General features: G+C 34.9%; 3 protein-coding genes and 1 pseudogene across 5 annotated transcripts; all 4 read right to left on the reverse strand.

Moving 5' to 3' along the window:
• Nucleotides 1-2,787: 2,787 nt before the first annotated feature.
• On the reverse strand, nt 2,788-13,514 carry LOC146917792 (TMV resistance protein N-like). Its single transcript, XM_085719580.1, has 9 exons — nt 12,945-13,514; nt 11,496-12,603; nt 11,033-11,314; nt 9,848-10,892; nt 9,620-9,736; nt 9,229-9,412; nt 4,302-4,656; nt 3,539-3,741; nt 2,788-3,455 (listed from the first exon to the last, which is right to left on the reverse strand). Exons 1-4 carry the CDS (start codon nt 13,433-13,435, stop codon nt 9,912-9,914), a joined length of 2,862 nt encoding a protein of 953 aa, XP_085575706.1. The 5' UTR covers nt 13,436-13,514; the 3' UTR covers nt 2,788-3,455; nt 3,539-3,741; nt 4,302-4,656; nt 9,229-9,412; nt 9,620-9,736; nt 9,848-9,911.
• Nucleotides 13,515-17,136: 3,622 nt separating this feature from the next.
• LOC146917794 (CDT1-like protein a, chloroplastic) lies at nt 17,137-21,288 on the reverse strand (annotated as a pseudogene). The gene is made up of 8 exons (XR_015015874.1): nt 21,277-21,288; nt 20,995-21,133; nt 20,771-20,891; nt 19,920-20,145; nt 18,468-19,019; nt 17,678-17,849; nt 17,509-17,599; nt 17,137-17,339 (listed from the first exon to the last, which is right to left on the reverse strand). The product of XR_015015874.1 is annotated as a CDT1-like protein a, chloroplastic (transcript).
• LOC146917793 (TMV resistance protein N-like) lies at nt 17,137-27,969 on the reverse strand. Of its 2 annotated transcripts, XR_015015871.1 has the most exons (11): nt 27,437-27,969; nt 25,366-26,542; nt 24,490-24,717; nt 21,839-23,089; nt 21,277-21,751; nt 20,995-21,133; nt 20,771-20,891; nt 19,920-20,145; nt 17,678-17,849; nt 17,509-17,599; nt 17,137-17,339 (listed from the first exon to the last, which is right to left on the reverse strand). XR_015015871.1 is itself a non-coding variant. In XM_085719572.1 (6 exons), exons 1-5 carry the CDS (start codon nt 27,907-27,909, stop codon nt 21,278-21,280), a joined length of 3,603 nt encoding a protein of 1,200 aa, XP_085575698.1. In that variant the 5' UTR covers nt 27,910-27,969; the 3' UTR covers nt 20,025-20,145; nt 21,277. The 2 variants fall into 2 exon arrangements, 1 of the variants encoding a protein (XP_085575698.1); XM_085719572.1 differs by lacking the exons at nt 17,137-17,339; nt 17,509-17,599; nt 17,678-17,849; nt 20,771-20,891; nt 20,995-21,133 and having other exon boundaries at nt 20,025-20,145.
• An 18,528-nt stretch (nt 27,970-46,497) lies between these two features.
• LOC146917795 (uncharacterized) lies at nt 46,498-49,034 on the reverse strand. The gene is made up of 3 exons (XM_085719577.1): nt 48,220-49,034; nt 47,133-47,508; nt 46,498-46,818 (listed from the first exon to the last, which is right to left on the reverse strand). Exons 1-2 carry the CDS (start codon nt 48,568-48,570, stop codon nt 47,296-47,298), a joined length of 564 nt encoding a protein of 187 aa, XP_085575703.1. The 5' UTR covers nt 48,571-49,034; the 3' UTR covers nt 46,498-46,818; nt 47,133-47,295.
• Between the last annotated feature and the right edge of the window lie 9,310 nt (nt 49,035-58,344).

A 58,344-nucleotide genomic window follows, 5' to 3' on the forward strand; every position in this document is an offset into this window, starting at 1 on the left:
GTCGAATACTAGTACATTTTCAAACATAGAACGAGCGTTATGATATGAATTGAACAACATATGTAGTTCTGAACTTACTCCTCTCCAACATCTCTTAGTGTGTTGGTTAGCTGATTTGCAATTCCTAAGGCCAAGGCAGCATTGCATACACTCTTGTGGCTTTCGAATGCGTTGAGATGCCCATGACCGGAAGACACATTAAACCAACAGTTCATCAAAGCTTTTGTATCTTGACTTCCCAAGATCCATTCTCATTCCTTCTATCATATCTTTAAATGGCTGCATCAACAGAAACAAAAGATTCAAATAAGTCTTCTAACACTGAAGGTGAACATATTTATCTGTCTGTCTATCGTCTTTTTCTAATGGGCATGTGCATGTGTTGGAATTTCAACGTTTTTTACCAAACTTGCAAGCTTATTATAAGTAACAAAACATGTTTGCATGTTCTACAAAACCATGATATATGGGGGACAAAAAGAACCTGGGCTGGAAATTCAAAAAATGTTTCACCAAATCTTTCATCACTTACTGCCTTTCATATTACACATAATCCAAAACTAAACTTCTAGACCTCAAAGGATTAATGTTACATTCTTTATATTTACCACACAAATCATAAGATATTGGGCAAGGGCCAACAAATAAGGATTCGCTATTGTTGCATGTCAGATAAAAAGAATATTTTTTTTTGTCATAGGGACTAATTTGCTTAATTATTATCAATTTCATGGGGTACTTGTTCATAACTGTAAAAAAAATCCGGTTTATATTTAACAAAAAAAAACTGGAAAAAAATTTACCCTTGTGATGAGTCATGACACATCAGACACGTGGCAGTGCCACATAGACAGTCACACGTCGTATCATGTTAACTAACGGTTGAAATTGACGGAGGGGAAAATTGACCAATGTTTGACAATTTTAGGAGGATTTTTTAAGTTTCTTAAAAGTCATGGACTTTTTGACGAAAGTAACAATTTCGAGAGGTTTTTGCCTATTCACTCAATAAACAATAGACTTTGACGGTCACAAATTTATTTTAAGTTGTTTTGTTTTGTGGCAAGTTGTAAATAAATTTACAAGTCTGAATATTTTAGAAGGTTGTCCATTTTTTTGCTAAAGGATCTGATAGGTGGCTATCCTTCATTAGTACACCGCCCACTTACATATTGGATACGTCTCCTTCCACCATGAATTATATGGTGAAATTAAGGAGTCGTAGCACTGAGGTCTTAATAATTTAGAAGGCTATCTATTCGATTGATACACATGATGGCAACATGAAAAAACAAAAATATCTCAAAATAAAAATAAAATGGAAGGCAAAAAAAAGGATTGGATATATAAGAAAGAAAATAAAAAGGGAAGAAATTCAACAAATGCTAAGTTTTAGTGACAATTTTTTGAAAATACGGGTAGTCTTTAAAGATCCTGTAACTTGCATACTTTATTTCATCTATATTTAGAATAAATTGTATAACTTTTGCTTGACAAAAAAAAAATTGTATAACTTTTGTCATAATTCTCTTTTTCTTTTATACTTTTATTATATTCCTATTTTCTCTTTTCATATTTACTCTCTTTATAATTTTTATCCAATAAAAAGAGAGACAAAAGAACAAAGGTGTCCTAAAAATTGTCATCAAACATCATTACTCTTTGAGGATACCTACCTATTTTTTCATACATTGTGATATTGTAAACTTAATCAATCATTTTACTCCACTGAATAATCATAGATGTCATGTAGATGCATACGGTGGGTCGTTACTTTTTTTTCGGTTTTTTATAAAACATTGTTTGAAGAATCGGAAAAACGTAACGACCCACCTTATCTTTCAAACATTGTTTAAAGAGTAAAAAAAAATAATAACTTTTGCCTATATATTTATGACTATGATAAAAGTTTGATTTGTATTTTCAAGAGACAATTTTATTTCTAAATTCCTTAAACAATGGTCTGCTGTCGATGCGGAAATGAGGCGCGACGCGGTCAACCCAAAAATTGGCACGGTGCGGGAACGGGACGCGTAGCGGGCGCTATTTTGGTGGTGCAACCACTAATACATTTAATACTAAATGTCATACTATTAAAAGAAATATACTAAAATACCTTGTACATTACTACAAATTTCATGAAGTATTCATAATATAAAAGGAAAGGGATAGTAAAATTGAAAATCGCAAATACCAATTATATAAAACTAGTATATATTATTGGTTTAATATTGATAGGTCTACTTTTACCCCTTTCCACTTTTGACATGCGCCGACGCAGGCTGGTGAGTTCAACTTTTTAAAATTTAAAAAATTATTTCCAAGATAAGGCTACTATTTTTTGTTTCTTTAACAAGTGTCTTTATTGTTAGGTATAGATCCTCTCCATTTATAAAAATAAATGGAAGATGCAATTTAAAAAGACCCTTGAAAAATATATAGTTATAGGTAACTTGTGCATTATTGTGCACACTCAGGTAAGGAATTTTTTTTTTTTTTTTTTTTGGTTACACACTCAGGTAAGGAATTCAAGATAATTCTACTCATATCTTTCATTTTATATCTATAGTAGTGTACACCAATACTTAATAACTTTAACTTAATTTGTAAGAAAAATATTACGTTAATTTAATAAAATTACTATTACCTTTTTTATCAAAAAAAAATAAATAAAATTACTATTCCCTTTTTCCATTTATATCATTCATTAATCTGTGTGAAATAAGTGTTCCACTAACCGAGAGAATGTAACCAAAAAAGAAACTGTGAGACAGAGAATACAATATGTGGAACTAAAAAGCTTAAGAACAATTTATAAAATTTATAAAACCAGTTCTTACAATCCCTTATGTGCCCAGCCAAGATATTCACTATAGCTGTTTGTTGTAACTAAAACAACAAGTGCAAAAATCCAACCAACAATTACCATGCAATGCAGAGCATAACCAACAATCATTTGTATTACCAGAAATACACTCCCTATCATTCCACAAAAGCCTTTCACACATCTCCTTTGTTCACATTGTTGTGAAGCTTCGATCGAACTAAGTCCAAATCTAACGTATTCTTGACACTGCAAATATAACAGGTTTTATAAACTACAAGCATAAGAACACAAAGAGAATTAATAAACAACTAGTTTGAAGTCAATGGGCAGAGGATTTTGGCAAACAGCAACACTAACAAATATCATCAGAAGTTCTATTATTCCATTATATCCATGATGATATATGTAATTGTGTTTTTTTATAGTCCAAAGAAGATTGAAATTTTCATGTTAAGCCAGACTCAAATTTTCACATCTCTAAAAGAGACTGATACTCTAATAGCACGAAGGTTTAATCATAAAAGCAAAGAGACCCACCAGTACATAGTGTCTCCAGAAGAAACCACCTTCTTGCAAAGCCAGTTTGGCACAGTCTTTTCCAAAATCTCAATCTGTTCTTCAGCTTCTCCTATTGAGAGGACAAGATTAGTTAGCCAGAATGTTTATTACCAAGAAAACATGTACATTATAATAAATAGAATTAGAACATACTAATCTCAACAAAATCTAAACAGTTCATCATTATCTTTTGCAAGAGCTCCTCTTTTGTGATTGAAGTTCTTTTCACAGAGTCAAATATAGAGTCAATCACGTTAACCAGTTCCACCAATGATGAAGGATTGTTATCCGATGCAACCAAACAATGTTGATCTACGTTGATTTTCTGATAAGGAATGACTAAGGTTCTCATCTACCTGCATCGAGAAACCAATTAACAAGAAATCAATTACTTTCGAGAAAGAAAAAAATTGCTTTTACAATAAAATAAAAAAAATTAAGGAAGATAATGTTGATCAGATGCGAAGTGCGGAAGTAAGGGATATTAGATATCAAGAATATTCATAAGTATGAACAGTTATAAACATAGACCAAAAGCATATACTTGTGAACTGTGAATAAACAAGAGATTTGAATGGAGCAAGAACATGGGAGAATAGTATTAGTAAAGTAAGAAAATACAAAATGAGTGAAGTGCAGTTAGCAAATCCCATTCTTGTCGTCAATCTAGAAAGAGAGGAGTATTCTAAAAATATAACCCATCTCTACTATTTGACACATCCAATCTAAGAAATCGATTAAACTACGATATAATAAGTGTATTATAAATAAAAACTTAACCATTTTTCTATAACCATCCTCGATGTTTCGCTCTAAATCTTCGACATGTTTCTCACCCACTATGTTCATTATCTTATAACAATCTCTAAAGCTCCTCTTTTTTCATGCATGAATGTGGAAGAGAGATCTTATGTACCGGTGTATTAATAACATTTCGTTGAATACACATGGACAGTGATTCCGTCTGCTTGCCTCTTTCTGCCATGTGCATTCACATTCTTGGTTATCCAGGCAGTCAGATTCATGGGATGACAGAGAGCTTTCAGATGATGAAAAGCTCTGAACTAGCTCAGTCTCGTTAGCAACATTCTTCTGAAAAGTGTCTTTTAAAAGATGGACTCAGATGTAAGTTGTTCAGTGACAGTTCAATTTCATTGGAAGTTGATGTCATAAGGTTCTGCTGACAAATTTACAGTTCCATCTTTAGAAATCAAGTCATAAGGTCTTTGGTTAAAGGGCTCTGGTAGTGTGGTCTCTGGAATATCAATCCTCTGATATCCACAACAAAAAGCAAAAATAAAAAATTAAAATATAAAATTAAAGTGATGAAATAAATTCTTTTACATGTTTCTAAAAAATCTAATATACTTCCTCTTATTCATCAACATTACAACATTTTCAACTAAATCCATTTAATATTATTTTATTATCGTCAATACATTTTCAACCAAGTATAACATGCTTACATAAACAACAATATATTTTCAACTAAATATCATATAATACCTTATTATTATTATTATTATCATTAACTAGCGGAAAGACGGGCACGCTGCGCTAACGCATGTGATTATTTTATTATGTTTGTTTGTATAATTTTTATTAAAATTTTCAAATTTTAAAATATTAATGGAAATTATTGATATATTGATTTAAAAACAAAATATTTTCAAGGCATATAACAAAATTATTTTTGAACTCAACATATTTTAGTTTGCCTGCATATAAAATTAAGATAAAATAATGATCATTTATTGTTTATTCTAATAGTAATTAGTAACATCATAACATAAATGTATAAATGACATGTTATCTAAAAGAAACATTGTTATGATTACGATAAAAGAATATCTTTAAAAACTACATTTTTCGTAAAGTCTCAATCTTCTTCTTCTATTTTCCCTTCTTTAATGAGAACTTTTGTTGAATTTTGAGAAACTCCTCTTGATAAAGCTACATATAATTGACCATGCCTGAAAACATGTCGTGGAATATAAATTCCGACGTTGGGAATGATTTTCCCTTGTGACTTATTTATGGTAATAGCAAAACTTAGTCTAACGGTGAAACTGTTTTCTACTAAGCACAAAGGGAAGTCCTGAACTCACATTTATTTTTAATTTAATTTTGGGCTAGAATGCCCTTTTTCCAGCATTGCTTCCTGTTAGGATTTCCACATCTAACATATTCTTAAATAAACAACGACGTAACAATCGTGTCCTATTACACAGGTCATATCTAGTGTCTATGTTTCGCAACAACATCAAAGGTGCACCTGTAACACCCATACTAAACGTATCTAGAAAGTTTAGCATGTGCGTTATCTTTAGTACTGGATACATTAAAATTTACAACATAAAAACTTCGAATGAATATATTAGACAACAATACGCGTTCGTACAAAAACAATACTACACCTCTTGTCTAAAATATAATAAATGCATCCTTGAATCCATAATCATTCTGCAGCGGGTACGAACGAGCACTTGCTAAAATATCCATCCGGCTACTTGCTTGCAAACCAACCTGTTTATCTGAAACAAATAAGGATTGGGATGAGACTTAATGTCTCAGTGAGTTCCCCTAAATCCTAGGCTATAGGTAACCTCAGGGGAAACCTACGGTCACCACGTGTCTACTTTACAACCTGACGGTTGATTATACGTGTGTGGAGACTTGCATACTTAGACGGTTGTGCATACTAGGGCCGTCATAATTCATCTTACTTGTTATAGGCTTACTATCCTACGTGTCATGGCGGTCAAGGGATCCTAGGACCGCTAACTCAAGATACGTTAAACGCATCAAGACTTAACATAACATATTCATGACACAATCCTAAACCGGACGATTAGGGGAACCTAAGATCGTCTTCGCATAACATTCTTTACTTGATCAATTACATATCTTATACTTGTATAATAGTATCTCGTGCTATTGCTCATAAACATAATCTTACATAAATTCATTTCTTGCAACATAAACATAAATAAAGTCAGGGTCATACAAGTGTAACATCCCAGACTGCTTACAGGATTGCCGACTAACCCCACAAACCAACACGAGTCTTTTCAACAATAGTCTATATTGCTCTTAGAAGTCTCATTGGTACAGAAACGAGACTGAAATTTTCCTCAAACTTGCAGGTAGATTTTCTCCTACTATACTTGATAGAATTTAATAATTCTTGTGTCTAAACTGTACAAATTGGATGGTTAACCCTCAAAACAAAAATTATATTTGGAATCCTGACGCCCTAAGCTTTCCAACGAGTGGTCGTTTGCTCAAAACCGATATCGTTTGGTATTTTAATTAAATTGTTAAAGTTAAGGCATTGATGCTGGATATTGCAGGGTACGGGTTTTGCATAAGTGAGTCATATTGAATGGACAAGGACTGAAGCGGAGGTCTGAAAATAAGGCTTCTAAGAGCAAGAGAAGAGGGTTGAGGACAAAGCATGCTGAAAAGACTCGTGTTGGTTTGTGGGGTTAGTCGGCAATCCTGTAAGCAGTCTGGGATGTTACACTTGGTATCAGAGCAGACCTCTCCCAGTACGGTGTGGTTCGGGGACGAACCAGGCGGAAGCTGGTGGGCATGTAACACCCACGTCGTGGCTTTCGATATCCCGCTAGGTGGATACGAAAGGTTCCCGACCTAAGGGGAACGGTTTAAGCCGCAAGGGACCCCCACGACAATAGTAGGAACCGAAACACATCGGAATGAGAGGGATCCGGAGGCCGTGTAGGTATGGGACTACATGGTTGAAGGAAGGCTTATAAGAATTGTTAGGTACTACCCATATCAACAAGATGCATCTTCTTTTCGGGAGCTCAATCCATAGGAACTCCATAGTTAAGCGTGCTTGGCTTGGAGTAGTACTAGGATGGGTGACCTACCGGGAAGTTTCCCGGTAAGCATGTGAGTGAGGACAAAGCATGCTGAAAAAACTCGTGTTGGTTTGTGGAGTTAGTCGGCAATCCTGTAAGCAGTCTGGGATGTTACAGCACCTTTTTTTACCTTTAAAATATGTGGTGGGATACTTCCTTGAGCAATTGAGTTTAGGAATTCCGTTTGATATAAGTTATGAGTATCCCTTCAACCTCGTCAAATGACAACAAATTATGTTCTTCTCCTCGAAACTGATTGATAATTAATATTTAATATAGAGCTAACAGATCTTTTTCTAAAATATTTCGAGTCCTAGTCTTTTTTTAGAGGATTTAAAGTCCAATCTTTAACATTATTTTTTCCTTACGTTTATTACTAATCTTTTTTTAGAGAATTTAAAGTTCAATCTTTAACATTATATTTTGCTCACGTTTGTTACTAATCTTTTTTTCAGAAGATTTAAAGTCCAATCTTTAACATTATTTTTTTCTCACGTTTGTTACTATTTTTTTTTAGAGTATTTAAAGTCCAATTTTTAAAATTATTATTTTTTGCTCACGTTTGTTACTAATTTTTTTTAGAGGATTTAAAGTCCAATCTTTAACATTATTTTTTTCTCACGTTTGTTACTAATCTTTTTTTAGAGGATTTAAAGTTCAATCTTTAACAATATTTTTCGCTCACGTTTGTTACTAATCTTTTTTTTAGAGGATTTAAAGTCCAATCTTTAACAATATTTTTTGGTCACGTTTGTTACTAATCTTTTTTTAAAGGATTTAAAGTCCAATCTTTAACATTATTTTTTGCTCACGTTTGTTACAATTGATCAAAGGCTAAGGAAGGATAACTTATATTAATAAAATAATATGAAAATACAGTTTTTTGTGGAAGTAATAAAATAATATGGAAACACTGTTTTTTGTGGAAGAGATATGAAAATACTTGGCAATCTTTGTCGGTTGTATTGAGGGGAACAACACAGATGTACAACATAAAATCGGCTGATAAAAAATTACATGAGTTTTTGTTTTGTGCTAGCTTTTTGTGATATTGATTTGTGGTTAACGGAGGTAAAAGAGGGTTAACGGGGACAATTAGTGACATGGATTAGTAATCCACGTGTTATTTTATAATTGGCTAATAGTAAGAACAGTTCATAAGGAATTGTGTGGAAGTTTTCTCCTTAAATTAAGTTTATTATTATCTATTTGTTACATGTGTTATTTGTATTTAAAATTAAAATTAAAAATTAAGGGTATTTTTGGAAAGAAAATTTCAACCCAAAAGTGTGCTGAAAGGGATAGTTTTCTTTATATATAGTATAGATATAGATACATTTTCAACTAATTATAACATGCTTACATCTACCTACCATATGCAGCGAATGAAAACCTGAATGCCACCATATGATCACAACGGTCTTTGTCCAATGTATAAGTCAAACACAAACCAATGAAGTTCTAAAATTTACTCAGATTGGATTTAGAAATAACAATCCAAATCAAAAGCTAACAGTCGAATAAGATCATGTATAGCACTGCTAAGATAGCGTACATTACTCCTTTAAATACAGAAAATACAAATAAAAGAGCTACACCCCTAAATAAAAAAAATGTTACCTCAGGGTGCAAATTAAAGAAATTAATCAGAAAAATAGTAGTTTGTTAAAACTCTACTACGTATTATTACTCTGACACACTTACACACATACATGTTTGTAGCACCAACAAACACTTTTGGTTGAAGGTGTGTCCATTGTCCGACACCGACATATTTTTTCAAATTATTACCGTTGTCAACATGTCAGTGTATCGTATCAGTACTTTGAATATAAATAAAGATTAAAGATCACCGGAGCCAACATATATAAAGATTATTTTAATCAGAGGGAAAGTATCAAAATACAACTTTAAAATGGTTACTATCCATATATAAATAAATAATTTTGCAATTACCTCTTAGCAAGAACTTCAACTTTGTTGCAAATATTTTGAAAAGATTATTTTGCAAATAATGGTTCAGTCTTCTTATCACACTTGAGTGGGACATGCAATTGATTTATCAACTTCTTGGAAAATCTTCTTACACTTGAAATCCGAAGCATCTTTCACTGATTCATCACATGCTTTTCGATCCATTCTATAGAGACAATTAACAATGATACAGCAAAAACAACAAAAACTGTTAGCATTGACTCCAGGAATGCGATTAACACACAAAAATCAAGAAGCAGTATACATTGTAATGAAAATTAGTTTATCATAAATTAGTGTATGTTTTGATGAAATGAAAGTAAAACATCTCACTTATAATATCAACAAAATTCTAATTGAAAGTAAAAGAGACCTGCAGGATATAGTATATCTCCATAGAATCCAACCTTTTTCAGATCCAATATTAATCCGGCACAAACTTCTCCAAAAACTCAACATGTTTTGCATTTCTTCTGCAGAGAGCTGACAACTAGAAAAAATGTACGATGCAATAACTAGAATCAAACCATATACAAGTCTTAGAAAAGAAAAAAAAAAGAAAAGAAAAAAAAGGTTCATAATTATCTTTTCAAAGAGCTACCTAGTAATGGGAGTGGTCTTGAGTTGACAGAATGAAATGGAGTAAACTGTATTAATATCTTCCATCAGTCAGAGGTGGTAAATTCGAGACTCTCACATCCTGAATGATCAAATTCATCTAAGGAAGCCACATTGATAGCTGAAATATTCCTGAGCTTTACACAACCTTCAAGTCTCAATATTTTAAGTTTAGCCATTGACCGACTGGTGATACGTGGAAAACTCTCGAGACATTCGCAATATGAAAGATCGAGTTCTTCCAATGAAGGCAACATGACAGGTGGAAAACTCCACAGCGCATAGCAACCTTTAATAGTCAAGACTTTTAGTTTATCCAATGACTCAACCAACATGGGAGAAAGACTCTCAATACTAGATAAACATGAAAGATCGAGTTCTTCCAATGAAGGTAATTTGAGAGATGGAATAGTTTTAAGAAGTACACAGTCTTTGACACTCAAAATTTTAAGTTTATCCAATGACTCATCTAACATGGGAGAAAGACTCTTAATGCTATGTAATTCTGAAAGATAGAGTTCTTTCAATGAAGCTAATTTGAGAGATGGAATAGTTTGGAGCTTTGCACAATAATGGACCTGAAAAAATTTAAGCTTATCCAATGACTCATCCAACATGGGAGAAAGACTCTCAATACTAGATAAACGATAAAGAGTGAGTTCTTCCAATGAAGGTAATTTGAGAGGTGGAATAATTTTGATATATGGACAATCGAGGACACTCAAAATTTTAAGTTTATCCAATGACTCATCCAACATGGGAGAAAGACTCTCAATTCCATATAAACCTTTAAGATTGAGTTCCTGCAATGAAGGTAATTTGAGAGATGGAATAGTTTGGAGCTTTGAACAATTTCGGACATTCAAAATTTGAAGTTTACCCAGCATCCCAATGGAGTCATCAAATGTAATTAAATCATTACACCAATAACATGAAAATACTTCTAAATTTTGGAGACCTGACATATCAGGCATCGATCTCAAAGAATCACAATAGTGAAACTGTAGACTTCTCATATTCTTGAAGTACTGCAAAACAAAACAAAACAAATAAATGAGTGAGCGAGTGATCTTAATTAATGTGACATTATTAATTGGAGAATTATAAGAACACAGCCATGTCATTTTGTTATGAAATACGACCGGGGTATATAATTCATCACGCTTGCCTTCTTGAAAAAGACTTCCTGTGAACATTTAAATCTAAAGTCAAATTTGCATATTGTGAGTTGCTTCGGATAAAAATCAACTGGGAAACACTCTGATGGATATCTCCACAACTGCAGTACTCTTAAACTATTTGGAAGATGCTTCGGACTTTCTGAAAAAGAAACACTTTGAATATCAAGTGTTCTAAGATTTTTCATATTCTTAAAAGCCTCTCCATCCCAATTTACTGCAATGTCGTCCTCTGAAAACGAACACATCATGATTCCAATTTTACTTGTTCCCTGTTAACAAAAATAGCACAAATGAATCAAAATATATGTATATATACTTTAGAATTTAATTACACATATTTAAATAACATTAGAAATTATAAAGGAAAAATTAGTAATATGAGCATTAATGAAGAGGTCTAAATCAAGGTTAAAGATGGAATGTTCAATCATTCATATCAATTTTACTCACCGTATTTCCTTCTAAAACTTCAACTATATCTTTAACAGACCATAATCTACTGCGTTCTCCAGGCTGATATGGTGATTCTAGTCTGACAATTTCTTTTCCCATGTCTGCTACTAGATCATGTAATGTCAAATTATAAGATTCACCTATCTGTATGAGAGATTTTTGAATTAAAACATTGATGTGCTCTTTCATTTCATAGCCATAATGAGCATGCAATAGTTCTTCGACATTTTTCAAATCAAATCCTTTGAAGAAACAAGCTATGTCAAGAAAAACTTCTTTCTCGTCTTGGACCAAAGCATCAAAGCTCACTTTAAGATTCAAAAAAATCTCTTCCTTGGGAATCCTTTCGTAACGATCTAGTATAGAGTTCCATTCTTCTTCTTTTTTTGAAAACAAGTAAGAACCCATTATATCAATAGCTAATGGATGGCCACTAACATATGTTAAAGCACGATTGAAAACATCTTCATGGCTTGGACTAACAATGTTATTTTTCAGAGTTTTCATTCTAAGAAAGTCGTAAGCATCTTTCTGGTTCAACTCTTTCACCTCATATGTTCTTTCAACCCCATGACTTCTTAGCACTTGTGTGTCACGGGTCGTGATGATAACTCTACTTCCACAACCAAACCATTCGGGTTCTCCAACAATATTGAGTAACTGATCCAACTTGTCAACATCGTCAAGAAGCAAAAGAACCTTCTTTTGTCGGAGCCTAACTTGAAGTTCTTTAACTCCATCATTAACACTTGTTACCACAATTTTATATTCTCCAAATATTTTCGTAAAAAGGATATTTTGGAGATGTACCAACCCCCGTTTCTCTGCGTTTTCTTTTACATCTTCAAGATAACACGAACCATCAAATTGATCGACAATTGAATTATAAACTACTTTAGCAAGAGTTGTTTTCCCTATTCCACCGATTCCGTGGATTCCAACCATATAAACTTTATCACTGGACCTAACATCCAAAAGCGATAATACATGTTGCTTTTTGGCATCCAACCCAACAAGGTGATTAGGAATAGATAAGGAAAAAGGTCTGATCACTCCTGAGACGTCTCTAACAATCTTATTAATTAACTCGTATTCATATCCATGCCTGCCCAATATTAGAAATGAAGTCATCTTAGTGGACCTTTTTGAGAGGATTTTTTTTAACACTTTTTTATCACTGAAATACCATATTTGGATGAATATAAAATATGTTTATTAACCATCTACTAAAAATAACTAACTTGATTAAAAAAAATTAAACATAACTAAATATGTTTTTGACACACAAAGATAGTTTTTTTTCCTTCAGATTTTCAATTTCATTTTCTTGGTCTTGGATATTTTTTATTTGAAATCACTCATCTTCATCTTTTTTTTTCCTTCTATATTTTAATCTAAAAATTATGTAAACAGCAACAAAAAGAAAATAAATAAGAACATGCATACCCTGTCTTCCATTTGTAAACGGTACCAGACAAATCAGCCACTTGCTTCAAAGCATCCTTCCATTCCTTCAACTCATCTTCGCTATGCCATTCCTTCAAAGCATCCATGGCTTTTCCATAAGTGTCTTCTAACCATCTCACATTTGAAGGGTCAACTTCATAAAAGATTGGCCAAACAAATCGACCCCTTCCCTTTATGCAGTTAAGGATATGACAAAGTTCGTTTAAACAAAAGGATGAAGTTGCATAATCTGGAGAGAGAACAACGATGGCCGCCTTTGATTTTTCAATAGCTTCGAAAAGTGATTTCTCGATATTTTTACCTTTGTAAATATCCAAGTCGTCCCTGAAGGTGCGGATCCCCCTGTTATGTAGAGCATTCCAAATATTTCCTGTAAAATCACGACGTGTGTCGGGACCTCTAAAGTTGAGGAACACATCGTATTCGTATCCATCGTTTGTGATGGACGATGAGGATGGTGATGCAGCCATGAGAAGAAAGGAAAGGTTTTTTTTTAACAAAAGAAGAGAGGAAATGTTACTCTGTATTGAGTAAGGATATGGACGATGTGATGAAAGTGTTGGATTGGTAGGCGTTATAAAGGATTCGAAAAAAAAACACAAGGGACCATACTCCACTCATGAATTAAGAAATTAACAAAACTAATTAAATAGAGTCAGTGCGTTAGCGGTGGTTTTTTTTTTTTTTTTTAAATCGGGTACCCTCCGCGCGTAATTGCGGAGACTAATCTCTCGAGCTATTCCTAAGAGTTTTAATGTAGTTGTATTCTCAAGACTGGATTGGAACCAGGACTTTGGTTAAGTTAGAAGAAACCCGTGTCATCTCATATAAACATTCTTGGATGTGCGTTAATAGAGGTTTGTCAAACAGACACCAACATGCGTATCTTTTTCTTTTTGTGGTGAAATATATAAAATTTAGCATGCGTATCTTCAATTGTATTCTAGCTTGTGTGATTGCTTAGAACACTTTATTTTTAAGATATCAAAGTAAACTTTTTACATGACAATTGTACGTGTGAACATAAATTTTAGCATGCGTATCTTCAATTGTATTCTAGCTTGTGTGATTGCTTAGAACACTTTATTTTTAAGATATCAAAGTAAACTTTTTACATGACAATTGTACGTGTGAACATAACTTAGTTGGTAGAAAAATGTACATGAACAAAGCTTGTTTTTTTTTTTTTTTAAGGGATGAACAAAGCTTGTTGTTTCTCTTAAATTCTAAGCCTAAAATTCTAAGTTCACATATTGCGTAAGCTTTTATAATAGACAAGCAAAAAATATAAGGGCCTTTTTATCCTAGAATTAAAACACAATATATTGTATTTTCATTCTAAAACCAGGTCGCCATTTGACCTATATATATATATATATATATATATATATATATATAGACACACACACACTATCGTTCTCGTGTCATTTGCTCATAGAAGATTTGAGTTTTTTTAGCTATAATTATTTGCTTTGAGTTGTCGTTTGCTTTTAAGATATTTTATTTTATTTTATCTGACATGGAGAATGAAGTTATCAATGTGAAATTTTGACATCTCAAGTAGATCGGTCCATAAAGAATTTACAAATAATTCATTCACTTAATACCATATATAAAAAGAGAAAATGAAAATGGAGGAGAAAAACCTTACTCGAAATAAAGAAAAACAAAGCAAAAAGAGAGAAGACAAAAAAATCTAAAAAAATAATGGTTCGAAAAGGCTATATATTATCTATCTCTAAAAATCTCATACCTAATGAAAATGGAGAGACCACATTTTTCAAGCTTATTGACACACTCATTGACTTCCCTATAAATTTTATATGGGTTTGACTTATATTTTGCTTAAATATTTTTTTTTTTTGAAGAGGCTAAAATGAAATATATTACCACATCAAAAAGGCCTTCCTAACACAAGATGTGCTGAGGAAGAAATGCCCAAGTAACAGACAAGTTCAATCCATAATTACAAGGCAAAAAGCCGCCCACCAAAAGACAAAAAACAGGGAAAACAGAAATTAACCGATGCCTAAGACAGTAAACGGACTAAGCCACCAACCATGAAAATTGAGGGAGAGACTGACTAAACTCCCCTTCAACCACCTGAACGTTAGAGACTTAACTTTGTCCACCACCTGCTGAATAATACAATAATTGTCATTGAAAATCCGTTGTTTCTTTCTTTCCAAATTTCTCACACTGTTCCTTAAATAATGTTTTTAAAACACTTGAATCTTAATCTTACGGGTTGGTGCGTAGAGTTGTTTAGACTCAAAATTCGAAAGGAATATATAAAGCACAAAACAAATCAACGTAGTCCACCATTAGTCCATTATTAATTTGATATGATGGCCCTTTTATATTGATATTTTTTACACATATTTGAATTATGATTTTTTCCTGACCAAGTCTTTTTATTATGATTTAAACGCGTAGTGGAGGGACCTAAAGTTTTTCTTTTAAAGGAAGGGAGGGACGTAAAGTTGGATTACTAGTAGATCAATTATTGCCTTTATCATATACCATAAATAAATAATACAAAAACTAATGATTTTGCTGTTACATATCAAAATAATGGAACAATGGTGAGGTAAAACAATAGGAGAAGAGATTAAACATAGCCGAAAGACATATTTAGAAGCTAATTAAAATAAAGGAACATTATGGAGGTTTGACAAACTAAATGAGAAGACAAGTGAAACCAACTATTAATTTAAACAATCAAAATAATAGTTGCTTTCATTTGAGAATAATAAACTTAGTGAATGTTAGATCTTTAATCTTCCACTTTCCTCCATTAGGGAATTATTAGTCCTTAATTATTTTGATCATTCACTTGCTTATTTGTATTTTATAAATTTGACTCATATTTTAGCAGATTTCCTTGTTATGCCGTCCATGAGCAAAAAATATAATAGGAGAGAAATCATCGTTTCCGTTGTTTGAACGATTAAATAGGATAAGCTAAAAAAACATTCACTATCAAAAACATCCATCAGAATAAATGAAACATCTTAGCTTTCAATCATATGCAATAAAAAATAATAGAAATGCGATCAACACACTCCTAATTTTCTAACATTATCACACTATCTTTATCATATGGTGAAATTAATATGGGTTCCTAACTTTAGAGATGAGTAGCTAGTACATAAAAAGATGTAGCTCACATGAAGTTCAACTGCTTAGAGCTAAGAGATAGAAGTTTGAAGTCTTAGGTTGAAACTCGAACAAAATAATAGATATTAATCTAAAAAGATAACTACTAACATTTGCCATTAAAAAAAAATGATTGCGTGATTTGAACAATATATAAAATTTCAAAAACTTTTAAATTGGTTAACACAGTTCAAATACATGGTTAATTAATCACATTTAATGGATGATTAATTGATATACTAGATGTTGAAACTTGTTAACCGTCAACAAATTTTACTAACTATAAATTTAAATGTGGTAAACAATAATTACATATGTCAAATCTACATGCAAGTGAACACCTGAAAGTGATATATTATATGTTGGAGACTAATGTTGGACTAACTCTTAAGTTTTTCTTGGTTTCTTGAAAACTCAATGAAATGGGACATTGGAAGATTTTGCTCAAAGTGACAAACCAAGTATGAAATTAGTATCAATGGTTCAAAAAGGGCAATAGCCTGAAATAATTGAAAGAAAAAGCTGTAGATCGAAGGATAAAAGAATCATATGAAGATGACCTACAATAAAAATGGATGAGCCTATAGATCCAATGGATGGGAAATGTTGTGTGTACGGCACACAACCTAAAATGGATGAACCTATAGATCCAATCCAATGATCATGATTTCTTACTACCAAGTGGTGTCCTAAGTAGTGGACAAATACCTCGGCTGTGTCTGATTTGCAGCGGGAAAGATGTGTATGTTATTCATATTGTAGGTAAAAATGGAAGCATATTGCTTAATAGCAAATTGAATTACCAACTCATGTTGAACTTTATATTGGTGTTTTTTTTTAAACGATTAATATTAGTATCGTTAATAATTGTTGGCATAATTCGTGGACCTAAATGCATACTAAAGGTATTATTGACAAAACAATAGTCTATATTGCGTTGAATTTTAAAATCGACAAGCAAATAGATACAAATTTTTATTCCAAGAATGACAAGTAAAAATGAATAGTGGAATTACAAAATTACACTACATAGCATATGTAGAACACACACTTTTCACACTTGGCTGTATATGAATGCAAAGATCCAACAAAACAATTGTGATTCAATGCGTAGCATTACCAGCAATCATTTGCAACACAACAATTAACATTGATTATCATTCTCCTTTGGTTACCCTTGACAGAACTGAGTCCAAATTTAATGCATTCTTAACGCTGCAGATGGTACCCGTTTTAATAAGAAACTCAAAGAAAATAATAAATAACAAGCTACTTTACGAAGATTTTGGCGAACTCATGCCATCAAAAGTTTGATAATCTATCCATAAAAGAGACTCATACTTTGAAACCACAAAGGTCTAATCATAAATAGAAAAAGACCCACCAGTACATAGTGTCTCCAGAAGAAACCACCTTCTTGCAAATCGAGTCTGGCACTATCTTTTCCAAGATCTCAATCTGTTCTTCAGCTTTTCCTATTAGGAGGACAAGATTAGTTAGATTCTTTATTACTAAGAAATCGTGTACATATAATGAATAGAATTAGGACATACTAATCTCAACAAAATCTAAACAGTTCATCATTATCTTTTGCAGGAGCTCCTCTTTTGTGATTGAGGTTCTTTTGACCAGTTCCACCAATGATGAAGGATTGTGATCCAATGCATTCAAAAAATGTTGATCTACATTGATTTTCTGAAAAGAATGACTAAGGTTCTCATCTACCTGCATCGAGAAACCAATTAACAAGAAATCTATTACTTTCACAAGAAAAAATTACTTTAACAACAAAAAAAAATTAAGGAAAATAATGTTGATCAGATGCGAAATGTGGAAGCAAGGGATATTAGATATCAAGAATATGCTTAAGTATGAACAATTATAAACAGAGTACAGGCATACTTGTGAACAATGACTAAACAAGAGATTTGAATGGTGCAAGAACATGGGAGAATAGTTAGAAAAGACAAAATGAATGAAGTGCAGTTAGTATATCCCTTTATTATCGTCAATCTAGAAAGAAAGGATTATTCTAAGGAATCGACTAAACTACGATATTATAAGTGTGTTATAAATAAAAACGTTACCATTTTTGTATACCCATCCTCGATGTTTTACTCTAAATCTTCGACTTGTTTCTCACCCAATATGTTCATTATCTCTAAAGCTCCTCTCTAGAATTTAACATGAACTACTAAATGTCAGGAAAATAAATTGCTTTCTTTGCAAGCTCTCCGGCAAGGATAGTTTGAAAGGTACAAAATAGAATAATAAGTGATTATCAAAGTATTATTTTAGGGATAAGTCGAAAATTAAAACCAAAACTAGATAGCAGGCGCATACCTCCTGAGGTGGGGAAACAAAATCAAAAGATTTGAAGTCCTCAGAACATCCTCATCTAGGTTTAGACATGTATACTCTATTATCCAAATCATCACTGCCTTCTGTGAGTGTAAAGTCAAGCACTCTTTTTGCAGGCTTAAAACACGACCCAGACTTTTGGGCAGTCATTTTCTGAAGCTTAACATCAGAACCGAGCAACAATCTCTCAGGTGCTGACTGTGCAGGAGTGTGTGTCAACAATCAGACAATGGTGGACATTCATTCTGCCATGTGCTTTCACATTCTTGGTTATCCAGCCAGTCAGATTCATGGGATGACAGAGTTTTCAGATGATGAAAAGCTCGGAACTTGCTCAGTCTCGTTGGCAACATTCTTCTGAGAAAAGTGTCTTTTAAAAGATGGACTCAGATGTAAGTTGTTCAGTGACAGTTCGATTTCATTGGAAGTTGATGAAAGTTCAGTTGACAAATTTACAGGTCCATCTTTGAAAATCAAGTTATAAGGTCTTTGGCTAAAGAGCTCTGATAGTGTGGCCTCTGGAATATCAGTCCCCTGATATCCACAACAAAAAACAAAAACAAAAAATTAAAATTAAAATCAAAATTAAGGTGATGAAATCAATTCTTCTGCATACTTCTAGGAACAAAAATAAATATAGTCGATCTTTTAAAAGATGGAGACAAATATAAGTTGTTCAGCGGCAGTTCAATTTCATTGGAAGTTGATGAAAGTTCTGTCGACAAATTTACAGTTCCATCTTTGAAAATCAAGTCATAAGGTCTTTGCAAAAAGGGCTCTGGTAGTGTGGCCTCTGGAATATCAGTCCTCTTATATCCACATTAAAATGCAAAAGCAAAATTAAAGTGATGAAATCGATTCTTTTACATACTTCTAAGAACAAAAATAAATATAGCGGAACCAGACCCAAAGAAAAGTAGTTGTCAAAAGATAAGCATAACCAGTAGCAAAAAAAACTCATAAATCATAATCATCATTACATTTACAACCAAGTATAACATGCTTATGTAATCATCAATGATCCAATATATTTTCAACAAATATCATACAACACATTATTATCATTAATACATTTTCAACTAGTTATAACAAGCTTCCATCTACCTACCATATGGAATCACAAATCACAACACAGAGTACTATGCTGAGAATGAAAACCTAAATGTCACGAAAGTAGTACAGATTAAAGAAAGGGAAATGTTAACTAGTGCCCCCGGGGAACTGGTTAAGGACATTAAATGGTAACCTTTTATGAAAGTTTGTGTAATAAAGTGCATTGGAAATTGAAAACTTTGACATTTTAAAAAGATAATTGCTAAATTTAGAATGCTTAAAGAGTGCCCTGGAGGCACTCGTTAAGATGGTGTAAATTGCTCCTTCAAATACATATAACACAATCAATAAAAGTAACACCCCTAAATCAAAAAATGTTACCTCAGGATGCAGATTAAAGAAATTAATCAGCCTGTAATTAAAATATCGTATAAGAGCCAAATCATCAGACTGTTTGGAGTTATCTTCTACAACGTCAAATACCAAGGTTATCTTCAAATCTGGTTTCATTCACAAGCTCTTCTTATCAACAACAACCACCTTTTCAATTTCTATACTTGCAAGGAGTATTTATTTTATCTGCGCTAGATGAGCATAAGAGAAGTTTCTGAAAACAAAACAGACTACAGTCACTTCCTTAATCCATCAACCAAAGGAAACGGATCCTCTACAATTAACACTTTGACCACGTATGGTGAACTATAGTGAAGTCAATCACGGATCTCAGAAAAAAGCAGTTTGTTCAAATTTCGCTACACTACAGTGCCATAGCATTAGCCTCTTTTTGACAACACTTTGAACTAAATCACATATCACGGAACAATATCAATTTGTTAAAATTCTACTTCGGTATGGTGCTTCTATATGCACTACTTGAAACCACTGACACATTTACACACAAACTCATACACACATACACCTTTGTAGCACCAATAATTTTGATCAAAGGTGTGTCTAGTTTCCAACACGACACATTTGATTACATTCAATCATGTCACTTATTCATATAATTACTAGTGTCCACATGTGAGTGTACGTATAACAGTACTTCATAGAATGGAAAATATACACACATAAAGATTATTTTAATGACAGGGAAAATATCAACATACAACCTTAAAATGGTTAGTATCCATAAAAGGGCAACCCGGTGCACTGAAGCTCCCGCATATGCAGGGTCCGGAATAAATGAATAAATTAAATTTGAGGGAATTTGAAAACAAAACAATCACCTCTTTGCAAGAACTTCAACCTTGTTGCAAATATTTTTGAAAAGTTGGAGACTTTTTACGCAGATGCAACAATCTAAGTGCACAACTCATGTCACTTCACAAATCAGCAAAGGTCGTGTACCTGTATCAAAATAAATACAAAACATTCAAAAAAAAAAAAACTTCAAATTCGATTGTTTTTCTATAAACATTGAAAAAATGTTAATTTAATTTAGGGTTCATACTTTTTTGGAAGCTGGGTGAGTGGATTCTTGAAATTGATGGGTAATAATGGTTCAGTCTTCTTCTTTCGAGTTAGACATACAATTGATTTATCAACTATGTGGAGAATCTTCTCACAGTTGAAATCTGAAGTTTCTTTCACTGATTAATCCAAAAATTCAATATTTGGTGAGTCAGACATACAAAAATTAAATATTTCTGCCAAAACTTGTAACAAATTAACATCCTACAACACTAGAGAGAAAATTTTATGACTATTTGGGTAAAATGAATGATATACTTACTTCAACATCCCGAGTGTAACACAATGTTAGCATCATTCGCTGGGTTGGTGAATCGAATATCCTCCATGCTATTTTTTTCTTTCAATACATGGATTCCACTATACATGAATGCACAGACACCAAAATAAATCTCCGCATGGTTCCACTTATTTTCTAAAAGTGCTTTCCCCATATTATCATTGAAGTTCTCCGTTTGCATATGAAAAAGATGCAAATGATACATATCCGGCCGTTGTCTACAACGTATCTCTGAATTAGATTTATAGATAAAACTATTGCCGTTGATGCTCACTCTTATACCATGATATCCAAACCAAAATGTCAATGGAGAAACAAAACAAAGAGCTATGGCTGGAAATTTGTTACGAAACCAGAAAGAAATTGTCAATCCTTCCTCGCGTTTGTGGTCGAACCACTCTGGAATCTTTGGAACCCGTGGCAAACCAAAGCAAGTGTTTCTAGCCTCATGTAATTCCTATTAGTAAAAAATAATTAATGTAAGTTTAACTATATCAAAAAGAATATAAGATACATTACAATCAAAAACAAAATGAATCATAACCTGATTTAGTAATTTGCTTTTGCATGACGAAGTCAACGATATGCAGTTTACAGCAGATAACACTCTTAAGCGTGGAGGAATCCCTTTAATTTCCTTAAGTTCCGTACAATCATCCAAGACAAGTTTCCATAAAAAATGGCATTCTTCGATAGATTTAGGAAGAACTGTGAATTCAATGTTAGTTAGGTGTAATTCTTTCACATTAGCAAACAACATGAGATTTATTGACAGGTATTCATCTGAAAGTTTGCAGCCTCTGACACAAATATACTTTACATATGAAGATTGCATTGGACTCACTTTTTCTTCAGCTGTGATGGTAAGTTCAGCCGATTCTGACATCACAACATCTCTATTTGGTAAGCGGCCATATCCACAGTCACATGAAACAAATCTTTGAGGCTGAGTAAGAGTTTGAAATTGAAATGGAAATTCTTTTATGGGAGTTTCATCAAAGAGGAGTTCTGGTATATTTCTCATCTCTCCCAATAATTCTGGAAAACTCTTAAGACTATAACAACATGAAAGATTCAAATGTTCCAACGAAGTCAACCTGAGTCGTGGGATTTTCCTAAGCAAGATGCAATTTTCAATATTCATGAATTTAAGTTTATCCAACAACCCATCCATGAAAATTGGAAAACTCTCGAGCTTATAACAATTTGAAATGTCAAGTTTTTCTAGTGAATCCAACTTGAGAGGTGGAATACTCATGAGATTGTGACAATTTGATAGGTCAAGTGTTTTGAGTGAATCCAACTTGAGAGGTGGAATGCTCTTGAGATTGTAGCACCCTTTAACACTTATGGTTTTAAGCTTATCACCAAACCCATCTACCATAGGTGGAAAACTCTCAAGACCGGTACAATTTGTAAGATCAAGTTCTTCGAGAGAAGGTAACATGAGAGACGGAATCATTCTGATTTTGGGGCATTTTATAACCCTTAAGACTTTTAGTTTTCCAACGAATCCATGCACCATGAGAGGAAAGCTTTCTAGATCATCACAATATGAAAGATGGAGTATTTCCAGCGAAGCCAAACTGAGAGGTGGAATACTCTTGATTCGAGTGCAACGTATAAATCTCAAGATTTTAAGTTTGCGCAAAAAACCAACTGATTTATCAATTGCAGTTAGTGTCCCACAATTTTGAATTGAAAATACTTCTAAATTTGGGAGACCAGATATATCAGGTATTTGTCTTAAACCGTAACTTCTATAAAGATTTAAAACTCTCATATTCTCGAACTTCTGGAAAGAAAAATATAGAAAAACATGCAAATAAATAATTAATATTGAACCGCGTGTATTAATATTTGATATAAGATAAAAGATATAAATATTTTACGAGTAAATAGGCAATTACCCCCAAAATTGTAAGTTTCGTCAATTACCCCCGACATTAACAAAACTTCAATTACCCCCCCTGAAATTGCACAACGTATGTTAATCAATTTATCCCCTCCTTCAAATTTTTCTATTAGTCAATATGACGTTTTGCAAATACCCCCTGAAGTTTTGCACTTATGTGCAAAATGCCCCTTGGACTTGAAAATTTATATTTATTTTTTTCTTATACTTGGCTATTCATTTATAACTTGATGCTGTTAACTTTTAATTTTTTTCATGTGATCCTTCATCAACAATCAACATGTCATTTTAATTTTACAGAATTCAAGTATTTGGTCCCAAAGTCAAGTTTAAAGAATTCCTACATTAAGCAGCACACTATAAAGCATAAAGCTTCCTACACTTATCAACAAGAAACCTTGGGGTCTGATCATGTGGAGAGGAAAGTGATATTCAAATAACAGTTCTCTCTTTGTGATCACAAATTAGACTTTGGAAATAAACAAGAAACCTTGGGATGAGTCTATATATACAAAATCCTTCGATTGAAAGTTATGGAAGTGAATGAAACCTCCATATGCTTGAAAACAGAGCCAAACATTATTAGGGAAAAAGCACTTCCAATAATTTTCTTCACTCAAAAGTCAAAATTGCTTGAAAACAGAGCTAAACACAATGGTCAATGTTCTCATCCATATGCAAATTATCTCTCATCATGTATAATTGAAAGAATGCATATGCATTGAAAAGAGAATCATATATAATATCAAACTAAATATTACAATTGTCCAAAGTTTGACATGATCGTATTGAGAATTCATATGACATAGATGTTGACATTAACAAAATTACAAAGTATCAAAATAACATAGCAAAGTTAAACATAACATTTCAAAAAGCCCATGAGTTTTTTTTTTCTTTCTTTTAAAGATACTTTAGAAACAATTTTTTTTTTCTCATCAATCAACTCAAAGCAATAAGTGTCTCCAATCTCCAATTTGCAATCTTTCTTAAAGCTAACGGTTAATTGTTTGCCTTTAATATCTTTTGAGTCAAGTATAAGAAAAAAATACATAAATTTTCAAATTCGGGGGGCATTTTGCATAAAAGTGCAAAACTTCATGGGAGTATTTGCAAAACGTCATGTTGACTAACAGAAGAATTTGATGGAGGGGGTAAATTGATTAACAATGCGCAATTTCATGGGGGTAATTGAAGTTTTGTTAATTTCAGGGGGATAATTGACGAAACTTACAATTTCGTGAAGGTAATTGCCTATTTACTCAATATTTTACACTTGCCTTTGTGAGAAAGCTGTCCCACGCGTAGAAATAAGTTCCATGGGAATCGCCATTGGAATATTCCAGCACTCGTAGACTGTTTGGAAAATCTTTAAAAGTTCGATAACCATAGACATCACTACTAAAAATGAGTGTTTTGAGATTTTTCATCTTCTTGAAAGCTTTTCCATCCAAGGCTTCCCATTTTTCTTCAAATGGAAAATGTATGATTTTAATGTTACTTGTTCCCTATAAACAAAAAAAGGACAAATCAACCGGATATATAGTAGAACTTTATACCACATATTTAAAGATATTTTTTATGCAATCGGAAATAGAGTTGATAATCGAAAGTTTGGCCAAAAGATAAGTAGTTTGGTAAGATTATTAAATATTATAAAAATTTAAGTTATAAACACTAATAATGTTAAAAAGTTTACACATGTATTTAATTATAAGTCATCACATCAGTTAATGAAATATGTTAAAGAGTTTAATGGTAGAGGATCGACAATCCAAAACAACTTTGAACAAACAATTCATCAAAACATTCAAAATTGTCATATCAGTTAATAAATGTAGCAATTCTACCTGTTTTGGTTTGTTGCATGTGCAAAGTTGTTATAGACTGTCGATCTACCACCATTAAATTCTATGTTAAATCATTCATTTGTTTTTAATTCATTAACCAATGTAGTAACACATTAGTAAATATATGTGTAAAAAAACATTTACATTGACGGTACATATAAATTAAACTCATATAAAGATAAAAAAATTATGATAGATATTATGACAATTAATAATTCATAAAGCCAGAAGGGTGATATGAGTATTAGTAACATTAATGAAAGTTAAAAGAGGAAAAGCCAAACCATCCATATCATTATGACTCACCGCATCTTCTTTAAAAACTTTCTTTATATCTTCATAGTCCCATAACCTAGTGCGTTCTCCAGGATCTCCAGGTGATTCTTGTCTATTAATTTCTTTTCCCATATCCTCTATCAAATCATGTAATGTCACATCACCAGACTTACTTATTTTTATGAGAGATTTTTCCACCAACACATTAATGTGATCTTTCATGATATCACCATGATGAGCATGAAGTATTTCTTCAACCCTTGCCAATTTCCATCCTTTGAAGCAACAAGCAATGTCAAGAAAAACAAATTTTTCTTCTTCCCGCAAAGCATCAAAGCTCAGCTGTAGTGTCGTTTGGATCTTTTTATCAGGAACCCTTTCATAACGATCTAGTGCACATTTACATTCCTCTATTGTCTTCTTAAAAAAGTGAGAACCTATGACCTCCAAAGCGAGTGGAAGGCCAGAAGCATATGCTACAGCACGTTTTAAAACATGTGCATAACCTGGAAAAACTCTGACATTCAAATCCATTAATTCTCTTCCATATTTTTGTATTGATAAAATATCTTTAAAGCTTGAACTATATTCGTTTTTTAAAGCTTTCCATCCCACCAAGTCAAAAGCATCTTCATCATTCAATCCCATCACCTCATATGTTCTTTCAACCTCATGCCTTGTTAATAACCTTATGTCTCGAGTCGTAATGATGACTCTACTGCCTGGACCAAACCATTTAGATCTTCCAACAATGGCCTCTAATTGTTCCAAATTGTCAACATCGTCTAGAAGCAAAAGAACCTTCTTTTGGTGGAGCCTTTGTTGTAATATTGAAATTCCTTCTGCAACGCTTGTAAACTCCATGTTCTTCTCTCCAACAATTCGAGACAAAAGGATCTTTTGGAGATAAATCAACCCATTTCTGTTGGAATTTTCTCTGACTTTTTCAAGAAAACAGGAACTTTGAAATTGATGGACAATAGAATTATAAACTTCTAAAGCAAGAGTAGTTTTCCCTATTCCACCAATCCCATGGATCCCTACCATGTGGACTGTATCACTAGACCCAACATTCAGAAGTGAAGTCACGTGTTGCTTTTGGTGCTCCAGTCCAACTAGGAAATCACCAACAGGTAAGGCAATGGGTTTTGTATTTCTTAAGACATGATTAACAATCTTCTCAATAAAGTCATACTCATACCCATCCCTATCAAGTAAGAGAAAAGAGGTCATTCAAATGTATATGTTATGTTTTTAACGATGATCACATATTACACTTTATTGTGTTTTCCGCACTCCACATATCGCAATTGTACGCTTTTAGCCACCACCTATTTTTTAGGAATTTTGTCCCTTATGATTTCCCCATAATTTTGTAGTTTCTCTCCCAAAATTTAAGTTGATGCGACATATTTCGTTCACGTAACACTCAACTCTCACAATTGTGTGACTTTTCTTTTAAATTATAAAAATACCAAAATTCAGCTTATACACTTAAGAACGAATCAAACTTCTATCCATGGGACACACATATTGGCATTTTTTGGAGTTTTATTATTTAATTTTAAGAAAAGTCGTGAGTTGAGTGTCACATCAATAAATCATATCACCACAACATAAGAGACAGAGAGAGAGACTACAAAATCATAAAGAAGGAAAGTTTAAGGGTCCAAAATCACTTAAAAATACAAGAGGCTCACAATTATGATATATGGAGGGTCAAAAGTGCTCGTAAGTCTATTTATTTTTTAAAATTGTCATTTGTTTTATTTATATCATTTAAGGTTTTGAAGAATGAATGAAGAAATATAATTAACGTATATTTTTTTAATAAAAAATTTATTGTTTCGCTTCTTATCATTCCCTTTACTATTTTGTGTAAGAAAAAATAATCATTCTTTTTACTTTTCTTTTTTCTTTTTAGTAATTGCTCTTCACTATCTAGCATATCAATTAAGCTTTAAAAAAATACGTGATAAAGAAAGACATAAATAATGGTAAAAGAAATAAATTATTAGTGAGTTGATATTATTTTTTGTCAAATATTAAGTGACTATTTTACTGGACAAATGAAATGAAAAACAAAAGATAGGAGTAATACCCTTTGTAATGATGGCCGGACAAACTAGCAATTTGGTGAAGAGACGCCTTCCATTTACTATTCATGTTATGACTTGAGGAGCTGGCCTCTTCATGTTCATCCATTGCTTCACCAAAACTTCTTCTCAACTTTCGTACATCAGAAGGATCCACCTTATAAAATATCGGAATAACACACCGATCCTTACCTTTGATGGTATCAAGGATCTTTGAAAGTTCTTGTAAGCAAAAGGATGAAGAAGCATAATTCTCAGAGAGGACAACAATGGCCATCATTGACTCTTCAATAGCTTGGAGAAGTGATGGTGTGATTTCATCCCCTTTTTTAAGATCCTTTTCATCCATGAAAGTTCTTACTCCTTTGTCATCAAGAGCTTTCTTGAGATAGCCGGTGAAACCATAACGAGTATCTTCACCTCGAAAGCTGAGGAAAACATCGTACTTGAATCGATCTGTGACAGTGAGGGAAGCCATAGTGAGTGAATGAGTGTGGTTTGATGAATATGAATTGCAGAGTGTAGAGTACGCTTGTAAATAGTGATTAATACTCCCTCCGGTCCTATATATAAGAAAATATTCTTTTTTTAGATACATTGAATAATTAATGTATCTCGTTTACAATGAAGGCTAGATACATTGATTATTAAATGTATCTAAAAAAAGAATCTTTTTTTTATATATAGGACCGGAGGGAGTATGAATGTGGGAGACAAAAGGATTTTGAAGTATATAGGCTTAGAGCTGTCAAAACGGGCCGGGCCTTACGGGCCGGGCCGAAAGCCCGAATTAAATGCAGGGCTTTGGCCGAAAATTTGGAGCCCGAATCGATTCAGGGCTTTTTAGCCCGGCCCGAAAAAGCCCGGAGCTCGGTAGGGCTAGCCCGGTCGGGCCTCGGGCGGCCCGCAAGCCCGCCAAAAAATATAATTTTTTTTTGTCTTTACATCTCTCTGTTATACCCTAATTTTGGACCTAAAAATACTAACTCAATTCCTCTTTTCTTGCATTATAAGTCATTTGAACTGTCTCTGATCAATTGCATCTTTCTCTGCATTTTATTTCAATATTATTTGCAAAATTCACATAAAAGGGTATTTTCGTCATTTCCTGCATTCAACTCATTTTAATCCTTGAAAATTGTTGGAGTCTTTTAAACTGGTTTGTATAAGTCCTTGTTTCAATCTCATGTCAAAATTCATTTCAAAAATATCAGTTGAGTCATTTTTTTTAGTCAGTTTAGCCCCTAGGGGCATTTTAGTCATTTCCTATGTCAAAATTTCTTTCAATCTTTTAAAAATTTGTTTGAGTCCTTTCAAATAGTGGGAATAAGTCTTCATTCCAATTCTATGTCAAAGTCCTTTTTAAAATTGCATTTGAAGTCATTTTGAGTCAGTTTTTGCCCCTAGGGGTATTTTAGTCTTTTCAAGTGTCAAGACTCTGTTCAAATCTTAAAAATTGTCTCTGAGTCTTTCAAGTTGGTTTAAATAAACTGTTGTTTCATTTCTCTGTTAAAAATCCATTTTTAAAATTTGCATCCGAGTCATTTTCAGTCGTTTTAGCCCTAGGGGCATTTTGGTCATTTCACACAAAATTTCGGCAGAGAGAGGTTACTTTAAAGTACCTCATTTAGGCCATTGGTTCGTTTTAGTCCGTTTTGTCATTTTTATCGTTTCACTTTACGTTATTTCCCAATTACGTTTTTTACCAAATTTTATTATTAATTACTTTTTAAGTCCTTTGTGTCATTTTGTGTTTTGGTCCTTTTATTCTTGGTCAATTACGTTTCAGTCCTTTTAAGGTCCTTTATTATTTTTTGCAGTTTGGTCCTTCATTTGTTGTATTTTGCAAAAAGTCCCAAGAGTTTGTTACAAAGCCCATGTCCAGGTGGCGTTCTTGCATTGGTCCAATAATACACTTGGCAGCCTATAAAGGGCGCCAATCATTGCAGTGCCATTCAGATTTCAACAACTCATCAAAAACAGAATCTGCATTCTCTCTCCACCACCAAAACGAATCAAACACCACAAAAAATCCAGAAAAAGCTCAAGAATATGATGAACATATTCATCATCTTCAAAACCCTAACCGTTTCTCAACAACACAATCCACACAAATTCGTGTAAAATTCCTCATCAATTTCACCATTCAACAACAAATTTCACCAAGAACGAATCAAACAGTCTCAAATTCGCAATCAATTGCATCAAGATTCAACAAAATCGTTTCAAATTTCAGAGATTCTCAGAGATTCTTCAAAGAATCATCATCATCGAATCTCCGTATCCTTCCTGCAATTCCAACCGTGAGGTGATCACAAGAAAGATTTCGAGAGAGAAGAGGAGAAGAAAGATCGAATTCGAAACTGAACAAGAGGAGAAGAAAGATCAGATTCGAAACCGAACAAGAGAAGAAGAGGAACACGTTCATCTGTTCGAAGCAACGAAGAAACGTTCATCAGAAACAAACAACGAAGCTCTACTTCAAGCTCCTCCGTTCGAATCTCCGAATCAAACAGAGGTAAGGTCCTAACTCATCATCCGTTCGTTAAATCCACTATTACTGCTTCGAATGGCGTAGATCGGGAGACATAGAATGTTCTCTTCCAAAAAATTTTAAAAAAATGATAAAGATTCAAAAAAAACCGCAAGTTCTTTTCCCGATCTACGACAATCCAGAAGTCTTTTTAGAAAACTAGCCTCAGAATCGAGTAGAGGAGAGAAAGAGCTTTAGAAACATGTGATTAGGTCTGAGTTCTGGGCGGTTTAGGGCTCCGATGCGGCGGCGCCACCGCCGGCCACCGCGTCGGAGAAAGGTTGAAGATGACCGGCCTTAGGTCGGAGAAGAGAGAGTCTGCAGACTCTCTCTCTCTAAGAACATTGTAGAGAGAGAAAGGAGTGAGAGTTATGAGAATTTCCCTTGGATTTTGCTTATATACATGCTTTGTGATCCCACGCGCGCGCGTCAGTGCCATACCATGCTCCTTCATGACTTTTGACCATTAGATCTAGGGTTGAGGGGTACTGGATCAATCCAACGCCCCTGGTGCGTTTGGATGATCCAGGATCCATCCTTGTTTGGGCCTGGACCTCCTGCCTTTGCAGATTTTCGTTTTTCTTTGTTTTTTTGCTATTTCCCACGCTTTTTGTGATCTTTGCACCCCTGGCATGCTTGAAGTATTTTAGAAAATCCTATGAAAATTTGTAGAGTTTTTTCTAGTTTTTTTGTGATGTTTTGTGTTGGTTTTATACTGAAAAGCTTGTCAAAAATATTAAGATAATTTCTAGTGTTATTTCTTGAATATTATGTTAAAATTGGTGAAAATTGACTTAGTTTTTGTTTCTAATCCATGATGTATATTTGTGATACATGATATGTGTTTCTATGAACCATTAGCCACTGTTTGAACCTGATCTTGATACTTGTGTATAGAATTTGGTTAGTTACTTAGCTTACAAGTTAGTTGTGTAGTTAAATAATGTAAATATGCTTAAAATTTGTTTTAAAATGCCAAGTAAATCATGTTGCCTTAATTCCCATTCCAAGACTTGATTCTAAACCTTTAAAAATGTATTGGAATGAAAGAATTATAGGTCATATGGTTCTTGCATTCTATGAACAAATTTTAGCCATGTTTGCACTCATTTTCTATCCTTTATGTTCTAGTGTTTCTCTTGCTTTATTTCCTTTGATATTGTCATGTGCTACTAACTCCTTTCATTTCATGTTTCATCATTTCATAAGCATCTCCATTTCATCCCATATTCATCTCTATTTCTTTCTTGCAATATAATTTGTACCAAAATTAGAATGTAATAATTAGGAGTTCTTGTAATATTTTACTTTTATGCCACTTTTAATTTCTTGGCAAGGAGGCCATAGAATGTATCTAGGGTGTGATGTAAAGGACAATGGACTCTAATGATGTACACCGACACAAGCACCGACACATGCACACACATCACTATATAGCTAGAATATGCATGTTTAGATGTATGTTTAGGATTGTATGTTTAGATGTATGTTTAGGCTTTAGACTTAGAAAAAACCAATTTTTCAAAAAAAATATGAACAAACTTCACTCAAATCTTTTTACAATAAACCTTGGGGTCAAAACCCCATTGATTTTCCTTTTCATTTTCTTAATCAAAAATCCAATGAAAATAATCATATTTGACTTCTTTTGCAAATGACTAATCCAACCCCACTTTTTACAAACCTCATGCCCTTGAGGCCTCTCTCTATTCTTCAAGCTCCAATTTTCAAACTTAAAATCAACCAACAAAAACAAAAACATTTTTTGGAAGAGAACTACGGTGGATTTGATCCCTTAAACGGGTACGTAGGCAAGGAACAAATTTCCTTCAATTCAAATAAAATAAAATTCCAAAAACATTCTTCTCCCTCCAATTCTTCATTTAGCAAACTTTAGGTTTAAATAAACACTTTCAAAATAGCATTTAAAAATAAAGCGCGCGCGTAGAAATTAAAGACGGTTCCTATAGGATACTATAGTCGTTATGGGTGCCTAACACCTTCCCGTAGCGAAAACAACTCCCGGACCTCGATTCTCAAGGGTTTTGCTTACTTTTTCCCTTCCCAAGAAAAAATAAGATATCACCGGTTTAAAAGGTTCAAACTTAATCAATGTTTGACACCCGAAAACCAAGATAAAACAGCTGGCGACTTCACTGGGGAAATTCGAGAGTTACGCCTAGTCTTTATTTCCACGCTTGCGCTCTTTTTACTTGTTTCTTTTACTTGCTTTCCTATGTGAATAAATGTTTAATTTCTTACAAACGTGTGGGGTGAGAATATCAAAAGTCCTGCACCCGGGCTGAGTGAACTTAGGATTTAGGAGGGATATAATCGACAATTCATTTCGGGGGTTGCCTCGTGTTTTGGATTATGCGATCAATCCCACATAGCTAAGGCATTTTGGGGGTGATGTTGTCGGCGCGTGTTGTCGCGTTTAGGCACTTTACTTCTAATTGTTCTATGACGCTATGAACCGTAGATAACCAAACCCATCCATGGCCATTTTTCCAGGACGTAGTGCGGAGGCTAAACCGAGTGTTGTCTCGAATTTTAGTCGTCACGCGATACTACACTCAAGCTAGACCTTCTTACGGATAATCATGGAGCGAGTGGTGTCTCGTGACACCGTGATATACGTCGGAGAGGTTGCAACTTGGGAACCTTTTTAGAACCCGGTTACTATATCCTAAAGCCCTAGATTCACCGGACGCCGTGTCCACCCGTGACTCCTTGACTTTGAACTTCAACCCACCATGTTTTCTCCGAACTTGAACATAATCATGCATTCATGCATACATGCATAAACTTTTTTCCATGCATTTATCGGAGGACTTAGACAAGTCATCTTTTGAACATCACGAATGTGAGCACCAAGTGATACCATCTCAACTAAACTTCTGGTTTTGCTCAAGATCTTCAAATAAAACCGTGTTTCTCCGTGATGTTCACAACCACTTTGACAAGTCTTCTGACAAAAGAAAGAGTCTTTTTGCATTTGCATATCATGCATCATATGCATCATTCATCGGTCACAAATGGCTTCCCGTGCTCATTGTCTCCTGGTTCTTCTGCCGCAGTCTGAAAGGTGGCTCATGCTCGCAAGATTCACCAACCAGATAGAGTTTATCAGACAAGATTGTACAAGAGAAGAAACATGGCTAACCTTGAGGAAGAGAATGCCAGCCCCTCGGGCCAGCCCATCGAAGAGTCTAATCTGGATGAAATTCTGAGGCTTATCAAAAAAGTGACTATAAAATTGTCGACCAGCTGCTGCAAACTCCATCAAAAATATCCATCTTGTCTCTGCTCTTGAGCTCAGAAGCTCACAGGAAAGTGTTAATGAAGGTACTGGAACAGGCCTATGTTGCTCATGAAGTCTCTGTGGATCAGTTTGATGGAATAGTGGGTAACATCACTGCTTGCAATAACTTGGGGTTTGGTGACGATGAACTCCCCGAAGCAGGGACACACCATAACTTGGCTCTGCATATCTCGGTACACTGCAAGTCTGACATGATATCCAACGTGTTGATGGACACTGAATCATCCTTGAATGTAATGCCTGAATCTACACTAAGACAGTTGAGTCATCATGGAATCTCTCTGAGGGGTAGCAGCTATCTGGTTAAGGCTTTTGACGGATCTCGCAAGGATGTTCTTGGGGAGGTAGGTTTACCAATTACCATTGGTCCTGAGACATTTCAGATTACTTTCCAAGTCATGGACATCAATGCTTCTTACAGTTGTCTCCTCGGAAGACCATGGATCCATGACGCTGGAGCGGTGACTTCTACTTTACATCAGAAGCTCAAGTTCATGAGGAACAGTAAGATTGTCACTGTGCATGGTGAAGAAGCATATCTGGTTAGCCAAGTGTCATCTTTCTCTTGTGTTGAAGTAGGGTCCGCTGAAGGGACGTCATTTCAAGGCTTGACTGTTGAAGGAGCAGAACCCCGGAGGGCTGGTACTAGCATGGCTTCATTGAAGGATGCCCAGAAGGCTGTTCAAGAAGGGCAAGCTGCAGGCTGGGGCAAAGTGATTCAGATTTTGGAAAACAAGCGTAAAGAGGGCCTTGGATTCTCCCCAACCTCCGGTGTTTCAACAGGAACTTTCTACAGTGCTGGGTTCATCAATGCTATTACTGAAGATGCTGCTGAAGGTGGTTATGTGCCTGCATTTGTTATACCAGGAGGCACTGTGAGAAATTGGGAAGCCATTGATGTTCCTTTAGTCATGCATGCTTCCATGTAATGTGTTTTGTTGCTCATGTTTTTTGTTTTCGAAATAACAATCCTTTCGCTCTGCCCAAGGCGAAAGTGATATCATTGTAAGGGCGTGTTTGTTTCGGCATTGCCGTTTTCAATAAAAGTGGTCGTTTTTCTCACGACTCTTTGTTTTTACTTTTTAGTGCCTTTTTCTTGGAAATAATGGTAATGCCAGAAAAAACCAAAACATCTGTATTTCCTTATTAATTTCAAAATCTGCATAGAAAAACATTTTTCTAAAAATCATCCCAATCATATTATGCAGATTGAACCATAATAAACCCGTTGAACACAGTGACCCTATGGTTCCTCCAAATTTTGAATTCCCTGTATATGAAGCTGAAGATGAGGATGATGATTATGAAGAGATACCGTATGAAATCACTCGACTGCTTGAGCAAGAAAGAAGAGCCATTCAGCCTCACCAGGAAGAAATTGAGCTTATCAACCTGGGTACTGAAGAAAACAAGCGAGAGATCAAGATTGGTGCTGCACTTGAGCCAGAAGTGAAAAAGAAGATTATTCAGCTCCTCCATGATTATCCAGATGTCTTTGCATGGTCCTATGAAGATATGCCGGGTCTAGATCCCAAGATTGTGGAACATCGGATACCGACAAGGCCTGAATGTCCTCCTGTCAAACAGAAGTTGAGAAGGTCTCGTCCAGACATGGCTCTTAAGATCAAGGCTGAAGTACAAAAGCAAATTGATGCGGGTTTCCTCATGACAGCTGAATACCCTGAGTGGATTGCCAACATCGTACCAGTACCAAAGAAAGATGGGAAAGTTCGAATGTGTGTTGATTACAGAGATCTGAATAAAGCCAGTCCAAAGGATAACTTCCCATTACCTCATATTGATGTGCTTGTTGACAGTACTGCTCAATCCAAAGTGTTCTCCTTCATGGATGGTTTCTCTGGCTATAACCAGATACGGATGTCACCTGAAGATAAAGAAAAGACGTCCTTTATCACTCCGTGGGGAACATTCTGTTATAAAGTGATGCCGTTTGGCTTGATAAATGCTGGTGCTACCTATCAAAGGGGTATGACCACTCTGTTCCATGATATGATTCACAAAGAGATTGAAGTATATGTTGATGATATGATTGTGAAGTCAAGTGATGAAGAGCAGCATGTTGTGTATTTGAAAAAGATGTTTGAAAGACTGAGAAAGTATAAGCTGCGGTTGAATCCTAACAAGTGCACATTCGGTGTACGATCTGGAAAGTTGCTAGGCTTCATTGTCAGCCAGAGAGGCATTGAAGTTGATCCCGACAAAGTCCGAGCCATCAGAGAGATGCCGGAACCTCAAACTGAAAAACAAGTCAGAGGTTTCCTCGGACGTCTGAATTATATTTCAAGATTCATATCTCACATGACTACTACTTGTGGTCCAATTTTCAAATTGCTCAGAAAGGACCAGCCTGTTGTATGGAATGATGAATGTCAGGAAGCTTTTGATAGCATTAAAGAATACCTGCTAGAGCCACCTATCCTTATCCCACCAGTGGAAGGAAGGCCTTTGATCATGTATCTGTCAGTGTTAGATGATTCAGTGGGTTGTGTTCTCGGTCAGCAAGATGAGACTGGTAAGAAAGAGCATGCTATCTACTATCTGAGCAAGAAGTTCACCGACTGTGAGACTCGGTATACGATGCTTGAAAAGACTTGCTGTGCTTTAGCCTGGGCTGCCAAACGCTTGCGTCATTATATGGTGAATCATACAACTTGGTTGATATCCCGAATGGATCCAATCAAGTACATCTTTGAAAAGCCTGCTGTTACTGGAAAGATTGCACGTTGGCAAATGTTGTTGTCTGAATATGATATTGTGTACAAAGCTCAGAAAGCAATCAAAGGAAGCGTCCTTGCTGAGCATCTTGCTTGTCAACCTCTCGATGATTACCAGCCAATTAAGTTTGATTTCCCTGATGAAGAGATTATGTATCTGAAAGCAAAAGACTGTGAAGAACCACTGATCAATGAAGGGCCGGATCCCAATAGCAAATGGGGATTGGTGTTTGATGGTGCTGTTAATGCTTATGGTAAAGGAATTGGGGCCATCATTGTAACTCCGTAGGGGCACCACATTCCTTTCACCGCTCGAATAACTTTTGAATGCACAAACAATATAGCTGAATATGAAGCATGCATCTTGGGCATCGAAGAAGCCCTTGATCTGAGAATTAAGCACCTTGACATCTATGGAGATTCTGCACTTGTTATTAACCAGATAAAGGGTGAATGGGAGACTCATCATGAGAAGCTGATCCCTTACCGTGACTATGCCAGACGTCTGTTGACATACTTTACAAAAGTTGAGCTGCACCACATCCCTCGGGATGAAAACCAGATGGCCGATGCTCTTGCTACTTTGTCTTCCATGTTTCGTGTCAATCACTGGAATGATGTCCCCGTAATCAAAGTACAACGTCTTGATAGACCCGCTCATGTGTTTACTATTGAAAATATGCCAGATCAGGCTGATGAGGTTGTGAATGATAAAAAGCCTTGGTATTACAACATCAAGCAATTCTTGCAGAATCGTGAATATCCACCTGGTGCTTCCAACAGGGATAAAAAGACTTTGAGACGATGGGCTAGCAAATTCCTTCTGGACGGAGAAATCCTATACAAGAGGAACTATGACATGGTCTTATTGAGGTGTGTTGACAAACAAGAAGCTGAGAAATTGATGCATGATGTACATGATGGTACTTTTGGGACCCATGCTTCGGGCCACACTATGTCAAGAAAACTGTTAAGAGCCGGCTATTACTGGATAACTATGGAGCGTGACTGCCACAAGCATGCTAAGAGATGCCACAAGTGTCAAATTTATGCTGACAAGATTCATGTGCCTCCACACGCTCTCAATGTTATATATTCCCCATGGCCTTTCTCTATGTGGGGCATTGACATGATCGGAAGAATTGAACCGAAGGCTTCCAACGGACATCGTTTCATTCTAGTGGCAATTGACTATTTCACCAAGTGGGTTGAAGCTGCTTCCTATGCAAATGTGACCAAGCAAGTGGTTGTCAAGTTTATCAAGAATAACATCATCTGTCGATATGGCGTTCCCAACAAGATCATCACTGACAATGGTTCCAATCTGAACAATAGCATGATGCAAGCTTTGTGTGAAGAATTCAAAATTGAACATCACAACTCTTCCCCTTATAGACCTCAGATGAATGGTGCAGTTGAGGCCGCTAATAAGAACATCAAGAAGATTGTTCCGAAGATGGTCACTACTTACAAAGACTGGCACGAAATGCTACCTTTTGCCTTGCATGGTTACCGTACTACAGTGCGCAGTTCAACCGGGGCAACTCCTTTCTCTCTTGTGTATGGTATGGAAGCAGTTCTCCCTCTGGAAGTGGAGATTCCATCTCTTCGAGTAATCATGGAAGCGAAGCTAACTGAGGCTGAATGGTGTCAAAGTTGGTATGATCAATTGAATCTGATTGAAGAGAAACGTATGGATGCCATGACTCATGGACAGTTGTATCAAGTGCGAATGAAGAATGCTTTTGACAAGAAAGTCCGACCTCGAGAATTCAAGGAAGGCGAACTTGTATTGAAAAGAAGGATAAGCCAGCAACCCGACCCAAGGGGCAAGTGGACACCTAACTACGAAGGTCCTTATGTTGTCAAGAAGGCTTTCTCTGGTGTTGCTTTGATTCTTACACACATGGATGGTGTTGAACTCCCAAATCCTGTCAATGCCGATATAGTCAAGAAATACTTTGTCTAGAAAGAAAAGAACAGCGTGGTAGGTCGAAAACCCGAAAGGGCGGCCTAGGCAAAAATGCGCTTCCCGGTGGGTCGAAAACCCGAAAGGGCGATCCAGGCAAAAGTTAGGGACAAAAAAAAATGAATATGAAAGAGCTCGCTGAGATTGTACGCAACTCAGGCAAGAATGAGCGCCTCGATGAGCCGAAAACCCGAAAGGGCGGTTCATGCAAAAATGAGGTTGACAATAAAAGACAAGTAACTATATCTGGCAAATCACCATCACTCCTTGGGGCATCTGCAACTGTCAATGATCGTCTTCATCAGAAGCTTCTGTACTTGTGAATTCAAAATTTCTATGAAATGTAGCGGTCATCGTGTTCAATGTGTCACCAACCAATAAAATTACCATTTTCCAAGCTTTGTAAATCCGTGAAGTCATGCCTTTGGCTGACCCTCACTCTTCTACATCAATTTGAGCCTTTCTACTGTTTGAAACTCTACTTTTTCTTTCTACTTTCAATGCTATATACAAATATTTTCTTTCTATTTTGATAATGTCAATGTCTGAAACAAACATCTTTTGAAAACTAAAAATCTTTTCCTGTCTATTTTGGAAGCAAACCTGAGCAATAAGGTACATTTCAATGAAACATGCATGAATGAATGAGTGTCAATGTCTATTTCAATACATGTTACAAGCAGGTTACTCCCCAGGATGATCTGTGGTCAATGGCAAGAATGAAAAAACTGAATGAAAATGAAAAATGAAAAAATGCAAATGAAAAGCTCGCTAAGTTGAAAACCCGAAAGGGCGGCTTAGGCAAAAATGAGCACCCCGCTGATTGACAACCTATGAAGGCAATTCAGGCAAAAATGGGGCAATGAAAAGAATTTATTCCCCGGTGAATCGAAAACCCGAAAGGGCGATTCAGGCAAAAGTGGGATTGAAAGATGAAAAGGATGAAAAGAATATAAAAGCATTGACCACAGATGCGAACATCCAATGTTTACCCAGCACTGACACGCCTAGCAGCGGCGACCTGTATCCAAGAACCTTCCAAGGATCTCTCCTCTACAAGTTTTATTGCCCTCAGCCATGGTTTCGATGCGTCTCTCAACGACGGTCTCTCCAAAGAGGTTTTTCCCCTGTGAATATGTTGTAGCACGAGCCACTACGTGCCCAATCTTCCAAGTTTTGTCTGTCTCTGTGAAACTTTCTCTGTCAAGTTACAAGCCAATCATGCATTTCAAGCATTCATACATGCATAATCATGCATTTTATGTGCTCATACATCCAATAATCCTGCTATACTATGCATACATGTTGCATATCCAAATCTCCACTGTCAAATTCAATTTCAATCTCCAATTGCAAACCAATCACAATTCCAATTCCAATGTCAAATTCAATCCAATTTCAACTGTCAAATTCGATGCAATCTCAACTTTCCAATCTCAATTCCAATCATGTCAACTATCAAATTCGAAGCAATCTCAATGCCAATTCCAATTCAATGACAATTCGAAGCAATTTCCAATCTCCAATTTCAATTCCAATGTCAATGTCAATGTCAATATCCAATGTCAATGTCAATTTTCAATCCAATTTCAATTCCAATGTCAATGTCAATGTCAATATCCAATGTCAATGTCAATTTTCAATCCAATTTCAATCCAATTTCAATGTCAATTGCAACTCTCCAATCCAATGTCAATGTCTATGTCTCAATCCAATTCCAATTTCCAATGTCTTTTTCAACTTCAACTCTCCAATCCAATGTCTATGTCTATGTCTATATCTCTGCTCAATCTCAATTTTCAATCTCTCTTTCAATGTCAACTTTCAATTCAAATCAATGTCAATTCTATCTCAATTCGCTTTTGGGCCAACAAAAATGGCCATGTCTATTTTCAAATCAAGTCAATGACAATTTACCTTCAATGGGTATCTTGTCAAAACTAGACTTTCAATACTGGTCAAGTGCCAGGTTTGATCCAAAAAGAACCACTTGTACCTGCTTATGTACCTATGCTTCCGGACAAACGACAAGTTCGATCTAAAAAGAACAGTTTGTACCCAGCTCATGCTTTGTTACCAGTCAGACGGCAAGTTCAATCTGAAGAACAGTTTGTACCCAGCTTATGCTTTGTTATCGGTCAAACGACAAGTTCGATCTAAGAGAACAGTCTGCACCTTCCCACATGACGTGGAGATAATCCAACAAGCAAGTTCGATCCAAAGAAACAGCTTGTATCAACCCTTTTGTCTATGTCTCCAGCCAAACAGCCAGTTCAATCCAAAAGAACAGTTTGTGTCTGCCTGTCTGTTTGTATCTTCAACCAAGTGTCAAGTTCGATCCAAAGAACAACTTGTATCTGCCTATATGTCTATGTTTCCGGTCAAGTGCCAAGTTCAATCCCAAGAACAGCTTGCACCCATCTCTTGTTTTGTATTCCTTGGTCAAGTGGCTAGTTCGACCCAAAGAACAACTTGTACCTTATTTTTTACTCCCTGGTTTGTCTACCCTGTCAATGTCCACCGGAATCCCTAGTGACATGACAAGTTCCATAGACTCCAGTTGTTTGTCTTGCATTCATAATCAAAGCATTGCATGGCATGTACATTTTTGAAAATCTGAAAGCGTATTTTTATGTCCAAAAGTAGTGCAAATGCTAATATTTAAGTATCTTCGTCCCGTCAACTCTAAGACTTCGTCTCTTGACTCTCCGGACAAAGAAACTTAAATAGGGGCAGCTGTTATACCCTAATTTTGGACCTAAAAATACTAACTCAATTCCTCTTTTCTTGCATTATAAGTCATTTGAACTGTCTCTGATCAATTGCATCTTTCTCTGCATTTTATTTCAATATTATTTGCAAAATTCACATAAAAGGGTATTTTCGTCATTTCCTGCATTCAACTCATTTTAATCCTTGAAAATTGTTGGAGTCTTTTAAACTGGTTTGTATAAGTCCTTGTTTCAATCTCATGTCAAAATTCATTTCAAAAATATCAGTTGAGTCATTTTTTTTAGTCAGTTTAGCCCCTAGGGGCATTTTAGTCATTTCCTATGTCAAAATTTCTTTCAATCTTTTAAAAATTTGTTTGAGTCCTTTCAAATAGTGGGAATAAGTCTTCATTCCAATTCTATGTCAAAGTCCTTTTTAAAATTGCATTTGAAGTCATTTTGAGTCAGTTTTTGCCCCTAGGGGTATTTTAGTCTTTTCACGTGTCAAGACTCTGTTCAAATCTTAAAAATTGTCTCTGAGTCTTTCAAGTTGGTTTAAATAAACTGTTGTTTCATTTCTCTGTTAAAAATCCATTTTTAAAATTTGCATCCGAGTCATTTTCAGTCGTTTTAGCCCTAGGGGCATTTTGGTCATTTCACACGAAATTTCGGCAGAGAGAGGTTACTTTAAAGTACCTCATTTAGGCCATTGGTTCGTTTTAGTCCGTTTTGTCATTTTTATCGTTTCACTTTACGTTATTTCCCAATTACGTTTTTTACCAAATTTTATTATTAATTACTTTTTAAGTCCTTTGTGTCATTTTGTGTTTTGGTCCTTTTATTCTTGGTCAATTACGTTTCAGTCCTTTTAAGGTCCTTTATTATTTTTTGCAGTTTGGTCCTTCATTTGTTGTATTTTGCAGAAAAGTCCCAAGAGTTTGTTACAAAGCCCATGTCCAGGTGGCGTTCTTGCATTGGTCCAGTAATACACTTGGCAGCCTATAAAGGGCGCCAATCATTGCAGTGCCATTCAGATTTCAACAACTCATCAAAAACAGAATCTGCATTCTCTCTCCACCACCAAAACGAATCAAACACCACAAAAAATCCAGAAAAAGCTCAAGAATATGATGAACATATTCATCATCTTCAAAACCCTAACCGTTTCTCAACAACACAATCCACACAAATTCGTGTAAAATTCCTCATCAATTTCACCATTCAACAACAAATTTCACCAAGAACGAATCAAACAGTCTCAAATTCGCAATCAATTGCATCAAGATTCAACAAAATCGTTTCAAATTTCAGAGATTCTCAGAGATTCTTCAAAGAATCATCATCATCGAATCTCCGTATCCTTCCTGCAATTCCAACCGTGAGGTGATCACAAGAAAGATTTCGAGAGAGAAGAGGAGAAGAAAGATCGAATTCGAAACTGAACAAGAGGAGAAGAAAGATCAGATTCGAAACCGAACAAGAGAAGAAGAGGAACACGTTCATCTGTTCGAAGCAACGAAGAAACGTTCATCAGAAACAAACAACGAAGCTCTACTTCAAGCTCCTCCGTTCGAATCTCCGAATCAAACAGAGGTAAGGTCCTAACTCATCATCCGTTCGTTAAATCCACTATTACTGCTTCGAATGGCGTAGATCGGGAGACATAGAATGTTCTCTTCCAAAAATTTTTAAAAAAATGATAAAGATTCAAAAAAAACCGCAAGTTCTTTTCCCGATCTACGACAATCCAGAAGTCTTTTTAGAAAACTAGCCTCAGAATCGAGTAGAGGAGAGAAAGAGCTTTAGAAACATGTGATTAGGTCTGAGTTCTGGGCGGTTTAGGGCTCCGACGCGGCGGCGCCACCGCCGGCCACCGCGTCGAAGAAAGGTTGAAGATGACCGGCCTTAGGTCGGAGAAGAGAGAGTCTGCAGACTCTCTCTCTCTCTAAGAACATTGTAGAGAGAGAAAGGAGTGAGAGTTATGAGAATTTCCCTTGGATTTTGCTTATATACATGCTTTGTGATCCCACGCGCGCGCGTCAGTGCCATACCATGCTCCTTCATGACTTTTGACCATTAGATCTAGGGTTGAGGGGTACTGGATCAATCCAACGCCCCTGGTGCGTTTGGATGATCCAGGATCCATCCTTGTTTGGGCCTGGACCTCCTGCCTTTGTAGATTTTCGTTTTTCTTTGTTTTTTTGCTATTTCCCACGCTTTTTGTGATCTTTGCACCCCTGGCATGCTTGAAGTATTTTAGAAAATCCTATGAAAATTTGTAGAGTTTTTTCTAGTTTTTTTGTGAAGTTTTGTGTTGGTTTTATACTGAAAAGCTTGTCAAAAATATTGAGATAATTTCTAGTGTTATTTCTTGAATATTATGTTAAAATTGGTGAAAATTGACTTAGTTTTTGTTTCTAATCCATGATGTATATTTGTGATACATGATATGTGTTTCTATGAACCATTAGCCACTGTTTGAACCTGATCTTGATACTTGTGTATAGAATTTGGTTAGTTACTTAGCTTACAAGTTAGTTGTGTAGTTAAATAATGTAAATATGCTTAAAATTTGTTTTAAAATGCCAAGTAAATCATGTTGCCTTAATTCCCATTCCAAGACTTGATTCTAAACCTTTAAAAATGTATTGGAATGAAAGAATTATAGGTCATATGGTTCTTGCATTCTATGAACAAATTTTAGCCATGTTTGCACTCATTTTCTATCCTTTATGTTCTAGTGTTTCTCTTGCTTTATTTCCTTTGATATTGTCATGTGCTACTAACTCCTTTCATTTCATGTTTCATCATTTCATAAGCATCTCCATTTCATCCCATATTCATCTCTATTTCTTTCTTGCAATATAATTTGTACCAAAATTAGAATGTAATAATTAGGAGTTCTTGTAATATTTTACTTTTATGCCACTTTTAATTTCTTGGCAAGGAGGCCATAGAATGTATCTAGGGTGTGATGTAAAGGACAATGGACTCTAATAATGTACACCGACACAAGCACCGACACATGCACACACATCACTATATAGCTAGAATATGCATGTTTAGATGTATGTTTAGGATTGTATGTTTAGATGTATGTTTAGGCTTTAGACTTAGAAAAAACCAATTTTTCAAAAAAAATATGAACAAACTTCACTCAAATCTTTTTACAATAAACCTTGGGGTCAAAACCCCATTGATTTTCCTTTTCATTTTCTTAATCAAAAATCCAATGAAAATAATCATATTTGACTTCTTTTGCAAATGACTAATCCAACCCCACTTTTTACAAACCTCATGCCCTTGAGGCCTCTCTCTATTCTTCAAGCTCCAATTTTCAAACTTAAAATCAACCAACAAAAACAAAAACATTTTTTGGAAGAGAACTACGGTGGATTTGATCCCTTAAACGGGTACGTAGGCAAGGAACAAATTTCCTTCAATTCAAATAAAATAAAATTCCAAAAACATTCTTCTCCCTCCAATTCTTCATTTAGCAAACTTTAGGTTTAAATAAACACTTTCAAAATAGCATTTAAAAATAAAGCGCGCGCGTAGAAATTAAAGACGGTTCCTATAGGATACTATAGTCGTTATGGGTGCCTAACACCTTCCCGTAGCGAAAACAACTCCCGGACCTCGATTCTCAAGGGTTTTGCTTACTTTTTCCCTTCCCAAGAAAAAATAAGATATCACCGGTTTAAAAGGTTCAAACTTAATCAATGTTTGACACCCGAAAACCAAGATAAAACACTCTCACATAATGATCGGCGGATGTGAACGACTCAATTCATTGTAAAATAAACCATCCATCTAAAAGATGTTGTATTATAGGGATAAATTCCATTATTTCCTATTATTTGTATAGAGTGTAGATGGATATATTTCCCATCACTTGTACAACTGTTTTCATATAATTGGTTACTAGGACTGGTTATTTTTACTTAACTTGAGGATACCAATTGATAGAATTTATCAACGTCAGTCTGTAATAACAAATTATAAATTAGAAGGATGAAAAATGAAACTGAGTATGGAAGCAGAAAGACACATTATAAGCAATTTATTGCTTTAAAACATGCACATATACAATGTGCTCACTCTGCAAAGTCATAGCAGAAATACAAGTTATTAACTTACCTTGCTTTGATGGGACTTCTTTCATCATTTTCCAATCTTTTCCCATCATAAGAACCTGATCCAGTTTGATACAAAAAGAGAGGGAAAAAAATTAGTTCCAAAGTTTGACATAACCATTTTTATGAAGAGGCAAGATACAGTGAACTCCATGTTAATTGCGTCCAAGTGATTGGCTCGATATTTCATTTTCAACTTATTTTAATAAAATTATTTTTTGATTTTTGAAAGGAAAAAAAAAAAAGATACGGGCCAGGGCCGGCCCGTTAGCCCGGGAGCCCGTGCAGGGCCGGGCTCGGGCCCCAATTTTCCAGCCCATATTCAAACCGGGCTTTTTAGCCCGGCCCTAAAAAGCCCGTTGCCCGACCGGGCCGGGCCGCCCGTTTTGACAGCTTTGTATAGGCTAGTGCTCTGTTTGGTAAACCCAAAAAAAGAGCTTTTAGCTCTTAGCTTTTAGCTTATAAGCTCATTTGACAAAAAAAGCTCTGTTTGGTAACATTTTAGCTCTGTTTGGTACAACGAGCTTATAGCTTATTTCAGGAGCTTATAAGCTATTTTTCAGAAGCTACTTCAAGTAGCGTTTGAGCTTATAGCTTTTAGCTTCTCATTTTTTCTTCCATATTTACCCTTATTATTCAAAGCAAAAGCTATCAGCTAATTTTTACCAAACACTTCAACTAGCTTATCAGCTAAAAGCTATCAGCTAGCTTATCAGCTATCCACTATTTTTACCAAACAGAGCCTAGATAGAGTCGTGTGAATGTGGGACACACTTGCAGTAATAATGGAGCAATTTCCTGAGTCTATACTGATAAAGCAATGAGTGAATGAGTGTGGTTTGTATTCAGATTCAAATGAAAGAACAGTTTTTGTAGAAAATTGAGGTAGAGGGTAGCACTTGGGTGACATTGTGGTGGTGACATTGGTGACATTGTTCAACCACAATGTTATAAGTGGCTTTTCTTCTTTCTCTTTTTTAAGGGATTTTTGTTTTATGTACACTTGTGACATTGTGGTTGGCCAATGTCACCAACCACAATGTCACTTAAGTATTTTCCGCTAGGATGATGAATTTGAAATGCAGTGTGTGGACTTAAAAGACTTTGAAGTATCTAAAGTCATGAAAGTGGGACACGCTTGTCAGTATCAGTAGAGGCAATTTCCTGGCAGTTTCCCCGTATAGAGATAATGCTCGTATGATTAAAATAAATGTTTGGAGATGACTTTTAATGCAGAGTGTAGAATATTTTTATTATGACTCAATCAAATTTTACACAAAAAGACAATCGATCATAAATTATGATTCAATTGGGAGCTAAATTAAAATGTCTATCGAGCAACTATTTGCAATCATACAAGTCATATGGCTGCTTATTCCGGCATTAAAAGTAGAGGTGTGACTGTCTTTACTTCCTACATTACTTGTTAGGAGCATTCAGTTTGTTTAATCAATTCTACATTATTATGCACACTCTCATATGGAAATCAAGATAATTCTACTCATATCTTTCATTTTATATTAAAAGTATAGTGAATACACCAATTCTTAATAACGCTAATTTAATTTGTCAAAAAAATGTAAATTTAATAAAATTAATATTCACTTTTTATAAAAAAAAAAAATTACTATCCCTTTTTTTATTTAATACACTACTGACTGAGACAGAATGAACCCAAAAAAAAAAAAAAAAAAACTGAGACAGAGAATCCAATATGGGAACTAAAAAGCTTAAGAACAGTTTATAATCCCTTATGTGCCAGCCAAGATATTCACTATAGCTGGTTGTTGTAACTAAAACAATAAGTGCAAAAATCCAACCAACAATTACCAAGCAATGCTAAGCATTACCAATAATCATTTGCAATACCACAAATAACATTCCTTATCATTCAAATAAAGCCTTTCACTCTTCTCCTTTGTTCACATTACTGAGAAGCCTCGATCGAACGGAGTCCAAATCTAACACATTCTTGACACTGCAAATATAACAGGTTTTATAAACTACAAGCATAAGAACATAAAGAGAATTAATAAAGAACTAGTTTGAAGTCAACCCCAAGGGATTTTGGCTCACAACAACACTAACCAATAACATCAAAAGTTCTGCTATTCCATCAAACCGCTAGGTTCTATTATTCCATTATATCCATGATACATGTAATTGTGTTTTTTTTTATAGCCCAAAGAAGGCTGAAAGTTCATGTTAAGTCAGACTCAAATTCTCACATCCCTAAAAGAGACTGATACTCTAAAAGCACGAAGGTTTAATCATAAAAGCAAAGAGACGCACCAGTACATAGTGTCTCCAGAAGAAACCACCTTCTTGCAAATCCAGTCTGGCACAATCTTTTCCAAAATCTCAATATGTTCTTCAGCTTCTCCTATTGGGAGGACAAGATTAGTTAGCTAGATTGTTTATTACGAAGAAAACATGTACATTATAATAAATAGAATTAGAACATACTAATCTCAACAAAATTTAAACAGTTCATCATTATCTTTTGCAAGAGCTCCTCTTTTGTGATTGACGTTCTTTTGGCAGAGTCAAATATAGAATCAATCACATTAACCAGTTCCAACAATGATGAAGGATTGTTATCCAATGCATTCAAAGAATGTTGATCTACATTGATTTTCTGAAAAGAATGACCAAGGTTCTCATCTACCTGCATCGAGAAACAAATTAACAAGAAATCAATTACTTTCAAGAAAGAAAAAATTGCTTTTACAATAAAAAAGATTAAGGAAGATAATGTTGATCAGATGCAAACTGCAGAAGTAAGAGATATTAGATATCAAGAATATTCAAAAGTATGAACAATTATAAACACAGACCAAAAGCATATACTTGTGAACTGTGAATAAACATGAGATTTGAACGGAGCAAGAACATGGGAGAATATTAAAGTAAGAAAATACAAAATGAATGAAGTGCAGTTAGTAAATCCCTTTCTTGTCGTCAATCTAGAAAGAGAGAAGCATTCTAAAAATATAAACCATCTCTACTATTTGACACAGCCAATCTAAGAAATCGACTAAACTACGATAAAATAAGTGTGTTATAAATAAAAAACTTAACCATTGTTGACAACCATACACAAAATCTTCGACATGTTTCTTCTCACCCAGTATGTTCATTATCTTTTAAAAATCTCTAAGGCTCCTCTTTTTTAATGCATGAATATATGATGAGTGTCGCACTCACTAGTTAGAATCTAACATGAACTACTAAATGTCAGTAAAATAAATTGCTTTCTTTGCAAGCTCTCCATCCAGGATAAATTGAAAGGTACAAAATAGAATAATAAGTGAATATCAAAGTTTGATTTTAGGGATAAATCGAAAATTAAAATAAAAACTAGATAGCAGGCACATACCTCCTGAGGTGGGGAAACAGAATCAAAAGATTTGAAGTCCTCCGAACATCCTCTGCTAGGTTTAGACATGTATACTCTATTATCCAAATCATCACTGCTTTCTGTGAGTGTAAAGTCGAGCACTCTTTTTGGAGGCTTAAACCACGGCGCAGACTTTTGGGCAGTCATTTTCTGAAGCTTAACATCAGAAGTGAGCAACAATCTCTCAGGTGCTGACTGTGCAGGAGTGTGTGTAAACAAACTACCCGTACAAGAAATAATTTTCAAATCAGGGCTTTCAACGCGGCTAACAGAATGTGGAGGGGAGATCTTATATACTGCTGTATTAATAACATTTCGTTGAATACACATTGACAGTGATTCCTTCTGCTTGCTTCTTTCTACATGATTATTACTCACACAAACAATGGTTTACATTCTTTCTGCCATGTGCTTTCACATTCTTGGTTATCCAGCCAGTCAGATACATGGGATGACATAGAGTTTTCAGATGATGAAAAGCTGTTAACTTTCTCAGTCTGGTCAGCAACATTCTTCTGAGAAAAGCAGACCCAAAGAAAAGCAGTTGTCAAAAGGTAAGCATAACCTGATTTAGTACCCAAAAAATCTCGTAAACTTTCTCATAATCATCAACAACATTTTCAACCAAGTATAACATGCTTTGCCTCAGATAATCATAAATATATTTTCAACTAAATATCGTATAATACCTTATTATTATCCTTAATACATTTTCAACTAATTATAACATGTTTACATCTACCTACCATATGGAATCACAAATCACAGCATAGAGTACATGAGCATAGGAAAAGTTTCCTAACATAACGTATTCCAAAAAAAAAAAAACACTATCCCTTCCTTAATCTATCATTAAAAGTGTAAGAGTTAACTTAAAATCAGGTTCAGAAATCAGGAGCAACGTGCCACGATCAGAAGCAACGTGCCACGATGGAGAGCAACGTGCCACGATGGAGAGCAACGTGCCACGATGGGTTGAAAGCAGATCCTGATGCAAGCACTGGAAAAATCGTGCCACGATGGAATCGTAACGTGGCACGATGGTACGCTGAAGGAAATAAAGAAAACGTATTTTCAGTGCAGATTTGTTCCAAATTTTTAAGCAAAACTTTTACTATAAATATAGGCCTTGTATCAGACTATTTTAAGGGAGATAGACGGGGCTGAAACAAGGGTTTAGAAAAGCAACAACAAAACTAGGGTTTGTATAGAGTTTGTCTCTTTGGAACAAACACTAGGTTTTGAGGGTTGATTCACCTTGGGAAACACTATTAGGATTGAGTCTCTTGGTTACGGGAAGAGGCTGGGATTTGGGTAGAATTAGGCGGGAGACTTATTCTTGTAACCCATTGATATCTCTTTTGTAACGTTACTCATCATATAGTGGAACGGAGGGCTGCTCTCTCCCCCAGACTAGGTCAATTTGGACCGAACTAGGTCAACAAATTCTTTGTGTTCTCTCTTCCTTTTCTTTCGCTGTTGTTTTCTACTTTTGGCTTGTGTTAATTGTTCCATACACTTTGATTTTGGTTGCTTAATTATCTCTTGCTCCACACATCAAGTTGTTATTGGTGTGAGTTTTCTCATCGAATCCTCAACAATTGGCGCCCACCGTGGGGCAAGGGTCAAAGGATAATCAACTACCATGGGTTCGAAGTGGGATATTGAGAAGTTTACCGGAGATAACGATTTTGGGTTATGGAAGGTAAAGATGGAAGCGGTGTTGATACAGCAAAAGTGTGAGAAAGCTTTGAAGGGTGAAGGTTCGTTACCGGTCACCATGACACGAGCGGAGAAGACCGAGATGGTGGACAAGGCCAGGAGTGCCATTGTCTTGTGCCTCGGAGATAAAGTTATGAGAGAAGTAGCAAAGGAACCAACCGCGGCATCGATGTGGGCAAAGTTGGAATCTTTGTATATGACAAAGTCTTTGGCTCATCGGCAATTCCTAAAGCAACAACTCTACTCATTCAAGATGGTGGAGTCAAAGGCCATCATGGAGCAACTTACGGAGTTCAACAAAATCCTTGATGACTTGGAGAATATTGAGGTGAATCTTGAGGATGAAGATAAAGCTATACTCTTGTTGTGTGCTCTACCTAGATCTTTTGAATCGTTTAAAGATACCATGCTCTATGGAAAAGAAGGCATTGTTACCTTGGAAGAAGTTCAAGCAGCTTTGAGAACCAAGGAGTTGACTAAGTCAAAGGACTTGAGAGTTGATGAAAACGGGGAAGGCCTAAGTGTTTCAAGAGGGAATGGTGGAGGTAGAGGTAATCGGGGAAAGAGTAGTAACAAGACAAAGTTTAAATGCTTTAAGTGTAACAAGATGGGTCACTTCAAGAAGGATTGTCCGGAGATTAATGGTAATTCCGTACAAATTGTCTTTGAGGGTTATGAGGATGCAGGTGCTTTGATGGTGTGCTGTTTGGAGGATGAAGGTGATGTTTCTCACCTTGAGGGTGATGCCTGGTAGAGCGGTGGTCGTCTGGAGAGACGTTAAACACTCAACATCAGCCTGGAGAGGCGGTGGTAAGAATACTCATGATCTACCGGTTGAGGTGGAGGTTCAAGGTTGAAGACATAGTGGGATGTACTCATTTGCTAGTTGAGAGGTTGGAAGCTCAGCTTTAGGTGGAGTTGAACACACCGGGAGTGGTACGACTATGGAGGACCTTGGGTGCTATGCTCTAGTGGTGAGCAAGGGATTTCTTCATGAAGACGGAAGGCATTCCAGAGGTTGAAGAATGTATAGCACGGCTTGTGGAATTACCCTAAAAGTCCAAGGGTGATTGGATGCAAGGTGATCTTCAAGGAAGCGGGAGATGTCTCGTATTGAAGAGGTATGGTGTAGTCTTGTAGAACTACCTGAAATTCCTAGTGTAGTTTGGATACAAGGATCTTCGAGAAGGCGGAAGACATTCCGATGGCTGAAGAGGTTAAGGTGTGTACTTGTGGAACTACCTAAAATTCCTTGAGTAGTTTGAACACAAGAATCTTCAAAGGGGCGGAAGGCATTCCGATGATTGAAGAAGTTAGGGTGTAAACTTGTGGAGCTACTTGGTGTAGTGGGAACAAGGGAAAGAGCAGCAAGGTGGTTGATGGTTTGGTATCATCACTGATTTGAAGTCAAGGTGGAGAATTGTAAGAGTTAACTTAAAATCAGGTTCAGAAATCAGGAGCAACGTGCCACGATCAGAAGCAACGTGCCACGATGGAGAGCAACGTGCCACGATGGAGAGCAACGTGCCACGATGGGTTGAAAGCAGATCCTGATGCAAGCACTGGAAAAATCGTGCCACGATGGAATCGTAACGTGGCACGATGGTACGCTGAAGGAAATAAAGAAAACATATTTTCAGTGCAGATTTGTTCCAAATTTTTAAGCAAAACTTTTACTATAAATATAGGCCTTGTATCAGACTATTTTAAGGGAGATAGAGGGGGCTGAAACAAGGGTTTAGAAAAGCAACAACAAAACTAGGGTTTGTATAGAGTTTGTCTCTTTGGAACAAACACTAGGTTTTGAGGGTTGATTCACCTTGGGAAACACTATTAGGATTGAGTCTCTTGGTTACGGGAAGAGGTTGGGATTTGGGTAGAATTAGGCGGGAGACTTATTCTTGTAACCCATTGATATCTCTTTTGTAACGTTACTCATCATATAGTGGAACGGAGGGCTGCTCTCTCCCCCAGACTAGGTCAATTTGGACCGAACTGGGTCAACAAATTCTTTGTGTTCTCTCTTCCTTTTCTTTCGCTGTTGTTTTCTACTTTTGGCTTGTGTTAATTGTTCCATACACTTTGATTTTGGTTGCTTAATTATCTCTTGCTCCACACATCAAGTTGTTATTGGTGTGAGTTTTCTCATCGAATCCTCAACAAAAAGGAAATGGATCCTCTATAGTCAAAGTGCATATTTTGTTTCACGGTGAGTTTTCCGAAATGAAGGTGGCACCATCATTTTGTAGAAACTCCTAAGCGTAACTTATGCAAAATCACGTTGCACAATGTCATTCTGTCAAACTCATTGTGAATCCAAACATACACAAAACAGTATCATCAATTGCGGAAATCCAAAAATTTAAAGTGGCCGTAATCGAAACAAAATGTCATGGCACCCTCATCTTTCACAAATTGGCCATGGCAGTGGTCAAAAAGTCTGCCAACACAGTGTGTCTGCCATAATTTCACAAATTGGCCGTGGCAGTGAGCTCTTCAATAATAGTAAGAAAAGCCCAAAAGAGTAATCAGAGCTTCCACCATTATCTTTTGAAAGAGCTCACTAGTGACAGTAGGGCAAAATTTCAATATTTCTGCATAAACATGCCAACTTGTTGTTAAAACATGGCTAATTCCACCTATAATTGTGATTTGGTGAATACATAGAAAAATCTATCATAAAATTATGAAACAAATTAACATTCTACAATACAGGAAGAAAGATTTATGACAATTTGGGTAAAATGAATGATATACTTACTTCAACATCCAGAGTAACACAATGTTAACATCATTCTCTGGGTTGGTGAATTGAATATTATTCATGTTACTTTTCTCTTTCAATACATGGATTCCGCTAAACATGAATGGGAATCCAAAGTCAACCTCTGCATGGTTCCACTTATTAGCATGAATGAAATGTAAATGAAAGTGAAATTACAAATGCACTTAAGATAACTTGCGCGCTAAGTAACTCCTTTATTCTCCTGATTATGTGAGTGCATGTCTTTTCCTTCAATGCTTTCCTCTAATATAACTTAACTGGTAGGAACAATATTTTGTTATATACATGAACAAAGCTTGTTGTTTCTCTTAAATTTTAATCCTAAAATTCTAAGTTCACATATTGCGTAAGCTTTTATAATAGACACGCAAAAAATATTAGGGCCTTTTTATCCTAGAATTAAAACACAATATATTGTATTTTCATTCTAAAATATCCCAGATCGTCATTTGACCAAATATACACTGTCGTTCTCGTGTCATTTATAATTCGAAGATTTGAGTTTTTAGTAGCTATAATTATTTGCTTTGAGTTGTCGTTCGCTTTTAAGATATTTTTTTTTTCTTTTTTTTTATCAATGTGAAATTTTGACATCTCAAGTAGAACGGTCCATAAAGAATTTACAAATAATTTAAGTCATTCACCTAATATCATACACCCTCCAGTCACAAATATAAGCAAAAACCTATGTTTTAGATTCATTCAATAAATGATGTATGTGGTCTTTATTATAGACAACATACATCATTTAATGAATGAATCTAAAATATAAATTTTTGCTTATATTTGTGACCGGAGGGTGTATATAAAAAAGAGAAAATGAAAAAGGAGGAGAAAACTTTATCCGAAGTAAAGAAAAACAAAACAAAAAGAGAAAAGAAAAAAAAAACAATAGTTTGAAAAGAGCATATAGATCTCTAAAAATCTCATACCTAAAGAAAATGGAGAGACCATAGCTTTAGTCCAACCTTTCAAGTTGGCCTTCTCAAGAGCACCGAAGATTGCATTGAACTCAGCCAAAATACCACCCTTATTACCCATATTCATAGCCAAAAAGAGACTATGAAATTGTTTATCGATTGCTATTCTTGATAAGATGGACAAATGTTGCCAGTACATTTAATACATTTAATATTACTTAGTCTGACATTAGCCAAGATTTTTTTTAACCAAGTCCCTCTACAAAATAATTAGAAACATACGAGACTGAAAAAGAGATAGCAAAGGGTGTCCTATATAGGTGAAACATCGGAAAGGAAAGTCATACACATTGTACATCAAAGACAATATCAAATAAACCAATAAAACACCATCCAACCGAGGGCTACTGTAGAAACCAATAAAAACTAACCACCAAAATCAAAACCAAAGCCCACGCTCAACAATCGATAAAAAACCTTGAGTCAAACCCTCAAAATTCATCACGAATGACCACAAAAACAACTTCCAAAAGTAATGACTTCTACCTAAAAAATTGTATATTTATTAATTTTACATGTGTTTAACTTGTATTTTGCTTAAATATATTTTTTTTTTTGAAGGTGCTTAAATATATTTATTAATTTTATAATTTTCTTAAATAATATTTTTAAAACACTTATTAGCATGACCCCCGAATCTTAATCTTACGGGTTGGTGCGTAGAGTTGTTGCGACTCAAAATTGTAAAGGAATATATAAAGCACAAAACAAATCAACGTAGTCCACCATTAGTCCATTAATAATTTGTTAGGATGGTCCTTTTATATTGATATTTTTTACACATATTTGAATTATGATTTATTTTTTTACTAAGTCTTTTTATTATGATTTAAACGCGTAGTGGAGGGACCCAAAGTTTTTTTTTAAGGAAGGAAGGGACCTAAAGTTGGATTACTAAAGTAGATCTATTATTGCCTTTATCTTTTTTTTTGAAACAATTATTGCCTTTATCATATACCATAAATAAATAATACAAAAGCACCCCTAAATTGCTAAAAAAAAAAAAAAGCAACCCTAAGAAAATAAATAATACAAAAGCTAATGATTTTGTTGTTACATACGCGTAATGGAATGGTCAAGTGATTTCTTCTCGTTATGAATAATGAACTTAGTGAATGTTAGATCCTTAATATTCTATAACTTCCATTAGTGAATGTATGGTTAGTGGTCCTTAATTATTTTGATCGTTGTGTTCTATAAATAAGTCTCATATTTTAAGGGTTTCCCATGTTATATGAGAAAAAAATAAAATAGGAGAGAAATCATAGTTTCCTTTGTTTGACCGATTAAATAGGATAAGTTATAAAAACATACATTATCAAAAACATCCATCAGAATAAATGAAGAGATTAATTAGAATAGACTGACAGTGTACATATAATTTACAACGTCAACCAATTAAAATCATTATTTTTGACACATCATCACAATTGAATTAAAATGGAAAAATCCAAATCAAATCTCCAATAAGAGCTTTTGTTCACACCTTCCTTTATTTTCGGTATTGTTTGATAGCGCCTTCCCATGATTTTGTTCTTTGCCATTATCTATCTTACCTTCCACGAAGATGTGTTAATTTTGTTCTTTGCCATCAAATTGTATTTTTGGTGAAATTTCTTCAATTAGTGAAGAAATTCATGCGTCATTGTTATTCAATATGCAAGTTAATTAAGAAATTATTAATCTTGCTTACACTTTCATGTGTGCACGTGGATAAAGTTATGGGGGATGAAGTTATTCAAACCATAAAGAACAAAATCATGGGAGGATGAAGTTGTACAATCTGCAAATAACAAAATCATGGGCGGCACTAGTTATGAATCAATATCGAAAATAAAGGAAGGTGTGAATAAAAATGGTTATTAGAGATTTGATTAAGATTTTTCTATTTTAATTCACTTGTGCTGATGTGTCAAAAATATTGATTTTAATTGGTTGACATTGTAAAGTAGATATACTCTGTCAGTCTATTTTAATTAATCTCATGAAACATCCATGAATTTCGACATGGAAGCGTCCAAATCATATGCATTAAAAAAATAATAGAAATGCGATCAATGTACTCTTAGCTTTCTAACATTTTCACACTATCTTTCTTATATGGTGAAATTAATATGGGTTCCTACTTTTAGAAATGAGTCCTAAATAAAATGTAGCCTACATGAAGTTCAATTGCTTAGGCAAAAGAATAAATATTAATCTATAAAGATAACTACTAACATTTACCATTGAAAAAAATGATTGCGTGATATGAACAAGAAAATTTAAAAAACTTTTTAATTGGTTAACACAATTCAAATACATGGTTAATTAATTACATTTAATGGATGATTAATTGATATACTAGATGTTGAAACATATTAACCGTCAACAAATTTCATTACCTATAAATTTAGATGTGGTAAACAATAATTACATATGTCAAATTTACATGCAAGTGAACACCTGAAAATTAAGTTTAAACTAGATTGAGACATGTGCATTGAGCGGCCGAAATAATCTGTTTTTCTGTATTATATTTGAAAATGATATATTATATGTTGATAACTCGATGAAATGGGACATTGGAAGATTTTGCTTAGAGTAACAAACCAAGTATGAAATTAGCATCAATGGTTCAAAGGGCAATAGCCTGAAATAATTGAAAGAAAAAGCTGATTTTTTACCTAAACATCTATAGGAGCAAAACAATGGGGTTAACATGGACATCAAATTAAAATCAGTTGCATTCATGTTTTTAATAAAAATATGATAAGACTAAATTCTGTAAACATAATAACCTTGTAAGGAAGGCTCGTGCATGAACTGTTTAGCAGTAGTAGTTTTAATCAAGTTTATTTTCACTTTGATTTGTCTTTGTAAACAAACAAAAAAGAATGTAACATATTATTCACCCGTACTTTTTACCAGAAAATTCAGCATTATCCAAAGTCTATATCTTACAATCAATAGGTCTTTTTAGAGATAGCACAACAATAAGAAAGTAATTGAAAGGACTTTAAATAACTTTGAATATTTCTTTTGTTGCCCAATTTAATCCATAAAATTACTAACGATGAATGTATTTGCAACTTCAATACATTTAGAGAAAGCTCCTAAATTACATAGATGAATGAACAAATTTCCATTTCCATGCGAGATAGTTTGATCCATCCAAGAGAGGAGTAACAAGAACTGAATGCGGACCTTCACTTGGATGAACGTAGAACACTGATTCAGTATCAGGTTGTTGTGGACGAGGCATGGCGAAAAACAAAGCAAGAAGATGAACAAGACGAGAAAATGCAACACAGTGCAAGAAAATTAAAAAGATTCGAGGAAAACCCACGGAATATGCAAAAAATCAAGGAAAAAGCAAGAAGATTCACGAAGAATCAATGGAGAAAGGCTCTAGATACCATGTTATGGAATGTGTAAAATGAACAAACTCTCATTTCTCATATAGATGAATGAACAAGAACATGGAGTATTTATAAGAGTACAAAGCTCCTAATTACAAGCTAATCTCAATTATTGACTAAGCTAAACTGAGTAACTTGTGCATCAAGTAATCTCGCTAGTTATCTCTTCTTCCTTTCCTTCCTTCTTTCTCTAATAAATAGAATTGAAGTGTTTAACTTCTAAAAAGAATAATATTCAAATATGCAATGACAATTAAGGTGAGCAGAATTTGATGGAGAATACATGGATTAAAATGCATTACCTTCAAATAGGTTCACATAATCATTAAAAAATGGTGACCATCCAACCTGTGATATTTTCAAATTTTCATGAGACCCAACATATGCATTTTGGCATCGTTGAGCTATTCTCTGTTGCTTTGTTTCCCATGGAAGTCACTACTAAGTTTCCTAGAGGATTGGTACTACCACTACCACATTAATTGGAAACCAATGGCCCTGCATTCTCTAACATAGATGACACATTGCATATATAGGACTTGCAAGTTGCAACACATTATTTTTTGTATCAAATTTTGAGAATGATTTAAGAATGTTTCTAAGAAATGAGATATTTATTTTTTTTTTCCATCCAATCTGCGAGATTTTCAAATTTTAAAGTAATGACCCAATTTGATCCCTCACAATTTCTCACGTCCAATTTAATCCCTGCCAAAGATTAAATCCAGTTTATTCGGAGGACAAATTGGTCTTTGACTCATCACGACAGAGACTAATTTTCCCAGATATGAAAATGTTGTGAATTACTTTTGTATTATTTTTTGTCGAGACTAAATTGAGCCGTGAGAAAATTGTGAAGGATCGAATTACATCTTCACTCTAAATTTTAATGAGACAACATACCCAATAACAAAACATATTAAGCACATACGAAGTGCTTGAGAAACATGTGTTGATAGTAGAGATAAAAATGCAGAATGATAGAAAATTGAATTAGAAAGAAACCTTGCATGATTGAGGAAGATTGCAGATTGTCATGCTGCCATTATCAGTAATAAAAATAATCTAATAACTTAGTGAAGGACAAAACAAATCTTATATTTGTCATTTTAACAGGAATTTACACCTTAATGTATTACAAAAATCTAGATAAACGCACTGAAATCTGAAGATATGCCTGCAGTTTTTAATTGCTTATGAAGTTATTCACCTGCTC

This window comes from Medicago sativa, chromosome 6 (genome assembly GCF_051527215.1).
Source record: "Medicago sativa cultivar Bolivia chromosome 6, Bolivia_mono, whole genome shotgun sequence".
Classification (NCBI taxonomy): domain Eukaryota; kingdom Viridiplantae; phylum Streptophyta; class Magnoliopsida; order Fabales; family Fabaceae; genus Medicago; species Medicago sativa.

Coding starts and splice junctions, on each gene's coding strand:
- LOC146917795 (XM_085719577.1), bottom strand. CDS start 48,570: ATGTGTATTCAACGAAATGTTATTAATACAGCAGTATATAAGATCTCC. Junction 47,509..48,219: donor CTGTTTCCCCACCTCAGGAG/GTATGTGCCTGC, acceptor TTCTCGATGCAG/GTAGATGAGAACCTTGGTCA.
- LOC146917792 (XM_085719580.1), bottom strand. CDS start 13,435: ATGGCTGCATCACCATCCTCATCGTCCATCACAAACGATGGATACGAA. Junction 11,315..11,495: donor AAGTTTTAGAAGGAAATACG/GTGAGTAAAATT, acceptor TTTTGTTAACAG/GGAACAAGTAAAATTGGAAT. Junction 10,893..11,032: donor AGGAAGTCTTTTTCAAGAAG/GCAAGCGTGATG, acceptor TTTGTTTTGCAG/TACTTCAAGAATATGAGAAG.
- LOC146917793 (XM_085719572.1), bottom strand. CDS start 27,909: ATGGCTTCCCTCACTGTCACAGATCGATTCAAGTACGATGTTTTCCTC. Junction 24,718..25,365: donor AAGTTTTTAAAGAAGATGCG/GTGAGTCATAAT, acceptor TTTTGTTTATAG/GGAACAAGTAACATTAAAAT. Junction 21,752..21,838: donor AAAGCAAATTACTAAATCAG/GTTATGATTCAT, acceptor TTTTACTAATAG/GAATTACATGAGGCTAGAAA.